This window comes from Triticum aestivum, chromosome 1A, assembly GCF_018294505.1.
Source record: "Triticum aestivum cultivar Chinese Spring chromosome 1A, IWGSC CS RefSeq v2.1, whole genome shotgun sequence".
NCBI lineage: Eukaryota > Viridiplantae > Streptophyta > Magnoliopsida > Poales > Poaceae > Triticum > Triticum aestivum.
In genome coordinates this window covers 464,385,872-464,439,740 of record NC_057794.1, presented here as the reverse complement: position 1 = coordinate 464,439,740, position 53,869 = coordinate 464,385,872, and the positions used below count along the sequence as shown (strand labels likewise).

General features: G+C 47.3%; 1 long non-coding RNA gene across 1 annotated transcript; it reads right to left on the bottom strand.

Moving 5' to 3' along the window:
• Positions 1-22,968: 22,968 nt before the first annotated feature.
• On the bottom strand, positions 22,969-25,961 carry LOC123056892 (uncharacterized). Its single transcript, XR_006426783.1, has 2 exons — positions 25,468-25,961; positions 22,969-24,939 (listed from the first exon to the last, which is right to left on the bottom strand). It is a non-coding gene; the product is annotated as an uncharacterized lncRNA (long non-coding RNA).
• Between the last annotated feature and the right edge of the window lie 27,908 nt (positions 25,962-53,869).

The following is a 53,869-nucleotide window of genomic DNA, read 5'->3' as shown; positions in this document are numbered from 1 at the left end:
GGTCACATTACCATCCGCGTCTGTCTTCTTCTTAAAGATCCATTTATTTTCTATGGCTCGCCGATCATCGGGCAAGTCAGTCAAAGTCCATACTTCGTTTTCATACATGGATCCTATCTCAAATTTCATGGCTTCCAGCCATTTGTCGGAATCCGGGCCCGCCATCGCTTCTTCATAGTTCGAAGGTTCACCGTTGTCTAACAACATGATTTCCAAGACAGGGTTGCCGTACCACTCTGGTGCGGAACGTGTCCTTGTGGACCTTCGAAGTTCAGTAGGAGCTTGATCAGTAATATCTTGATCATCATCATTAACTTCCTCTCTAATTGGTGCAGGCACCACAGGAACATTTTCCTGAGCTGCGCTACTCTCTGCTTCAAGAGGCAGTACTTCATCAAGCTCTACTTTCCTCCCACTTACTTCTTTCGAGAGAAACTCTTTCTCTAGAAAGGATCCACTCTTGGCAACAAAGATCTTGCCTTCAGATCTGAGGTAGAAGGTATACCCAATAGTTTCTTTAGGGTATCCTATGAAGACGCATTTTTCCGACTTGGGTTCGAGCTTTTCAGATTGAAGTTTCTTGACATAAGCATTGCATCCCCAAACTTTTAGAAACGACAACTTAGGCTTCTTCCCAAACCATAATTCATACGGTGTCGTCTCAACGGATTTCGACGGAGCCCTATTTAAAGTGAATGCGGCAGTCTCTAAAGCATAGCCCCAAAATGATAGCGGTAAATCGGTAAGAGACATCATAGATCGCACCATATCTAATAGAGTGCGATTACGATGTTCGGACACACCATTACGCTGAGGTGTTCCAGGCGGCGTGAGTTGTGAAACTATTCCACATTTTCTTAAGTGTGTGCCAAATTCGTGACTCAAGTATTCTCCTCCACGATCTGATCGCAGGAACTTGATTTTCCTGTCACGTTGATTCTCAACACCTCACTCTGAAATTCCTTGAACCTTTCAAAGGTCTCAGACTTGTGTTTCATTAAGTAGACATACCCATATCTACTCAAGTCATCAGTGAGGGTGAGAACATAATGATAGCCACCGCGAGCCTCAACACTCATTGGACCGCAACATCAGTATGTATGATTTCCAATAAGTTGGTTGCTCGCTCCATTGTTCCTGAGAACGGAGTCTTGGTCATTTTACCCATGAGGCATGGTTCGCACGTGTCAAATGATTCGTAATCAAGAGACTCTAAAAGTCCATCTGCATGGAGCTTCTTCATGCGTTTGACACCTATGTGACCAAGGCGGCAATGCCACAAGTATGTGGGACTATCGTTATCAACCTTACATCTTTTGGTATTCACACTATGAATATGTGTAGCATTACGCTCGAGATTCATTAAGAATAAACCATTCACCATCGGAGCATGACCATAAAACATATTTCTCATATAAATAGAATAACCATTATTATCGGATTTAAATGAGTAGCCATCTCGTATTAAACGAGATCCTGATAAAATGTTCATGCTCAAACTTGGCACTAAATAACAATTATTGAGGTTCAAAACTAATCCTGTAGGTAAATGTAGAGGTAGCGTGCCGACGGCGATCACATCGACCTTGGAACCATTCCCGACGCGCATCGTCACCTCGTCCTTCGCCAGTCTCCGTTTATTCCGCAGCTCCTGCTTTGAGTTACAAATGTGAGCAACTGCACCGGTATCAAATACCCAGGAGCTACTACGAGTACTGGTAAGGTACACATCAATTACATGTATATCACATATACCTTTCGTTTTGCCGGCCTTCTTGTCCGCTAAGTATTTGGGGCAGTTCCGCTTCCAGTGACCACTTCCCTTGCAATAAAAACACTCAGTCTCGGGCTTGGGTCCATTCTTTGGCTTCTTCCCGGCAGCTTGCTTACCAGGCGCGGCAACTCCCTTGCCGTCCTTCTTGAAGTTCTTCTTACCCTTGCCTTTCTTGAACTTAGTGGTTTTATTCACCATCAACACTTGATGTTCCTTTTTGACTTCTACCTCTGCTGATTTCAGCATTGCAAATACTTCAGGAATGGTCTTTTCCATCCCCTGCATATTGAAGTTCATCACAAAACTCTTGTAGCTCGGTGGAAGCGACTGAAGGATTCTGTCAATGACCGCGTCATCCGGGAGATTAACTCCCAGCTGAGTTAAGCGGTTATGTAATCCAGACATAGTGAGTATGTGCTCACTGACAGAACTATTTTCCTCCATCTTACAGCTGAAGAACTTGTCGGAGACTTCATATCTCTCGACCCGGGCATGAGCTTGGAAAACCATTTTCAGCTCTTCGAACATCTCATAGGCTCCGTGTTGCTCAAAACGCTTTTGGAGCCCCGGTTCTAAGCTGTAAAGCATGCCGCACTGAATGAGGGAGTAATCATCAACACGTGTCTGCCAAGCGTTCATAACGTCTTGGTTCTATGGGACGGTGCGTCACCTAGCGGTGCTTGTAGGACATAATCTTTCTTGGCAGCTATGAGGATGATCCTCAGGTTCCGGACCCAGTCCGTATAATTGCTGCCATCGTCTTTCAGCTTGGTTTTCTCTAGGAACGCGTTGAAGTTGAGGACAACGTGGGCCATTTGATCTACAAGACATATTGTAAAGATTTTAGACTAAGTTCATGATAATTAAGTTCATCTAATCAAATTATATAATGAACTCCCACTCAGATAGACATCCCTCCAGTCATCTAAGTATAACATGATCCGAGTTAACTAGGCCGTGTCCGATCATCACGTGAGATGGACTAGTCAACATCGGTGAACATCTTCATGTTGATCGTATCTTCTATACGACTCATGCTCGACCTTTCGGTCTTCTGTGTTCCGAGGCCATGTCTGTACATGCTAGACTCGTCAAGTCAACCTAAGTGTTTGCATGTGTAAATCTGTCTTACACCCGTTGTATGTGAACGTTGGAATCTATCACACCCGATCATCACGTGGTGCTTCGAAACAACGAACTGTCGCAATGGTGCACAGTTAGGGGGAACACTTTCTTGAAATTATTATGAGGGATCATCTTATTTACTACTGTCGTTCTAAGTAAACAAGATGCAAAAACATGATAAACATCACATGCAATCAAATAATAATAGTGACATGATATGGCCAATATCACATAGCTCCTTTGATCTCCATCTTGGGGCTCCATGATCATCTTGTCACCGGCATGACACCATGATCTCCATCATCATGATCTCCATCATCGTGTCTCCATGAAGTTGCTCCCCAACTATTACTTCTACTACTATGGCTAACACGTTTAGCAATAAAGTAAAGTAATTTACATGGCGTTTCTCAATGACACGCAGGTCATACAAAAAATAAAGACAACTCCTATGGCTCCTGCCGGTTGTCATACTCATCGACATGCAAGTCGTGATTCCTATTACAAGAACATGATCTCATACATCACATATATATCATTCATCATTCATCACAACTTTGGCCATATCACATCACAAAGCACTTGCTGCAAAAACAAGTTAGACGTCCTCTAATTGTTGTTGCAAGTTTTACGTGGCTGCAATAGGGTTCTAGCAAGAACGTTTTCTTACCTACGTAAAAGCCACAACGTGATTTGTCAACTTCTATTTACCCTTCATAAGGACCCTTTTCATCGAATCCGCTCCAATTAAAATGGGAGAGACAGACACCCGCTAGCCACCTTATGCAACTAGTGCAGTCGGTGGAACCAGTCTCACGTAAGCGTACGTGTAAGGTCGGTCTGGGCCGCTTCATCCCACAATACCACTGAAGCAAAATAAGACTAGTAGCGGCAAGAAAGTTGACAACATCTACGCCCACAACAAATTGTGTTCTACTCGTGCAAAGAGAACTATGCATAGACCTATCTCATGATGCCACTGTTGGGGAACGTTGCAGAAAACAAAAATTTTCCTACGGTTTCACCAAGATCCATCTAAGAGTTCATCTAGCAACGAGTGATCGGATTGCATCTACATATCTTTGTAGATCACGCGCGAAAGCGTTCAAAGAACGGGGATGAGGAAGTCGTACTCAACGTGATCCAAATCACCGGAGATCCTAGCGCCGAACGGACGGCACCTCCGCGTTCAACACACGTACGATCAGCATGACGTCCCCTCCTTCTTGATCCAGCAAGGGGGAAGGAGAGGTTGATGAAGATCCAGCAGCACGACGGCGTGGTGGTGGATGCAGGGGTCACCGCAGCAGGGCTTCGCCGTTCTACTACGAGAGGGAGAGGTGTTGCAGGGGAGAGGGAGGCGCCAAGACTCAAAGGTGTGGCTGCCCCCTCCCTCCCTCTTTATATAGGCCCCCTAGGGGGTGCGCCGGCCCTAGGAGATGGGATCTCCTAGGGGGGGGGGGCGGCGGCCAAGGGGTGGAGTGCCCCCCAAGCCAGGTGGGGCGCCCCCCCCACCCTAGGGTTCCCAACCCTAGGCGCATGGGGTGGGCCAAGGGGGGCGCACCAGCCCACTATGGGCTGGTTCCCCTCCCCACTTTGGCCCATGGGGCCCTCCGGGATGGGTGGCCCCACCCGGTGGACCCCCGGGACCCTTCCGGTGGTCCCGGTACAATACCGGTGACCCCCGAAACTCTCCCGATGGCTGAAACTTCACTTCCTATATATAATTCTTCACCTCCGGACCATTCCGGAACTCCTCGTGACGTCTAGGATCTCATCCGGGACTCCGAACAACTTTCGGGTTACTGCATATTCATATCTCTACAACCCTAGCGTCACCGAACCTTAAGTGTGTAGACCCTACGGGTTCGGGAGACATGTAGACATGACCGAGATGGCTCTCCGGTCAATAACCAACAGCGGGATCTGGATACCCATATTGGCTCCCACATGCTCCTCGATGATCTCATCGGATGAACCACGATGTCGAGGATTCAAGCAACCCCGTATACAATTCCCTTTGTCAATCGGTACGTTACTTGCCCGAGATTTGATCGTGGGTATCCCAATACCTCGTTCAATCTCGTTACCGGCAAGTCACTTTACTCGTACCATAATGCATGATCCCGTGACCAGACACTTGGTCACTTTGAGCTCATTGTGATGATGCATTACCGAGTGGGCCCAGAGATACCTCTCCGTCATACGGAGTGACAAATCCCAGTCTTGATCCGTGTCAACCCAACAGACACTTTCGGAGATACCCGTAGTATACCTTTATAGTCACCCAGTTACGTTGTGACGTTTGGTACACCCAAAGCACTCCTACGGTATCCGGGAGTTACACGATCTCATGGTCTAAGGAAAAGATACTTGACATTGGAAAAACTCTAGCAAACGAACTATACGATCTTGTGCTATGTTTAGGATTGGGTCTTGTCCATCACATCATTCTCCTAATGATGTGATCTCGTTATCAATGACATCCAATGTCCATAGTCAGGAAACCATGACTTTTTGTTGATCAACGAGCTAGTCAACTAGAGGCTTACTAGGGACATGTTGGTGTCTATGTATTCACACATGTATTATGATTTTCGGATAACACAATTATAGCATGAATAAAAGACAATTATCATGAACAAGGAAATATAATAATAATCCTTTTATTATTGCCTCTAGGGCATATTTCCAACAATGCGGTCGCTCCTGCGTGGGGTGAAATCCAGAGGAACCTCAGGGCGTCGGTGACGAGGAGCTGGCAGCGGAAGGATAGGGGTCGGCGCACACTGGACGGAGGAGGCGAACCGTTCCAGGGCCTCCTCAGCCGCACGATCGGGATCGCCACCGTTGGTGGAGCATGGCGCGGTGATAGGGCCGGGGCCCACAGCCGCGGAGCAGGGGGCACGAGGGAGCGAGCGGCGGGGGGAGGACAATGATTAGGGCACGACATGATTGGGGGGCAGGATCCGCATCGTGGATGCTGATTGGTTCCGTGGCCACCACATTGTTGGGAGCAGTCATCGGGCCCGCAGGGGCAGATCGGCCACAGGCGGGCGGGCTGGAGTTGGCGCAGCGCTGCTCAACTGGCTCATCCGTGACAGCTGCGCGGTCGGGTGTGTCGGGATTGGCCGCGACAGGGCCCGCAGGGGATCCGAGGCGCGGACCGGGGTGGGAGCTGAGCGGTGATTGGTTCCCGCAGTCAGGGTGCGGGGGAGACCGAAGGGAGCCGCTGTCTTGGCGCCGCGGAGATTTGTCCTGGTGCGGCGACCGCGTCAACAGGGCAGGTGAGGCGGGGCCCGGGGATGACGAGGGCCCAACTTGGCTGGTCCGGGCGTGCATCCCAGAGACCCGTTGGGCGATGGGTGGCCCAGCAGGCAGCGGTGGAACAGCGGGAGGGTGGGCCCCAAGGATCCCCTGCCAGCCACGGAACGGAGGGCGCGCTCGGTGGTGGCGACGGCGGCGGCCGGCGTGCCCGGCTGGACCCGGGCCTCCGCGGGTCGGTGGCGCCGGGCGCCGCAGGAAGGAGTGGCGCTGCGGCCAAGCAGGGGGGAGAGGGGGGAGGGTTGGCGAGAGGCCGCCCCGTCATCGTCGCCAGAGCTGTCTGGGGCACGCGCCGGGCCGTGCACAGGCGCGGGAGCCGGGAGGCGGAAGTCCTCGGAGAGCGTGACGAAGATCTGAACCGGTTTGCGCAGCGTGTGGAGGACGAACCGCTCCGCGCGGTCAGGATCTGCATCCACCTCAACAGCGTCGGGCTCTGGGAGGAGAAGGTCGGCGGAGCGGGGGATGGCGTCGGGGTTGGCGGTCCAAGCAGAGAACATGAACTTAGACATGTCCGAGCTATCACGGGTGGCGGGGGACAGGTGCTCAATGTCGAGGTACGGGGCGAGCAAGGTCTCCACGGCAGAGCGGTGCCACGCTTGGGCAGGCATCCCGGTGATTTCGACCTCGACGCGGAAGCGCAGCTGGACGGGCTCGCAGCCGGCGGCACGGCTCCAAGGGTGGATGATGAGGCGAAAGCACGGGGATCGTGGCGGGCGCAGCCCCACCCTGGCGCGCGCATCGGCGGTGGAGAACTTGAGGAGGAACTCATCGTGCCCATGGCAGATGACGGAGAACTCATCATCGGTCAGACCACACTTGGTGCGCAGCAGGGCTGCCACCTCCTCACGCGGGATACCCGAGCGGTTCGTGCTAGACGTGGCGGAGGCGCCGTCGCGGGAGGAGGCGGAGGGCGAGGGCGGCAGGGGCGGGGACGAGGACTGGTCCCCACACCCGGAGGACACGGGGTGGCTTGGGCCGGCTACACTCGAGCCCGAGCGAGCGGGAGATGCCGCACCGGGGTTCGGTGGCGATTCCCGGTGGCGCTTGACGGGTGGCTCGGCGGAGGAAGCCGGGGAGCGGGGAGCGGTGCATTCCCGCGCAACATGGCTGGGGAAGCGGCAGCGGCGGCAGCAAATGGCGCGCCGGCACTCCGAGCGCGGGTGGCTCGTGCTGTAGCAGCGAGGGCACTCGCCAGGGGAGATGGAAAATATACAGGATCCCTTGCATTTCGAGCGTCTCTCATGTTCGCTTTGTACCGTTCCATCGCTAAGGCAATCTAGGCAAAACCTTGATTGGAACAAAATGTAGAACGATAGACTTATGCTAGGGCGTCGCGGTAAGGAGAACTTACAGAAATCGTTCGGAAATTAGGAAACGTGCCCGGCTTCGCGATGTAGCCTGTTGCCCCGGCCACCTGCCACTATGGCCACGGCGGGTCGACGATGGCCGCTCCGATCTCCGTCGCAGCTCATCCTCCGGTGAAGGCCCTCCCTGCAGAGATCTCCAAACCCTAGAGCTACTCCGGCGAGTTCTTCGGTGAGGCCTCCTGTCCCCTAACGAAACAGAGGAAAGAGAGAGAATGCAACTCCTCGTCATGGGCTTGGGCCGCTTAAGCATGGACAAGCAGTCAAACCTGGCTAGATGGGCCGGACGGACTTGGGTTGTATGTGCCAGGCACAGCACGGCCCATCCAGGACACGGCCTGAACCGGGCCGGCATGCGTGCCGCGCTCCCTGGCCCAGGCACGGCCCCCATACTACTCTCGCTTTTCTCTCTCTCAAAAAAAACTAGGAAGTAAAAGAGTACATTTGCTCAAAAAAAGTAAAAGAGCACAAAGTTTCTAAAAAAAGGTAAAAGAGCACAAAGCCACGCTCTAGATTACAAAAGTTTTTTTTTTGCAAAGACTACAACTACACGACTTGTCTCCCTGCAATCTCACCGTCCTTGATGTGTACCAATTTGTGCCTATTCAGGTAGTCGGTTCCTCCGTGCCCTCTCGTGAAATACAAGTTCCCGCATCTTTTGCACCTAGCATTAAGCGTTGACACCATCCTCCACAATATTTCTTCATTGAAGTAGTCGCAGCACAATTTTTACGACGAACACGTGCGTCGAGTTGGAACTGGTTGAGATCGTCCATGTTTGAGTGTGGGAAATGAGAGAGGTAGGTAATCCTTTCTTTTAGCAAAAACTTGACAATTTTTAATCGGGCCGGCACGGCCCGCACAGTTGGCCCACGTGGCCACCAAGGCATGGCTGGCCCAAATAGTTCCAAAAAATCAAACAAAAAGAAAAAAGAATTTTTTTTACAAAAAAAGAAAATGAGTCCAGGTGTCATCACATGGGATAAATCTTGACCTTTATTAGTGTCTATCTCGTTAAAACTTAATTTCCATCCCTATCTTTCACGGCCATACCTAGGAAATACTCTTTCCGTCTCGTTAAAACTTAATTTCCATCCTTATCTTTCACGGCCATACCTAGGAAATACTCTTTCCGTCTCGTAATATAAGAATGTTTTTCAAGCTAACATAGTTTGATGTTAGCTTGAAAAACATTCTTATATTATGGGACGGAAGGAGTAAAAGAGTAAAAAACCACGCACTACATTACAAAAGGTAAAGTAAAATTACAAAGACTACAACTACAACTATTATTCTCTTTTCTTCGATGACAAGATTTTCAAATGCGGCTTTCAACTCTTTGTTGTCTGCCATGTGTTGGGTTCTCCTTTTGGCTAGTTCTCTATCTTTCACGACCATTAGTGTTCTCTTGATATCCAGGGTGAGATTGGTTCTTCTCTCCTCAAATATTCTTCCAGCTAGGCTAAAAGCAGACTCCGATGACGTCGATGAGACGGGTACTGACAACACATCCCATGCTAATATGAAAAGCCCCGGATATGTAACCTTGTTGTCATGCCACCACTGCAGTATGTCGAAGTCGTCCTTGTCATTTTCATTGAAGCTAACTTTGTCGTTGTTGAGATACTTTGCTAACTCCCTGCCACCTGAAAGCACATGTGTTGCTTTTATTGTGGAAGAGCTCGGTGTCGGTGTCAAAACCGGCGGATCTCGGGTAGGGGGTCCCGAAATGTGTGTCTAGGTTGGATGGTAACAGGAGGCAAGGGACGCGAAGTTTTACCCAGGTTCGGGCCCTCTCGATGGAGGTAAAATCCTACGTCCTGCTTGATTAATATTGATGATATGGGTAGTACAAGAGTAGATCTACCACGAGATCGAGGAGGCTAAACCCTAGAAGCTAGCCTATGGTATGATTGTTGATGTGTATGTTGTCCTACGGACTAAAACCCTCCGGTTTATATAGACACCGGATAGGGTTAGGGTTACATATAGAGTCGGTTACAATGGTAGGAGATCTGAATATCCGTATCGCCAAGCTTGCCTTCCACACCAAGGAAAGTCCCCTCCGGACACGGGACGAAGTCTTCAATCTTGTGTCTTCATAGTCCTGGTGTCCGGCTGAAGGTATAGTCCGGCTATCCGAACACCCCCTAATCCAGGACTCCCTCAGTAGCCCCTGAACCAGGCTTCAATGACGACAAGTCCGGCGTGCAAATTGTCTTCGGCATTCCAAGGCGGGTTCCTCCTCCAAGTACTTCATAGAAGATTTTGAACACAAAGGTAGTGTCCGGCTCTACAAAATAAGTTTCCACATATTGCCATAGAGAGAATAATATTTACACAAATCTAATCTGCTGACGCACTCCGTAGTGTGACATCACACCACGGCCAAGCTTTTATTCGAACCATTTTACTGTCTCATCTCAGCGCGTTATGCGAGGCGGCTTCCTTGGCACGTCTTGTTAAAGCAGAGATCGTGTCCCCTTATTCCAGGATTCTCATCAATACGGGCATGGGTAACCCAACCACGCCTTTGATTACGGTGCTTGGGAGATAAGCGAGTTTTACCAGGCTGGTGGGGACATGTAGTTGCGTCCACCCATATAAGGGGATAAGGATCCACCTTTTCACCTATGCCTTCTTCCTCCTTCGCCTATCCATTCTTGCGCACTCGAGCTCCAGTGCCCAAGTCCGCACTCCTCACCTCGACCTTCTCCAGCCATGTTCGAAGCGGGAGGCAAGTGGATGGTCTCCTCCGTCACGGAGGGACACATCAAAAAGCTGAGGAAGGCCGGATACCTGTCTAACGACATCGCGCACCGGCTCCCCAAAAAGGGGCAGCTCATCCCCACCCCAAGGCCCCATGAGAGGGCGGTGTTGCTCCCCCATTTCCTCCGCGGACTGGGTTTCCCTCTCCACCCATTTGTCCGGGGGCTCATGTTCTACTACGGCCTTGATTTCCATGATTTGGCCCCGAATTTTGTCCTCAACATCTCGGCGTTTATCGTCGTGTGCGAGGCTTTCCTCCGCATCCGCCCCCATTTCGGCCTATGGCTCAAGACTTTCAACGTCAAGACGAAGGTGGTGCGCGGCAACCAGGCGGAGTGCGGAGGAGCCATGGTGGGCAAGATGGCCAACGTCCTATGGCTCGAGGGCTCCTTTGTGGAGACCCTGAAGGGGTGACAATCGGGGTGGTTTTACATCACCGAGCCATGCGACCCTAAGTGGGTCGCAGCCCCCGAGTTCCGGTCCGGACCCCCAACGCGGCTCACGTCCTGGAAAGAGACGGGCCTGTCGTGGGGCAGCCAAAAGGAGGTGACCGAACTTCAAACATGCATCCAATCCCTGGTGAACAAGCAGCTCAGGCTTGTCAACGTAGTGCAGGTTATGCTCATCCGCTTGGTCCTCCCGTGTCAACAACGGGCTTTCAACTTGTGGGAGTTCAATCCGGCGCGGCACCAAACTCTGAGCAGGCTCTTCGACACGACGTACGAAGATGCCTGGAAGGTGCTTTTCAAAGGCGCCGAGGCTCCCGCATCCGCTACCAAGGATCGCGGATTCAGCGCGCAGCGTCACGCTAGTGCGGTAAGCTTTTTGTACTTTTTACAGGGTACTAGTTTTTCATAGTTTAACTCTGTGGATCTAAGCTCCCTTACCTTTGACAAGATTGGCAGGCGAAGTCCGGACGGATCGACTGTCCGGCACCTTTGCCCGAAGACCCAGCCGATGCCCACTTGGCAAAGCTGCTGGTTCTGGCACCCTATGTGGTGCCGGAGAAGAAGGCCGCAAAAAAGGCCGTGGGGACTTGAAAGAGTGCCCGGCGCTTGGAGGTGTCGGATTCACCATCCGACGAATCCAAGACGCACTCCTCCCACGAAGATGAGGAGGAGGAAGAAGAGACCCCCCCCTCCAGCGGGGGAAGGGAAGAAAATGAAGGCCGCCCCAACTGGTGAGGCCGAAGGGTCCAAGAAGGGGAGAACCCATCCTCCGGACTGTTCCACCAACGCCGACGACGGCGAAGAGGAGTGGCCGCCCAGGGCCAAGCCCCTGGCGAAATCGTAAGTATCCGGATACCAAAGTAACACATAGTATTCGTTTATTGTACAACTTTCCCTTATGTTGAATGTGTTTATGCAGCCCCCCCCAAAAACTGGCTTGACGCATCGTCGAGCGGCTCACTGGACTCGTCGGACGTGAACTCGCTTCCGACGGCTTCCTCCCCCCGCCCTACGGACGACACCGAAGTGTTGTCCCAGCAAGTTCCAATCCGGGAGGAGGTGGTCCTGGAGGCGCCGCAAGGCGACCTCCCGGACTCCAGGAGTAAAGGGGACGGAACCCCCCAGGGCTCCAAGTCCGGCCCTAGGCCGGACACCGCTCCGGAACCTTCAAAGGTTCCAGAGTCCGACGAGGGACCTCCTTCCAAGAGGAGCAAGCCCGCCGTGCCGGTGACCTCCGTCTAACCGGAGGCGCCGGACAATCTGTTGGAGGCGCTCCAAGGCGCCTCCATCGACGAGGGGCACCGCACTATTATGAGTGCGGTGGTCCAGAAGATTCAGTCCGCCAAGAGCGGACTGACTGAAGCTTGTACAAGCCTTTTAACAGGCTTTGAGGTAAGTAAAGAATGTGTAAATAACATTACCGCATAGACAGTAGCCCTTGATGCTCTGTTTGGCGTTCGGGAAGAAAAGCCGAATAGAGGATCAAATAAAATTCGCAGGAGTCTAACAAAAAGAAGTCAATATGCATGTGCAGGCTTCCCTGCTGGCGTCCGCCGCACTGACTGCGGAAGTGGACGTGCTAAAGCAGGACCTCGAGCGGTCCGAGCAAGAGCTCGGACGTGCCAAGAAGCAGCTCGAGGACAGTAAAGGTAAGAAATACCTTGTATAAATGTGTATAAAAAGGTGCAATTGCGAAAAATGACAGGAGTATCGTGGCTATTGTAGGGGCCATGTCTGAGGTGGCGACCCTGAAGCAAGCGCTGCTCGAGGCCAAGAAGAGGTCGGCCGCGGAGTGCACTGAGCGAGAAAAGTATGAGGCCAAGGTTGGCAAGGTGCGGCAAGAGCTCCAGGCTCTCATGGAAAAACATGAGAGTTTGGAGCGTGACTCAAGGACGCGAGCGTCCGAGCTCGCGGCGGCTACTGAAAGTGCCGAGTCTGCCAAGGCCGAATCCTCTAAGACCCTCCAGGAGTTGGATGAGGTGAAGAAGATAGTGGCGGGTAAGGCATTCTTTATGCAAAGTAAACACATAAGCGTGAGTTACTTGTTACTTACCCGAATCCGGAGTTCTCCTGGCGCGTTCGCAGATCTTCCCCGGAGTATATCTGATGCCGCCGCATTCTATCGAGCTGAGGAGGGCAGCTCGACGGAGAAGGTGTTCTGGTCTCAGTACGCTGAGGCCGGACACCCCGTGCCCCTGAGCGACCAGTTGAAGCAACTGGTCGAGCTCCACAAGGCGGCCGAACAGGCCATGAAGGGCCTCATAGTTCGGTTATGGCCTGGAGAGGCTCAGCCTGGGAGCTATTTTGGGCTGGTGCGACGGCTGGTGGAGGCCTGTCCAAGGCTCGAAGTCATCAAGCGCTCCTTCTACATTGAAGGTGCCCGTAGGGCCCTTGCCCGTGCGAAGGTGCACTGGGGCAAGCTGGATGCTGAGAAGCTTGTGAAGGACGGGCCACCGCCGGGGAAAGAGCATCGCAAGCCCGAAAAATTATTATAAGGATGTTCTGAAGGGTGCCCGCCTTGTGGCGGATGAATGTTCTATGGATGTAATTTTTGAATAAAACTCGCTTGTTTTGTCCTGTGCGCTGAAAACTTGTTCATATGCGCTTAAGCAATGCTGTTTGAATTTAAAATATTACCTTCTGTGCGGCTGTTTATCAATTCTGAGAGATGGCGAGTCGTCGGCGTCTGCCCCCGTGCCGCTAGTGCTGGGGTGTTCGGGGATAAACCTGAGGGCTCTTTTTCCCATGTTCGGGTCCTTCGAGGGAGGCGCTCAGCCCAACGAACAAGGCAATCGGACTATAATGCGTGAACACTCTCACTTAGCCATACAATTCTATAATTTTAAATTTCGGCGAAGCCCCTGGTATTCGGAAGACCGAGTTCGGGGCGCTATCCACGCCTTGGCCGGACAGAGCCGGCTCCTCGCCCTAAGCGGCATAAGTCTTTAAGGACTCAAAAAGACCTCTCGAACAGCGACCAACTCTCGCCTCATCATGACAGTCAGTTTTAGCTTTCTCCACTGAGGTGCTCAACCCAGCTCAACCGGGGCACAATCGCAGTGGTTCTCCTAGTGCTACCTTAGCCGATATAGTGGAACGTAAGGCACCAAAACATAGGAGCCGGGCAGACCCAACTATTGACCCAAGACATGATTCGGAGCCGATGCATATAATGCTATAAGTTCGGGGTGCCGCACTTGTTAAAGTGTTCGGACTTCTCACACCATGTTGAGGGGTACTGAAGCCCCTGGCGTATTTTGGCCGTACCAAAGTGTACGGGTGCAACATGTTGTTAAGGAACATATATAAATATAAAAAAAAGAGTAATGCAAAAATAGAAAAAAGCTATGCATTGTTTATTAAAAAGAGCCGCGATCAAAGCAGAACGATACAAATAATGCGATAAGCAAAAGGTTGGACTATGTAACATGTCCGCTCCAGGGGCAAGCTGCGGAATAATATGCGAAACAGGTATACTGCTCGTGATAGAGACCACCTAGGAGTTCCATAATGCGGCGTGGCTTGTATGCTTCCCTGGTTCTTGCATCATTTGTGCGGCAATTGAACTGCCGAATAGGCCTTCCAAAGAGTGGAGTCCTGAAAGTAAGAGGAAATTAAAAAATCGGCAGCCCCTGGTACGGTTGAAGCCGTGTTTTGGGCGTGCCGTGATGGTGCCCCTCCCCCTGTGCCCATGGTATCTCTAGAGCGTAGTTATGTACACGAAGTACTGACGTCGCCTTTTTGCGAGGGTTGGGGTTGGGGCTGCATTGCTACGCCTGCTCGGATCGTGCTAGGCGGTCTTGTTGTAGGTTACTCCGGGCGCGCTTGACGGTGTCCGGTCATTTAGTGGCCGGACTGGAGAAATGCCTGGAGAGGCTGCTTTGTACTTCCGCTGCAAGGGCCGCCGTGTGCTCCTCCGTTCGGAGGGAGCGTTCGGTGTTTCCGTTGACCGTAATTACTCCTCGAGGGCCTGACATCTTGAGCTTAAGGTATGCGTAATGCGGTACTGCATTGAACTTAGTGAATGCGGTTCGCCCGAGCAGTGCGTGATAACCACTGCGAAACGGGACTATGTCGAAGATTAACTCCTTGCTTCGGAAATTATCCGGAGATCCGAAGACCACTTCAAGTGTGACTGAGCCTGTACAGTTGGCCTCTACACCTGGTATTACGCCTTTAAAGGTCATTTTGGTGGGCTTAATCCTCAAGGGATCTATGCCCATTTTCCATACTGTATCCTGGTAAAGAAGGTTCAGGCTGCTGCCACCGTCCATAAGGACTCCAGTGAGATGAAATCCGTCAATAATTGGGTCTAGAACCAATGCGGCGAAGCCGCCGTGACGGGTGCTAGTGGGGTGGTCCCTTCGATCAAAGGTGATCGGGCAGGAGGACTATGGGTTGAACTTTGGGGCGACTGGCTCTATCGCGTATACGCCCCTTAACGCGCGCTTCCGCTCCCTCTTGGGGATGTGGGTTGCGTATATCATGTTCACCGTCCGCACTTGTGGGGCAAAACCCTTCTGTCCCCTGTTGTTCGGCGGCCGGGGCTCCTTGTCGTCATCGCTATGCAGCCCCTTGTCTTCGTTTTCGGCGTTTAACTTGCATGCCTGCTTGAACACCCAACAATCCCTGTTGGTGTGATTGGCCGGCTTTTCGGGGGTGCCATGTATCTGGCATAAGCGGTCGAGTATTCAGTCCAAACTGGACGGGCCCCTAGGATTCCTTTTGAATGGCATTTTCCGCTGACCGGATTTAGAGCCTCTGAATCCGGCATTAACTGACGTATCATCTGCATTATTGCCGTTAATGCGGCGCTTCTGTTTGTTGCGACGCGACCTACCACTACTGTCCCTGGTGTCTGAATTACCAGGGTTCTTGGTTATATTGTTGCTACGAGCAAGCCAACTGTCTTCTCCCGCGCAAAAGTGGGTCATGAGTGTCGTGAGTGCTGCCATAGATTTCGGCTTTTCCTGTCCAAGGTGCCGGGCCAGCCACTCGTCATAGATATTGTGCTTGAAGGCTGCTAGGGCCTCAGCGTCCGGACAGTCGACTATTTGATTTTTCCTTATTAGGAACCGTGTCCAGAATTGCCTGGCCGATTCATCTGGCTGCTGAATTACGTGACTTAGGTCATCGGCGTCTGGGGGTCGCACATAAGTGCCCTGGAAATTGTCAAGGAATGCGGCTTCCAGGTCCTCCCAACAACTGATTGATCCTGTTGGCAAGCTGTTAAGCCAATGCCGAGCTGGTCCTTTAAGCTTGAGTGGGAGGTATTTGATGGCGTGGAAATCATCGCCGCAGGCCATGTGGATATGAAGGAGATAATCCTCAATCCATACCGCAGGATCTATTGTGCCATCATATGATTCGATGTTTACGGGTTTGAAACCCTCGGGGATTTGACGATCCATTATTTCGTCTGTGAAGCAGAGTGGGTGTGCGGCGCCTCTGTACTGGCTATATCATGAGTAGCTCCAGTGAGCCTTGTCTACTGTGTTCGGCCCTGCCGAATTTGTGGCCGGCGTGACGGATGCCGTCTCGAGCCGTGGGGCACCCACGCGATCCGTAGATCGATCTTGTTTGTCTAGCCTTGTCCTCCAACATATCTCGTAAGTCCGGCGCATATTCCCGTGCCTTGGTACGGGGTGCGGCTTGAGTGGAGGGCCGAGAGGCCTCTCTGTCGCGGCCACGAGGTGGCCGGCCGGCCGCATCAAGTGCTTCCTCCTCTAATTGGGGTAGCAACCTTCGCTTTGGGTAGCTCTTGGAGGGGTGTTCGAGTCTATGCTTTTCGGCTGCAAGGACTCCAGTCCATCTGTCGACTAGCAAATCTTGATCAGTTCTAAGCTGTTGCTGTTTTTTCTTGAGGCTTCTTGCCGTGGACATAAGCTTGCGTTGAAAATGCTTTTGATCGACGGGATCCTCTGGCACGATGAATTCGTCGTCGTCGAGGCTTGCCTCGTCTTCGGAGGGAGGCATATAATTATCGTCCTCGACCTCTCTGTCTGCCGCTCTCTCATGAGGGCTGGTTTCTCCATCCTCCTGTGCTAAATCTTGCTGGAGGGGGTTTTATTCGGCGCTTTCCGGAGTATTATTATCTCCCGTGCTGGAATCACCGTGTTTGTTTTGGCGGGATTTTGAGCGGCGCCGCTACCGCCGGCGCTTAGGCTGTTTCTTGGAGGGGTCATCCTCCGCAGTTTCGTCGCCATCTCCCTCTTTTGGGGTGTCCACCATGTATATGTCATACGACGAGGTGGCTTTCCAGGGCCTAATAGGTGCTGGTTCTTCTTCATCTCCTTCATCGGCGTCCGTATCGTCGATGTCTTGGGAGTCGAAGTCGAGCATGTCGGTTAAGTCGTCGACAGTGGCTACAAGTGGGTGGTGGGTGGGCTTTAAATTTCTTCATCGTCTGAATCCCAACCCTGCTGGCCGCGGTCCGGCCAGGGCTCTCCTGATAAAGAGAGAGACTTCAGTGACTTCAGAATATCGCCAAAAGGCGAGTGCTGAAAGATGTCCGCGGCAGTAAACTCCATGATCGGCGCCCAATCGGATTCGATTGGCCGGGGCGCGGAGGGTTCGGAGTCCGGAAAGGAGTCCGGCTCCTTGGAGTCACGAGTCTCGCGGAGTGCGGGGCTGGTGTTCGGCTCAATCGCCGTTGGGATCGCAGCCCCCGAGGTGGCGTCCAACCGCACATCCTCGATCAGCGCCGTTGGCTCCGAATTAGGGATCAGAGCCGTCGCGAGTGCGACCTCCATGGCACTGTTCGGCGGCAGAGCTAAATCATGCTCGTCGGGGCAGTGCGGCGCGCTCGGCAGTGGTTCGAATCCGTCGAAGATCAAGTCTCCGCGGATGTCAGCCATGTAGTTTAAACTTCCAAATCTGACCTGACGGCCAGGGGCGTAGCTTTCGATCTGCTCCAGACGACCAAGTGAATTGGCCCGCAGTGCGAAGCCGCCGAAGATGAAGATATGTCCGGGAAGGAAGGTCTCACCCTGGACTGCATCACTGTTGAAGATCGTCGGAGCCATCGAGCCCGACGGCGCTAACACAGAGGAACTCTCGGTGAAAGCACCAATGTCGGTGTCAAAACCGGCGGATCTCGGGTAGGGGGTCCCGAACTGTGCGTCTAGGCTGGATGGTAACAGGAGGCAAGGGGCATGAAGTTTTACCCAGGTTTGGGCCCTCTCGATGGAGGTAAAACCCTACGTCCTGCTTGATTAATATTGATGATATGGGTAGTACAAGAGTAGATCTACCACGAGATCGAGGAGGCTAAACCCTAGAAGCTAGCCTATGGTATGATTGTTGATGTGTATGTTGTCCTACGGACTAAAACCCTCCGGTTTATATAGACACCGGATAAGGTTAGGGTTACATAGAGTCGGTTACAATGGTAGGAGATCTGAATATCCGTATCGCCAAGCTTGCCTTCCACGCCAAGGAAAGTCCCCTTCGGACACGGGACGCAGTCTTCAATCTTGTGTCTTCATAGTCCTAGAGTCTGGCTGAAGGTATAGTCTGGCTATCCGAACACCCCCTAATCCAGGACTCCCTCACTCGGGCAAAGGAGGAAGAACCAATTTTTTTCGAAAAGCAGGAAGACCCGTGGCTTGGCCTCTGCATCATATGATGCACACAACCATTTTATTGAATAAAGTACCGGGTTCAAAACAAGGTCTCAAACAATCCGATGAAACACCTTTTTTTTGGCCAAAACCGACAAAAATAGGGTAAGATGACTAGATACCTTTCCTATTGTTGGACCACCATCCAAACAAGTTGTAAGTATCCCGTGCAACCGTCTTTGAGCGGTTGCACCCAATATCCATAAGCTCCATGTGGCTCGCATGGCTGAGTAATGACCACATACGGATCCAAGTAGAAACCCTAATGATAGCATGCAACATTTTTGTGATGGTTTGTCTGTTAAAGCCGACATCATTCTGAAGTGGAAGACCAAATAACTTGCTTCACGCTCCTTTCTTTTTTTCCTGCAGTTGCTGCTGAGTGGAGGTTGTGACATGGCAGCGGTTAGAGGGGGGTTGGGGTGTGTTTAAGGGGTTTGAGTGGCTGATTAGGCTGGTTTAGTCGGAATTTTGAATATTTGACCTTTGTGGTCTCCATTGTCGTCTTTCTAATAGTATTCTTATGAATAAAATTGTTCTTTCTATCGTGGCGATGCCATGTGGCGAGAGAGTTTTGTGTCCTCGTAGATCTATTTTTTCAGATCCAATGACTTTTTGATATCGCATCGTGTTGCCTTTGTTGGTTCGATTTTTTGTGGAGTTGGAATCTTTCATCTACACTATGGTATGTGGTTCTAGGACATGCACTTCTAAGGAATAACACTGGCCCTAGTCCATTCATATTTCATAGCTTGCCATCTTTTGGGTAACTCAACGGACTTTTAGAAACCATTATTGGTAATGAACTTCATGTGGGTGAACGAGTGACAGTTTCGTTTCTCAAGTACAACTGCAGTATCTTTGTTGATGTCGTAAAATGATTTCACATTACAAAGATGTGTACCACGGAGAATATATCTCCAAGTTATTTAATTGTAATTCTTTATCGTAAGAGTTACTCTGTAGTTTATTCGATTTCAGATCAAAAACATTGTACCTGTAACGATTATGAGTATCAATAAAGTTACATATGTTCTAAAAAAAGCCGCGTAGAGCCATGGACAGATATAACATGAATGTTGGAATGATTTTCAATAATCATGGGGTAATCTGATTAGTTCTTACAGTTGGCGATACAATCAAGAAAAAATATCTTATCAACAAGAAAATATATAAAAAAGTGACCAAAAAGTAATTTTGGAGTTTTGCACTCATTTGACATAGGCATGTATATAAAAACATTCCACCAATGAACCCTAAGATTGTTAGAAAAAAATACTATAGTCATGCTCAAGACACTTATAGTTTCTCGCTCCATGGCATGAAAATAACACCGATTTCTCTCTCTCTCTCTCTCTCTCTGTGTGTGTGTCTCTCTCTCTCTCTCTTGACATCAACACAGTTGTGCAAAGGGACACCTACACTCTTTTGTTGATCATGGCGATCTTCCTGTTTCCTAAGCGCGTGAGGAATAAGATTGACAAGTTGCAACACACACTCATATGGAGTAGTGACTGTGGCGAGAATGCACCCGATGGTTGTCCCCTTGTAAATTGTTTGTCTCTTGTCTACATGTCGTCTAAGGGGGCTCGAAGGTCTCAACGTGCTAGATTCAGAATGCTTTGGAGAGTGTTTTGCTTTCTTTAACCTTGATTGCAATGGACTGGTCCGGGGTGATATTTGATGGCTCGTAGGTCCCATCTGATAGGGTCAACATGGAGTTTTTTCATACGGCTACCAAAGTGGAGGTTAGCTATGGTGTTTGGGCAGCTTCTGGTACAACTGTTGTCTAGATGGTTCCTCCCCAAAGGATATTGCCCCTTCATTGTTTTTTACTTATGATACACAAGTGTATTTCTTCCTTCATGTGCTTCAAATAACTGCTTGGTGAGATATTTTCGTAACTTCACTTCCATTGCTCGGATTCATGACTTTATCACCATTTGGAGTGCTCTCCTATCATGCATTTGGACCCAAATCACGACGGACTCCATCTTCTGGACGTCCTTTGGTGATGGACATTATTCGCCTGGCTCAATGTATAGGCTACAATTTGAGCGGTTGACGCTGCCCTTCTTTGCTAAGGAGGTTTGGGAGGCTAGGGTGGGTCTGAAGTGTAAGTTTTTGTTTTTGGCTTCCTGCTCTCCATAGGAAATCCCTCAAGGTTGATTGCCTCGCTGTCCAAGGGTGACCTCATGAGGAGATTTGCGCTCTTTGATCTTGTTAGCATGACTTGTATTTCTTGCTTTTGCTAACACTAAGTTACATGAAGTTTTTAGTATCTGTCACCATAAATTGCACCCTATTGAATATTAAATTGCATACCCGAACGATGTGTAACTTTGGTGAAGCGCAAGTGATTTATAGCTTATGAGGTGGGATGTTGATCCAAAGCCTTAAAAATGTTTGGGATTTAAGAAAAACTAGCAAAAGGGCCCGTGCGTTGCAATGGGAGAACACAACACGAAAGGCACCAGAATCAGGCTATGAAGATGTGATTGACATCTTGAGCAGGAACATTAGCTGCCTTGTCTTCATGTGCTCTCATAACATCAGAATCCCTCGTGCGTCCAGGCGATGCAATTCTTAATTGGTTCCAAGCTTATGTGCAAAATCGTCGATGAGTTGTGCTTGAGATCCATCATGCAAACATACGTGAGAATGAGATAAGGACTTTTAAAAAGCCATTTGGAAAACCTAAATTTAACGGCGTTATCGCCTCTTGATTTCCTAAGGGACACTCCGAAATATTCTTCGGCCAAAATGTAGTATGTTGCCATGAGTACTATTTCTTTTTTCAACACAAAATTGAACCAGAACAACAAAAAAAAATCTAGCACAATATAAATAATGAACTGCTGCCCGGATTTTTTTATGTGTAAGACTTAGGGCGTGTTCGGGAGCCCTCCACGGCCTCCAACTCCTCAATTCCATTGCCATGATCCTTTCGCCGGCTTCTTCCGAGCGATCCGGGAGCGAGCGAAGTGTTCGGCGACGCAACTTCTCGCTCGTACGAGGAGCCAGCCTCAAGCCCGTGAAATTGCCCAATGTAGCCCATTCAGCTAGAAAGTTGTAGCAGGCTCACAGCCCAATTCGATGGGAAAGTTGTGGATGGGCTATAGGCCTGGTGGTTCTCTCGTGGAATGGTCAGAGTTGTTCGATAGTGGGATTGTATGCCTATTCGAACCGGTACGCTCACTCACTTCGGGGTGGCAACAAGGTGTAAATTTAGGCCAACTCTCGCTTCTTCAGATCCTGGGAGCTGGGAATTGCTCGCTCCTCAACTCCACCTAAAATACACTACCGTGATAGCCAGCTTCTCAACTCCATAACCATGATTTGGAGCATTCGACTCAGCTCCAAACCTGGAGTCGTGGAGTTGAGGAGCCGGAGGGCTCCCGAACACGCCCTTAATGTGGAAGATTATTGTATGTTATGTACTGCACTGAATGGCCCTCATGGCCATTGGTAAAGACATAAGGGACATGCAACATGCAGGGGTCATGGCTTGAAGGAAGGCACTTTTACTGTTTTTTTCTTTTAACCACATACCTGCCGCATTGATGATGAGGTCGTGCTTGAGATTCATTTGTGAAAATAGTCCAGGACGAGATAAGAATTTTTAGAAGACCATTTGGAAATTCTAAGACGTGACGACATTATCACCGCTTGATGCTCTAAGGCACCACCCTGAAACTTCTTTGGCCAAGCATCTTCCATTTCTTTGATGGGCATTTCCTGACTTATACTAATGAATCCTCCACCTTGTCTGGACCTACCTCTATACATGGTTTGTTTCATGACCAGTAGAACAATATCTAATACATTGCCAAACTGGACCAGATAAAACTGTGAATGGAGGCAAATTAGACCTTTATTCATTTTTCTTAATTTGTGCTTAATGGCAAATGCATGAATTTCTTGTTTAATACTTTCCAAATTACTCGTCATGGTTTTAGTTCAAATTCCAAATTACTCCTCGTGGTTTTAGTTCAAATTTGAACTAAAACCACGACGAGTAATTTGGAACGGAGGGCGTAACATAAAAAAAGAGTGATTATCTGTGCATATAATGGTAAGTATATCTCATATTGCTATAAATAATTGTAACACTTGTATGCTTGGACTTTTGATGCCAGACCAAAATATGATGCTTGTGTTAGCGCTGCGACTGGCTGGTGATGCGCAAAAGGCCAAACACCCTCGAGTAGGCTATTTTTCCAATTGTCGAACAAAAAAATTCCAGTTGGTATACTCAAGTTTCAACCAGACTCACATCCCACACGAAATGATGAATAGCTTTGTTTTTCAGTCCTATTCTCGCACATTTTATTTTATTGATACACAAGGCTCATAGACTTATGTAGAACACAAGAAAATAGAAGAGACTAAACCGAAGACAATTTAAGGCTACCGCATTTTACCATGTAGCTGGTAGTGGCCATACTTCACCATTTAATTTGTGCAGAAGTTCAGAAGTAGGCAAGATGAACACTTTGGCTGTAATTCAGTTGAAAGACGATTGTACAACCATGAGCACATAATTCGAAACCATCATGTATAGATTGTATATTAGATGTAAGCAATACAGATCACTATATATAACTTGCAGTCTCCTTTCTTAACTGACGTGTGCACTCCAAAGTAATGTAGGAATTAGCTATTTTACATGGGAATAAAGTATTAGGGGAGCCAGGATTTATATACCAACAAAGTGTATGCAGATACTACAACTTTCATTGAGCCATTTTTTATCTGTATCGATTTCGATCCCTGAAATTTAACCAGATGCATCTTGATCTATTTTTGATCCAATGAATTCCATAAACTTGATGCGATGATGGATTACTTTTAGTCACCCTTCATGGTCACGACCACCTATGAAACACAGTTCAATGCATCTCCAACACATTTAGGCATGTATGTAAACTACTATCTGCGGCAGGGTCAGACTATATTAGAATCATCAAGTACCTTGTACCAAGTAAAGAGTAATCATCAAGTACCAAGTAAAGAGTATTACTGAGAATCATGCCTAGCTTTCTACCCAACTTGCAGATTTCTTCTCCCCTGCATAGGTATCTAGGCAGACCCAAAATCGTACACCTTGAAATGCAGCGAGATGCATTGCATCCTTCAACCAAGGAACAGTCGTTGCCATCCCCTCTGCATATAGGAAATGGTCACCAATCCACCTTCTTCCTGAAAAGCAGACCAAAGAAGAACAGAGTAGAGATATAATGGGTGATACACTTGAAGGCTGGATTCCTTCGGATTTCGTATAACTTTCCAACGAACAGCCGGCTGGTTTAGCACATGTGCCATGTGTGAGTGAACATTGTCCGCTAAAGTTCAGACGTCATAAAAACAAAAAACGCACACACTAATCCCAGCGGGTCTATGACTCTGAAAATTGTCGCGGCATTGTGCTCGTGCATAACATTCTGCCCGAAGAGAGGTGTCGCCGTCAGTTTTCAAGGGCCTATATGGCCGAGCTCACAGCCATGGGCCCAGACATCTACCATCCTATAGGCCCCGAAATCGCCATGTTCAGGGTGTTCAACACCGTGCAATAGCACAAAACTAAACACATAACAGTTACTCTTTCCACAATACTTATAGAACCATTGAACATTCAGCAAGTCTTTCATAGGTTTTAGGAACTGCATACCCCACGGCAGTTGTCAGTTACACTAACGGAATTGTCATCATGAAGGACTGCATTAATCTTAGTAGCATAGCCTGCTTGAGCTTCATCAACAACATTATTTAGTATTTCATAAACCTAGGATATGCCAAAAGAAAATGGTGGTCAGGTTTAGGGTTTAGGGTTCTTAACAGTTCATATATGAAACACATAGTACATGTTTATCTATTCTAGAATCGATTAGAAGAACAAAATGCCTTGATAACAACATTTGTCAAATTCTCAGGAGAGGAGGGAGACAGAGCCTACGTGTAGTTAATTGTGGTGAGAATATATGTATATGATTGCAAAGCTGCTTGGAGCTGATCAACTCTGCTACTGCCGTGTCTACCTCTTAATCACATTGGACCTGGGTACCCCGCCGTGGTTAGGAGAATCACTTGGACATTTGCTGTGGTGTACTTGTCAGGCATCAGCTTCTCCTGAATTGCATCAGACTCAGGTACCTCGCCGTTGACGGATCTTGCCTAAAATACATAGCTTCTAGAATTCATTGTCAGGGCTATGGGAATAGCACTCATAAAACAAGCGCCTTTTTAGCTCCTTGGCATAGTATATCTTCACGTTGCCATAGAGTGGTACGTGTAAACATAAGAGTAAGCATCAGGAGGATATTAGGATAGTTTCCAAGAACACTAGTTAAATGAGATAAGCAGGTTTACCTTGTCCTATAGCACAACTTGGCTTCTAAATTTTCTCTCACCAGAACACCGGAAAGCATGTCAGTAGTAGAGTATGGAATTTGCTTCTTGGAAGCTTCAGATTGTGTTCAGAAAGCTCATCCAAATAAGAGACCAATAAGAACCTGAAGAAAAGAAGAGCGGTCAAATGAATTATATAAGCGTCTCACTTGAATTGCTTCCTTCCCTTCCAGCCTTAGAAAACAACTCACTCTTGAATGTCCTACATGAAATGAAGCTAGTTACCTATTTCTAATATAACTTCAAGAAGAAAATCTACTAAGATGTCATGTAGGAGAATAAATGATATAACATGCGTTCCTCATAGCTCAAACACATAATTCAAATATTTTCTTGTTCCTCTAAGACAGAGCAGGAAAGAAAGAAATACACTATACACTCTTCATGGAATAAATAATGTTGAAACTGACTAAGCTCGTTTCAGTTAGTGGCAAGCACAGGCAATGTATATATACATATATGGACCTTATTCTGAAAAGCACATACTTCCTTTTAGGCACAAAAATAAACACCTATTGAGCAGGAACCGCAACACAACATAGAGCAAAGTAATTCTCCTATGTTTTTCAGATTGTAAGCTTCAGAACCAAATTCCTTTTCACTGAAACGCTCCAGCAAGAGAAATTCCATACCGCAGGGGGTTGAGAGTGGGTCTGCAGCAGACGGCGCTGGCGGCGTGCAGCCACGGTGCTGCATAGGCGAGATGGGGGGAGACGCGGGAGGAGGCGTAGGGGATGGCAACAAGGAGCTGCGCACGAGGACGATCATGGCGGCGGTCAACCATCGATATCGCAGATCCACAGAAGGCGTCCATGGGGGCTCGGGAGGCGCACGTGGGCAGTCCAGGAGGAGTGGAGCGGGATGAGGAGGTTGAGGAGGAGGCGCAACGCTCGTGCCACGGATGACCGATGACAGACCGGAGCTGGGCGGAAGGAGATGGCCATGGATCAGGGCGAGTTTGGGCGGTCGCTGTTGAACAGGGGGCGGAGAGAGGAGGAGAACAGAGAGGAAAGAGGAGGCAGGCGGGCTGAGGGGAGATCGCCGGCGTGGCCCTCGTCAGCGGCGGTCCCCGGCGAGAGGCGCGGAATCGGGTGGTCAGGCACGGTCATCTCTGGCGCGTGGCGGCGCAGAGGGGAAAATTAGCGAATCGTTTTTTGCTCGGTGTACTGCGGGTTAGATGCGCTAAAAGCTAGGGACTTTTATGCAAAAGGTGCGCGATGGGAGAAAACAAAACACCAAACACCCTTCCCCATTCCTTCCCCTAGCAAACCCTTATCTATGATTTTGTTCATAAATGCAAATAGAGAAAATATTACATAATCAGTTGGAATTTTGCTAGTAGGCCTTTGGCCCAAAGCCCAACTAAAATTCTGAAATTCTCTTGGCCCATTCATGCACACATGTGAGTGGAGTGAGTGAAAGTTTAGTCCCATCCTGGAAGTTGAGAGAGAATTGCACCTCTTTATAAGGTGAGCTCTTCTACCACTTGTATGAGCATGAGAAGAGGAGACCTACACGCACTCCTCCTCCTCGCTCGCCACGACGCGCAGCGGGGTTTGAGCCGAGCCGAGGACAGAGCTATGCACGTTGTCTATATTTTTGCTGCTCGGGAAAAAATAATGAGTCATTAATTAATAATTAATGGACGCGTTAATTACTGAACCATTTCCGATTCTTTTGGATCGTGGCGACTCGGATGTGGGGTTTACTCCCACGACCTACCCGGCCCGCACTATATAGTCAGGCAGACGTCTACCCTAGCCGCCGCCTCGTATGGTTTCTCACCACCGTTTCATATCATTGCGCCGCTAAGCAAGTCTTCTCCATCCCTCCTTTCGCCGTGCACCGGGAGAAGGGACAGCAGGCCTCCGGAACCCCGCCTCTCGTGATCCTGTACGGGAGAGGGGCGATCAGGTTTTTGGGGAGCGCACTCGCGTGACTTCTGGCAGCGACGACTTCGCGAACGACGACTTCTTCCCCGACCTCGCAACCTCATCCTCAACGACATGGGCGGCAACATCAACGTCGGCGGTGCTGCACCCGCTGCACCGTATGTTATTCTATCCTTCTTGTTTGAGATCGTGGTAGAATTCATGTTTCTAGTATGTGCCCTAGATGTGATCCGTTCATCTACTATGCTAGTTCGCATGATTAGTTTAATATCTGCTATTGCTGTCATGATCTATTTTCTATTTATTCGGATTAAATCTCATAGTAATTTTCTGATTTTTCCAACAATCCAAAAACCTGATTATAGGCAATTTACTCCGAGTGGTTTTGCTGCGTATCTGAAGCCGCCTGCCTTTAAGGGGGCGCAATATAAGAGGTGGCGCATGAGAGCAGTCTATTGGTTTCAGACCATGGGCTGCTATGACGCCACCAAGGGCAAGCAGGGCGATCTTAATCCAGCACAGCTGGAAGCTTTTGAGAAGATCAATACCCTCTTTAAAGGCGCTCTTTTGAGTGTTCTTGATGACTCCATTGTGGATTCGTATATGTCGTTTGACAACGGCAAGGACATGTGGGCTGCGCTCGAGGCCAAGTTTGGTGCCTCGGACGCCGGCAACGAGTTGTACGTCATGGAGCAATTCTATGACTACAAGATGACTGATGAGCGCCCTGTTGTACAGCAGGCTCATGAGACACAGTCGCTCGCAAAAGAAATTGAGTACTTCAAGTGTGTGTTGCCGGACAAATTTATTGCCGGAGGCATCATTGCCAAGCTTCCACCTTCGTGGAACAATTTTGCTACTTCCTTGAAACACAAGAGACAGAAGTTTTCCGTTGCGGATCTCATTGGTACTCTTGATGTTGAAGAGAAGGCGAGAGCAAAGGACACACATGCTCGAGTTGCTGAGGGAGGTTCTAGTGCCTACATGGTACAGAAGAAGAACTTCCAGCCTAACAAGTTCAAAAACAATAAGAACAAAACTCAGGGCAAAGGCAAGTTTGATACAAAGAACAAGCCATCACATTCTACCAACTTCAAGAAGAATTCTCATAAGAAGAGGAAGGGACTTTGCCATGTCTGCGGTGATCCTAGTCACTGGGCTCCGAAGTGTCCTAACCGCTTTGAGGAGCGCGAACATGAGAAGAGCCGCAAGTCCGCTAATGTTGTCATCGGTGATACTGATATGAAGGAATCAGGGTACGGTATTTTTCCTACCATCCTTTCAGTATTCCAAACCCCTGATTGGTTAATTGACACCGGTGCCAATGTACATGTTTGTGCTGACGCCTCCATGTTTTCTTCTTACCAGGCCACTAGGACTTCTCCCGTGCTGATGGGGAACGGGTCACATGCCATCGTTCGAGGTGTTGGTACGGTCGATCTGAAGTTTACTTTGGGGAAGACCGTGCGTCTGAAGAACGTTCACCATGTGTCGTCCATCAATAAAAATCTCGTTAGCGGTTCTCGTTTATGTCGAGATGGTTTTAAGTTGATTTTCGAATCCAATAAAGTTGTAATTTCTAAGTATGGACAATTTGTTGAAAAAGGCTATGAGAGCGGAGGCTTGTTCCGCCTGTCTTTGTCAAATATTTGCACTAAAGTTATTAATAATGTTTGCCACAACAATGAGTCTGATATTTGGCATTCACGACTTTGTCACATTAACTTTGGCTGCATGACACAGCTAGCCAATATGAATTTAATTCCAAAAATCTCTACTGTCAAAGGCTCTAAGTGCCAAGTATGTGTGCAAGCTAAGAAACCTTGCAAGTCCCATAAGACTGCAGAGGCAAGAGACTTGGTGCCACTAGAGCTTATACATTCTGATCTTTGTGAGATGAATGGCGTGTTGACAAAAGGTGGAAAGAGATACTTCATGACGTTGATTGATGACTCCACTAGATATTGTTATGTGTATCTTCTGAAATCAAAAGATGAGGCTTTGACTTTCTTCAAAAACTATAAAGCTGAGGCAGAGAGCCAACTTGATGAAAAATTAAACGGCTTAGGTCCGATCGTGGTGGAGAGTATTTTTCCAATGAATTTGATCTGTTTTGTGCGGAACATGGTATAATCCATGAGAGGACGCCTCCCTACTCACCCCAGTCAAATGGGGTAGCTGAAAGAAAGAACCGAACTCTAACTGATATGGTTAACACCATGTTAGACACTTCGGGTCTATCCAAGGAATGGTGGGGGGAGGCGCTAATGACTGCATGTCATGTCCTAAACCGAGTTCCCACAAAGCATAAGACCATGACTCCATTTGAGGAATGGGAAAGGAAAAGGTTGAAACTCTCTTACCTATGTACTTGGGGTTGTTTGGCGAAAGTCAATATACCAATTCCCAAGAAACGCAAGCTTGGACCAAAAACCGTGGATTGTGTTCTTCTGGGCTATGCTTTTCATAGCATCGGCTATAGATTTTTGATAATAAAATCTGAGGTATCCGACATGCATGTTGGTACGATTATGGAGTCGAATGATGCAACTTTCTTTGAGGACATATTTCCTATGAAGGATATGTCGAGTTCATCAAATCAGGAGATACCTACTCCATCTAGTGAGGAATTCACTGTAATTCCTGAACCCACCATTGCGATGGAACACGTTGAGAATCCTGTTGAGGGTGACAATGGAACTCCTGTGAGGAGTAAGAGATAGAGGACTGCAAAGTCCTTTGGTGATGATTTCATTGTGTACCTCGTGGATGACACACCCATGACTATTTCAGAAGCCTATGCATCTCCTGATGCTGACTACTAGAAGGAAGCTGTACGTAGGGAGATGGATTCCATCTTAGCTAACGGTACATGGGAGATCACTGATCGTCCTTATGGGTGCAAACCTGTAGGATGTAAGTGGGTGTGCAAACCTGATGGTACGATTGAAAAGTACAAGGCACGGCTTGTGGCCAAGGGTTATACCCAGAAAGAAGGTGAAGACTTCTTTGATACTTACTCACCCGTGGCTAGACTGACCACAATTCGGGTGCTACTATCACTGGCTGCCTCACATGGTCTTCTCGTTCATCAAATGGACGTTAAGACAGCTTTCCTCAATGGAGAGTTGAAGGAGGAAATTTACATGGATCAGCCAGATGGTTTTGTAGTACCTGGTCAGGAAGGAAAGGTGTGCAAGCTATTAAAGTCTTTATATGGCCTTAAACAAGCTCCTAAAGAGTGGCATGAGAAGTTCGAAAGAACATTAACTACTACCGGCTTTGTAGTAAACGATGGTGACAAGTGTGTGTACTATCGCTATGGTGGGGGCGAAGGAGTTATTCTTTGTCTGTATGTCGACAACATATTGATCTTTGGAACCAAACTTGATTTAATCAAGGAGGTTAAGGATTTCTTATCTCGCTGTTTTGAGATGAAGGATCTAGGAGTAGCTGATGTTATCTTAAACATCAAGCTGTTGAGAGATGAGAATGGTGGGATCACACTGCTTCAATCTCACTATGTGGAAAAGGTCTTGAGTCGCTTTGGGTATAGCGACTGCACACCTTCTCCAACTCCATATGATGCTAGTGTGTTGCTTCGAAAGAATCGACGGATTGCTAGAGATCAACTGAGGTATTCTCAGATTATTGGTTCGCTTATGTATTTGGTGAATGCCACGAGGCCTGACATCTCGCTTGCTGTTAGCAAGCCGAGTCGGTTTGTGTCAAAACATGGAGATGATCATTGGCATGCGCTTGAGAGAGTTATGCGCTATTTGAAAGGCACCGCGAGCTATGGGATTCACTACACCGGGTATCCAAGGGTACTGGAGGGTTATAGTGACTCAAACTGGATATCTGATGCTGATGAGATTAAGGCCACAAGTGGTTATGTTTTTACACTTGGTGGTGGCGCTGTTTCTTGGAAGTCTTGCAAGCAGACCATCTTAACGAGGTCAACTATGGAAGTAGAACTCACAGCATTGAGACACTGCCACTGTTGAAGCAGAGTGGCTTCATGAGCTCTTGATGGACTTACCTATGGTTGAAAAACCAATACCCCCTATCCTGATGAACTGTGATAATCAAACGGTGATCGTCAAGATAAACAGTTCTAAGGACAATATGAAGTCCTCAAGGCATGTGAAGAGGAGACTGAAATCTGTCAGAAAATTGAGGAACTCCGGAGTTATTATGTTGGATTATATCCAAACGTCGAAAAATTTGGCAGATCCCTTCACAAAGGGTCTATCACGTAATGTGATAGATAATGCATCGATGGAGATGGGTCTGAGACCCACCGCATGAGTTGCCCATAGTGGTAACCCACTCTATGTGATCGGAGATCCCGAAAGTAGAAGTGGGAGACAAGCTGTTGGTCAGCTGGGAGGAGAGTATCCCTATATTACCTATCCCACTCCATGAAGATGCAATACTCTCCTAATCTGCATGGCAGGTTGATACTTATCTTAATGTGTTCCAAGTGGCTTATTCGGGTAAGCAGAGATGTTGTCCTGCAGAACATTTTCTGAGGAACACACCTATATGAATTTGACTGTTAACGTCGCAGCCTATGAGAATTGGGTGTTCTCTAATAAATTCATGAAAAGGCCTTGGAGTATGACGTATACGCTCCACCCGGGGGGAAGCCTTGCGGCAACCCAGCATCGGTCAAGAATTTGTGTGAAACTAGTTTCGCAGAAAACTTGTAGTTCAAGGCATAGTCCACTATTCAAGTTATGATCTAGTGCAGCGTAAATCTCTAAGTGGAAGTTCAACTTCACAGTCTCCACTAAGCACCTGTATATAAACAATGTTTTGGAACTAAATGATGAGATGTGCCAATGAGACTTTGTGGGGGATTGTTAGAATTTTGCTAGTAGGCCTTTGGCCCAAAGCCCAACTAAAATTCTGAAATTCTCTTGGCCCATTCATGCACACATGTGAGTGGTGTGAGTGAGACTAAAGTTTAGTCCCACCCCGGAAGTTGAGAGAGAGTTGCACCTCTTTATAAGGTGAGCTCTTCTACCACTTGTATGAGCATGAGAAGAGGATACCTACACGCGCGCTTCTCCTCCTCGCTCGCTACGATGCGCCCTGGAGTTTGAGCCGAGCCGAGGACAGAGCTATGCACGTTGTCTATATTTTTGCTGCTCGGAAAATAATAATGAGTCATTAATTAATAATTAATGGACGCGTTAATTACTGAACCGTTTCCGATTCTTTTGGATTGTGACGACTCGAACGTGGGGTTTACTCCCACGACCTACCCGGCCCGCACTATATAGTCAGGCAGACGTCTACCCTAGCCGCCGCCTCGTATGGTTTCTCACCACCGTTCCAGATCATTGCGCCGCCAAGCAAGTCTTCTCCATCCCTCCTTTCGGCGTGCACCGGGAGAAGGGACAGCAGGCCTCCGGAACCCCGCCTCTCGTGATCCTGTACGGGAGAGGGGTGATCAGGTTTTTGGGGAGCGCACTCGCGCGACTGCTGGCAGCGACGACTTCGCGAACGACGACTTCTTCCCCGACCTCGACAACCTCATCCTCGACGACATGGGCGACAACGTCAACGCCGGTGGTGCTGCACCCGCTGCACCGTATGTTATTCTATCCTTCTTGTTCGAGATCGTGGTAGAATTCATGTTTCTAGTATGTGCCCTAGATGTGATCTTTTCATCTACTATGCTAGTTCGCATGATTAGTTCAATCTCTGTTATTGCTGTCATGATCTATTTCCTATTTATTCGGATTAAATCTTGTAGTAATTTGCTCATTTTTCCAACATAATCGGGTTTAGTGTTATGCTAATTTCCAACATTAGCTCAAAAAGTGTATATAATTCTACTACCCTTTTTATGTGTGTGCATTTTTCTAAGCTGCATACTAACTTTTTATGAAAAACGATACTATTTTCCTATGACTTATCATTCTAAATGTATTTATTAAATAAAGTTTTATTATCAAATTTAGATACGAGAAACTGATTTCTTCTGGATAGTAGTTTTCTTTTGATCTTATTTAGAATTTATGATAGAGTTGTCATATTTTGTGTGCAAGTTTGCCTATTAAAATTGTTTCTTAGTGCAACGAAATGTCTGATTCATCTTAACATCATCATAACCTCAGCATGCTATGACAACCGTGTAGATGTCTTAGCTTACAAATGAAATTTGGCGTATCTGATATTTAGTAAAGATAATGTATCCATCAAACAATGGGGCATTTGTTGTGACTTCGTTAGTTTACAAGCTTTACGACATACATAGACGATGTATGAGTACATATGTTTGGTTATGTACATATATATGCATACACGTGAAAAGATTTATTTCTTCGTCCATGCACAGTTACACACTTTGGCTTGTTCGGATAGGTCCATGTGAAAGGAATCATCATGCAAAAATTGAGTCCGCCATGTAGGCTTTCATTTGACATGTATGTGCAAAGTTTTATTTTTGAAGATGTGTGTGCAAAGTTAGGTTCAAGATTGAGCCTCTATAACCCTCGTGGGCCCTCCCCTCTGCATATCTCTCTACTCCCATCCCTATCATGTTCCACTCAGAGATCTGGATTGGGAGCGAGCCGCACACTACAGCTTCATTCTTTCCCACCACGCGTGCTCTCCAGTGAGCAGTGCAACACACCTCATCGGTCACCTCCTCTCATCATCACCCGGTAGTCCGGCCACATTCGAACACCACGACCATAGGATCTCATGGGCGTCCCTCCTCTTACTTGTAACATCCCGAGTCCATTCTATCCTGAATCACTATGCAATGTTTGTTTATATATTTTTTGCATTTGCATTTCATTATGCCATTAAATATTTCACACGATTTTTTTGAAGTAAATCCAAATGAGTTTGAGTTTAACTTATTCAATCTGTGTGAAACTTTTCCTCTGATCTCTCCATAATCACTATTATAATGTTTTTATTTTATTCCTGCATTTGCATTTCATCATGCCATTAAATATTTCACACCAAATTAAATCTACGAACATTCCATATAATGTATTTTATTTAATTGCTTTTCCAATTTCCATTCCAGCCTTCTCCGAAATCCCTTGCCTTTTCTACTTCAAGTCTGCCACCAAAACTTTGTCCAAAATATTTTATCACTTTCTTAAGCTACACCAAAAACACTCCTAAAGCCTAGATATAATTCAAACCCATTTGAAATAAATGCAAATGGGTTTGAATTTAACTTACCCAATTTGTGTGAAACTTCCTCTGCGGGACTAAGTATAAATCATGGACACCACAGGAAAAGTTTCATATTTGTACATGCGCCTCCATCATTGTCTCTTTTCCTAATTTTTGTATTCTGTAAATGGCAAAAGAGAGAAGAAAATGGGAAAGAGATCAGCCCACTAAGGCCCAGCCGACACTTATCTTACCCCCCCGATCCCCACTCCCTCGAACCCGTCCTCCCGATCCCCAGCGCCGCCCTTTGCTATTCGACCCACCTCCCTCCTCCGACCATCTCCGCCGCTAGGGCCCTCTCTGCACCTACCCCTGATCCCCACTCCTATGTTTCATCCCGCCAGCGACCAGCGCCATGGCCGTCCTTTGCTGTTCTCCTACCTCCTCCGGCCATCTCTGCCTCCGGCCACAGGCCATGTCCATCGCCATCTAAACCTACCCAACCTCCACTCCTCAGACATCCCGCCGACGACCAGTCACCGCCCCTTGTCGTTTGCACCAGACCCGCCTCCCTCCTTTGGCCATCTCGGGGCCGCCCTGCCTCGCTCTGCCTCTTCCCGACGCATGGAGCACATGCGTGCCCCCTGTCATCCCACCGGCGACCAGCCACCGCCCTTTGTCGTTCTCGTTCTATGTTTGTTGACTCGGGATGCTACTTGTTGATATTACAAACAATTTTCATACGTATATAAATTGATATGATTCCGTGCAACCAATCGAGGTGGTATTATTAAACCCGAGTGAGGTAGAATACGTGAGTGTCGTGCGTGTAGAAGCCCAATGAGACGATATGGCCCAGGCGGGAAGTTTAGTTGCAGCTCTTTAGCGAGATACGGATCATGTGGATGGACAAAATTTCAGTACCATCTCAGATCTTTCACTAATAATAAAGCACATGCATCTCCAAATTAGTACCACCTCGTTTATATTATGATTTTGTTTGTACAAATCATAAAAGCGTATTATGACATGAGAAGAAAGCGTATTGTGACGTTGAACCCGACAAAGTTAATCCGTGCTTTATTATTAGGGAAAGATTTACATGACCTATGTCGATTGTGGTACTATCCGAGGTATTTCTGTAAGTCCTCAAAATGGGATGACGGAAAAACTTTTTGTCCAAACACTAATTGGTCGTGTATTAGCAGACGATATATATATCGGTTCACGATGCATTGCCGCGCGAAATCAAGATATTGGAATTGGATTAGTCAATCGATTCATAACTGCCTTTCGAGCACAACTATTTCGAGCACAACCAATATATATTAGAACTGTCACCAAGTTTTATATCACTTGTCAATGAAAACAAATTTACGTAGATTTTTCAATCGAAATGTTCACCCTCTACTGAGCCTCCGGATGCACAAATAAATTATTGCCTTAATTCATTAGAATATTAAAAATGATGAATTGTGACTCTCCAATGCTCTTATCTAATGGTCATACATCCTAAGGTTATGTAAAGTTGTTTCACTGATGTTAACATATATTCCCTCCGTGCCACAATATAAGATCGTGACAAAGGGAGTAGCAAACTCAATCAAAACATAGAAACCGAAAAAAAAGATGACCAAGAGTTAATTCAGTCAGTTAATTTGGTTATAATTACTTGGAACTAGGCACTGACAGCCTGATAGTGGTATGACATTGACTACAAGAGCGGGCCAAACTGCCATCACATTCCCCTCACCTTTTTAGTTGTCAGAATGATGTAATGTGGCATCTAATCCAGCAGGTGTATGCTGGGTACTGCAGCAAACATCACTTAATCAACGTCCTAATCCTGCGTTGGCAAACTAATTAGTTTCGGTTACACAAGGAGACATACAACCAACATGAAAATAAGTGTCCAAGATGTCTCCGGCCGGACGTGACGATGCTGGTGCAAGGACATTTGACCCTTATTGAAGACGCTGTTGTGGAAGAAATCGACTTAGTCGTAAGTGTTAATTTCATGTCTTGTAATGTTTTGATCATGGTTTCTTTTATTTTCTACCTCCTTTTTTTATTGTGTGCATTACAACGAGACATACAAGTATCGATCGCACACACGTTTCTTTTGAAGAAGAAAAGAGGAGATATCCTACAAGAAACCAAGAAATCCCTGTCTCATTTTTGGGGATCTCCTGTTGGCGCCCTGTGGAGTAGGTTGTTTTTCGTGTGTGATCGCGACTAAACTTGCATAAGCGCGGTTTAATCGCCTCAAGCAGATAAGCCCGTGACGTGTGAGCAGTAAGCTGGCTGTGCCGTACCTCATGGATCTGCATCAAGGACTTAAAACTTTAAGTCCCCTTTCAAGCTCGTAATTTCTAGTTGTTGTCGGGGACAAACTGTGACCCCGTACCTACAACTACAAGCAGTGACCCCCTCCTTGGCCCTTCCTCCGCGATTGTCCTCATCTTGTTGTTCTCTATGATACTCCAACATCTCAATTTTTCAGCAATTTCTGGACACAAAGACAGGGCTTGGAATCTAGCAGCAACATCTGCCACTTCGTTTTCTTTTCTCAACGTTTTCCTTCTTGTTGCAGGGTCCGAGAGGAAGGGCTGAACTTGGTTTTTCATTCTTGTTTTTGGGCAAGGAGATCGAAAGGCTGGTATAGTAAAAGTTTTGGCCCTACGTACGCCTGTGCTCCGAGATCGATGGACCAGAGGGCAGTGAAATGAATGATGGCTTCATGAGAGGGTTCGTCTCCGGGTCCCCGATTTACTCCCCTGCCTTCGATCGACATGCACGCAGCCGCACGTGCTTGGATGGACCTCGTAAGGGCGTGCTGCAGGACGGCAGGAGCGAGAGTTACTACTGGCGTGTAATAATTCAGAGTGCTGCAGATGACAGATGTTACATACATTTACATACATACAGATATTACCACTGGATATTACTCACATCGCATGCACATATGATTTTCCTTTGACGGATACCACGTACATGAATGATACATGCATATGCGCAGCTTCTATCCGTAGTGGAGACCAGTGACCAATGCAACTGTGGCCGGGGCCTGGTGATCCAGATCTAGACCAAGCTGTCGACGGGCACAATAAATACAATCGTTGTACATGTCAGTTAGTACGTGTAAGACAATAAATTTTGGGAACCAGCACCACCCTCTAGGGGTGGCTTATCTCATTATATATAATGGTTGTATTACAATACGTACATAGGTACAGAAGTTATACATAGTCTAACACCCTCCCTCAATCTTAGCCACTTTCTAAAGAACTGAGAAGGGTAAGATTGCGCCTACAAGCCTCAAACTGTGGCAGTGGTAAAGGCTTAGTGAAGATATCTGCAAGTTGATCCTTAGACGAGATAAACTTGATCTGAAGTTGCTTCTGTGATACACGTTCCCGTACAAAGTGATAGTCAACTTCAATGTGTTTCGTTCGGGCATGAAATACTGGATTTGCAGAAAGGTATGTAGCACCGATGTTATCACACCAAAGAATAGGAGGCTGTGGTTGAGACAAACCCAACTCCTGAAGCAAAGACTGCACCCAAATAATCTCTGCAGTAGCATTAGCCACAGCCTTGTACTCAGCTTCAGTACTGGTACGTGACACAGTAGCCTGTTTCCGAGCACTCCAGGCGATCAAATTAGAGCCAAAGAATACTGCATAACCCCCCGTGGATCGCCTGTCATCTGGGCTACCAGCCCAATCTGCATCAGAGAAGGCTGAAAGAACCCGAGAGGAAGTCGGCCGAATATGCATACCAAAAGTCAGGGTGAACTGAACATAACGAAGAATGCATTTAACAGCAGCCCAATGAGTATCTCTGGGAGCCTGAAGATACTGACAAACCCTGTTAACAGCATAAGAGATATCTGGTCTCGTGATCGTCAAGTACTGAAGTCCACCAACAATGCTTCTGTACTCTGTGGCATCCGCAGGAGACAAAAGCTCACCATCAACAGCTGTTATCTTGTCGGTAGACGACATGGGTGTGGTGGTCGGTTTGCACTTCAGCATGCCGGCTTTTTGTAACAACTCCAAGGAGTACTTCTTCTGCGTAAGGACAAGACCAGTAGCACGAGAAGTGACCTCAACTCCAAGAAAGTAGTGAAGCTTCTCAAGATCTTTGACCGCAAAATCAGCACCAAGAGAGCAGACAAGAGCATCAGCAGCATACTGAGAAGAGCTGACAAGGATAATATCATCGACATATACCAAAAGATACATAGTGACTTCTGGCTTCTGTAGAAGAAATAATGAAGTGTCAGCAGTGGACGGCACAAACCCATGAGCATGAAGGGCAGAGGCAAGGCGGGCATGCCAGGCACGAGGAGCTTGCTTCAAACCATATAGTGCTTTGGAAAGACGACAGATATAGTCAGGACGATCAGGATCAGAGAAACCAGGCGGCTGTTTCATATAAACCTCTTCCTCCAAAAATCCATGTAGAAAAGCATTCTGCACATCAAGTTGACGAAGGGACCAACCACGAGAAATAGCAATGGAGAGAAGAAGCCGAATAGTGGTAGGCTTGACGACAGGACTGAAGGTGTCCTCATAGTCAAGACCATGACGCTGCCGAAAACCGCGAGCAACAAGTCGCGCTTTGTAACGCTCAATAGATCCATCCGAATGCTTCTTCACTTTGAATACCCATTTTGAGTCAATAACATTTACCCGTGGTGGTGGAGGAACGAGAGTCCATGTCTTGTTACGAAGAAGAGCATGAAACTCCTGCTCCATAGCCTCTCGCCAATGTGGAATGCGCAGGGCAGCATGATATGAGCGAGGCTCAGAAGATGGATCCGCAACAGCAGCAGCCAAACAAGCAGCCAACCAAGCAACCGTACCATCCGTACGTTCCTTAGGTTTGAAAATGCCACTGCGACTGCGTGTATGTGGTCGAGACACAGGAACCACCGAGGTCGACGGAGCAGCCTGCAACGGGCTGGAGGACGGCGACGTTGACGAGTCAGCCGGTGACGAGGAGCCAGGCACGGTAGCCTCGGACTCAGTCGGCGAAGAAGGCCGGCCCACCGGCGAAACCGGCAGAGCAGACGAAGCAGCTGGCGACTCCGGCATCCCAGACCGGGTCGATGGCGAGCTCGGCATAGTGGGCCGTGGCGCGGCCGGTGTCGCGGGCCGATCCGCTGATGAAGGCGACGCGAGGACCCGAGCCGCGGGCGAAGACGGCGTGACGGGCCGAGCCACGGGCGACTCGGCGGCCGTTGGCGAAAAAGGCCGAGCCGCTGGAGACTCGGCGATCACTGGCGTAGCAGACCGAGCAGTGGAGATGCTCGGCGCGACGGGCTCGTCGGGTGACCATGCATGGGCACGCGAATCGATGCCATGCAACAGAGGGCGATCGACATGCCCACCAGAAGACGACGATGATGATGGTGAATCCTCCAACAGCTCCAAACGAGCTCCACGTCCGGTTCCTGCACCATGGTTAGGTAACAGCAAAGGAGAGTATGCAACATCATCAAATTGGTCAGAAGCAACAGAGGATGAATGCAGGGATGGTGGTTCGACAGTGGACACAGGAAGGTTGGCAAAGGGAAAAACATGCTCATCAAACACGACATCCCGAGATATATAGACACGATTAGTGGGAACATGAAGACATTTGTAACCTTTATGAAGAGAGCTATAGCCAAGGAAAACACACTTCTTAGAACGAAACTCAAGCTTGCGCTTGTTATATGGACGAAGATGCGGCCAGCAAGCACACCCAAATACCTTGAGAAAGGTATAATCAGGTTGTTCATTAAGGAGAACCTCAATGGGAGTCTTCATGTTTAAAACACGAGTAGGAGTACGATTGATGAGAAAGCATGCAGTGGTGAAAGCATCACTCCAAAACCGAAACGGAACAGATGCATGGGCCAAAAGAGTAAGACCAGCTTCAACAATATGACGATGCTTACGTTCGACTGAACCATTCTGCTGATGTGTATGTGGACATGCTAAACGATGAGCTATCCCAAGCGACTGAAAGAAGGAGTTGAGGTTGCGATACTCGCCCCGCCAGTCTGACTGGACATGAACAATTTTGTGCTTGAGAAGACGTTCAACATGTTTTTGAAACTGAACAAAAATATCAAACACATCAGATTTGCGTTTAATAAGGTAAAGCCAGGTAAAGCGACTATAAGCATCAACGAAACTGATATAGTAATTATGACCACTGACAGAAGTCTGAGCAGGACCCCATACACCTGAAAACACAAGTTCTAACGGATGTTTCACCTCACGACTGGACTCCGAAAAAGGAAGTTGATGACTCTTCCCCTGCTGACAAGCATCACACACTGCTACATCTTTATTACTAGACAAACTAGGAAGCTCATGACGACGCAAAATATGACGGACAATAGGTGTGGCCGGGTGACCAAGACGAGCATGCCACTGTGAGGGAGAGACCCGAACTCCACTGAAAACGCGAGCGACGCCAGGATGCTCCAGACGGTAGAGACCCTGGCACAACCGCCCACTAAGAAGAATGTCCCTCGTGCCCCGATCCTTAATAAAAAGATCAAAAGGGTGAAATTCACAAAGCACATTATTATCACGTGTGAGTTTAGGAATCGAAAGAAGATTGCGGGTCACAGATGGAACGCGAAGAACATTGCGAAGCTGAAGACTCCTATTGGCATGTCTAGTGAGAAGAGATGCTTGACCAATATGAGAGATGTGCATACCTGCTCCATTGGCGGTGTGGATCTTGTCGGAGCCATGATAGGGTTCACGAGTGTGAAGCTTCCCCATCTCGCTGGTCAGATGCTCTGTCGCCCCAGAGTCCATGTACCAGTGTGGATCGATGGAGTAGGACTGAGTGTGTCCCTGGTGCTTCTGCGGCGCGGGACGATCAGCCATGGCGACCTGACGGGCATTGTTGCGTGTATCTTTGTCGTCATTGCCAAGACCAAGGAAGCTTCGCTGGAAGCGCTTATGACACTTGGAGGCCCAGTGCCCATCGCGGCCACAAAGCTGACACACACGTGGACCGCCAGCCCCCGGTAAGGTCGCAGTAGGTGGGGGGGCCGAGGCGGGCGACGGTGGCAGCCCCAAGGGAGACCAGGGTGATGAAGAAGAGCGGCCACCCTTGGTGGCGACGTTGGCCGAGAGAGAGCCAGTGCCCCTGGTGCGGCGAGTCTCGACCCGTTGCTCAGTGAGAAGAAGCCGAGAGAAAACCTCGTGTGCCAACATGGGTGTCGAGTTACCCCGCTCGTTGATGATCTCGACTAAGGCATCATACTCCTCATCAAGACCATTGCCAATAAACGAGTTGAACTCGGAGTCGGTGAGGGGCTGTCCAATGGAGGCCAATGTGTCGGCAAGGCCCTTGACCTTGTTGTAGAACTCAGTGGCCGTGGAGTCAAGCTTCTGACACTCTCCAAGCTGACGACGGAGTGCAGAGACACGAGCCTGGGACTGCGCTGCAAAGGTGCGCTCAAGGATGGTCCATGCCTCATGAGACGTCTTCGCGAAGACAACAAGGCCGGCAACTGCCGGCGAGAGCGACCCCTGGATGGAGGAGAGGTTCGCCTGGTCCTGCCCCGTCCAGACGCGATGGGCCGGATTGTAGACCGGACCGTGCACGCTGTCTACCAGCGCGGGTGGGCAGGGAAGTGATCCGTCGACGTAGCCTAGCAGGTAGTGACTCCCCAAGAGCGGGAGAACCTGCGCACGCCAGAAGATGTAGTTGTCTGCGGAGAGCTTGATGGTGATGAGATGACCGAAGTGAAACGGCGGCGGCGAAGACGATCCCATCGAGGAGGCTGCCTGGGGTGCAAACACCATGGAGGCAGCCGGAGGCACCGAAGCCGATGCGGGAGGAGGCGGGACCGCAGCCAGGGCGGGCGCCGCAAAGCTCGCGGCCGGTGCGGACGCCGCAAGGCCCGCGGCCGGGGCGGACGCCGCCAACCCCGCCAGCGGGGCGGTGTGATCCGCTCGCGGCAGGAGCGGCGGGACGACGCCTGCGGAATCCGCAGCGGACGGCGGCGCCGCGGTGTGGACCACGAGGTCACGCCCGAGCGAGGGCGCCGGCGGCGTGGAGAAGACGGAGCCGATGCTCCTTGTCCCGATCGGAGCCGGAACGGAGACGGCATCGAGCGGGAGGTTGAGCAGAGCCGCAAGAGAGGCCGGGAGGAAGCCCGCAGCAGTGAAACCGGTGGTGGCGGCGCTCGACATGGCGGCGGCGCGATCGGTGGCGCGGCGGCGGCGGTGAAGGCGGCGGCGGCTGCAGCGGCGGTGCGGGTATTAGGGTTTAGAAGCGGAAGCGATCGTAACCTAGCGTGATACCATGTAAGACAATAAATTTTGGGAACCAGCACCACCCTCTAGGGGTGGCTTATCTCATTATATATAATGGTTGTATTACAATACGTACATACAGAAGTTATACATAGTCTAACAGTACGGATGCATGGAACTGTATAATCAAAACTATGACTGTACCTACGTACGTACGGTTAATCTAGGAAGGAAAAGTCTTCTTTGACGTACGATAAACTATGCATGATTACGATCGAGAAGACGGCCTGCATCTGCATGCATGGCTCCTTGACGCGCGCATGATGGAGGTCAGGCTGGCGACCATGGCTCGCTCAGCTGGTTCATTTTACGTACGTACAAGATGATCAGTGCATGGAGCAATTAAGTAGTGGAGGACGTACGTAGTACGACGACGCGGTAGCAGCTTGTTCATTTTACGGTCGTAGCTTGACGACGCGGTAGCTTCACTCACTCGCTAACAGCTTCAGAGATGCTCTGAAAGTAGATCACGTTAGCTTGATGATTGATGATGGAGTATGTCTGTTATGATGTATACGAATGTGCTATACGCACGGAACGTCGGTTAATAGTATAGCCAAAAGCTGGTTATATGAAGTTGACATGTTAGTATGTTACTTGTAGCCAACCTGATAGTCCACCCGTACAATAGTTACGGCATTTTCAATGCCCATTCCTAAACCGGACACCGTATTCGTGCACGGACCGGTGGAGACCAATCCACAGAGACTGACGCGAAAACTGGCCTCCAACCGTGCTCGTATACATTTCAAACCGAAATTCAACAAACTGGACGATTTCCATCAAACACGACGGGATTTAGCAAAGTTCGGCATGCAAATATCTCTAGTGCAACAATACTTCAAATTAACGAGATAATCGGATGTTCAACAAGTTTTTCATGGATAGATCAAATTCATCATATTTACCCCTATAAAGGATGGTAAAGTACCCGCCTTCCAGGGCTGCTTGCTGATACGTCTCCAACGTATCTATAATTTTTTATCGTTCCATGCTATTATATTATCTGCTTTGCATGTTTTATATGTATTTATATGCTATTTTATATTATTTTTGGGACTAACTTATTAACCTAGAGCCCAGTGCCAGTTTCTATTTTTTTCCTTGTTTTTGAGCTTCGCAGAAAAAGAATACTAAATGGAGTCCAAACGGAATAAAACTTCATGATGATTATTCTTGGACCAAAAGACACCCAGGGGACTTGGAGTGCAAGTCAGAAGAGCCACGAGGTGGCGGCAAGGGTGGAGGGCGCGCCCTAGGGGCCCCCTACCTTGTGGGCCCCTCGGTGACTCCCTGACCTAGATTTTCGTCCTATATATTTACATATATTCCAAAACCCTCAGAAGCATCCACGAAAACACGTTTCCACTGCCGCAACCTTCTGTTCCCATGAGATCCCATCTTGGGGCCTTTTCCGGCGTCCTACCGGAGGGGGATTCCACCACGGAGGGCATCTACATCAACTCTATTGCCCTTCCGATGAAGCATTAGTAGTTTACCACAGACCTACAGGTACATAGCTAGTAGCTAGATGACTTCTTCTCTCTCTTTGATTCTCAATACCATGTTCTCCTCAATGTTCTTGGAGATCTATCCGATGTAATCTTCTTTTGCGGTGTGTTTATCGAGATCCGGTGAATTAGGGATTTATGATCAGCTTATTAATGAATATTATTTGAATCTTCTCTGAATTCTTATATGCATGATTTGATATCTTTGCATTTCTCTTCGAGTTATCGGTTTGGTTTGGCCAACTAGATTGGTTTTTCTTGTAATGGGAGAGGTGCTTAGCTTTGGGTTCAATCTTGCATGATTTCATCCAGTGACAAAGTAGGGGTAGCGAGACACGTATTGAATTGTTGCCACCGAGGATAAAAAGATGGGGGTTTCACCATATTGCTTGAGTTTATCCCTCTACATCATGTCATCTTACTTAAAGCGTTACTCTGCTCTCTTGAACTTAATACTCTAGATGTAGGCAGGAGTCGGTCGATGTGTGGAGTAATAGTAGTAGATGCAGGCATGAGTCGGTCTACTTGACACGAACATGATGCCTATATTGCATAATCATTGCCTTGGATATCGTCATAACTTTACGCTTTTCTATCATTTGCTCGATAGTAATTTATTCATCCACCATATTATTTGCCTTCATGAGAGAAGCCTCTAGTGAAACCTATGGCCCCCGGGTCTATTTTCCATCATATTAGTTTCCGATTTACTATTCTTGCAATCTTTTATTTTCAGATATATAAACCAAAAAACCCAAAAATATTTTATCTTTTGTTTAGTTTTATTTATCTTTATCAGATCTCACCTTTGCAAGTGACTGTGAAGGGATTGACAACCCCTTTATCGCGTTGGGTGCAAGTGTTTGATTGTTTGTGCAGGTGCATCTATTGGGGAATTGCGCGTTTCTCCTACTGGATTGACACCTTGGTTCTTAACTGAGGGAAATACTTATCTCTACTGTGCTGCATCACCCTTTCCTCTTCAAGGGAAAAACCAACGCAAGCTCAAGAAGTAGCAGGAAGAATTTCTGACGCCGTTGCTAGGGAGATTCACACCAAGTCAAGACTAGTCTCCCGTTAACTTGCCAATTTCTGGCGCCGTTACCGGGGAGATCTACGTCAAGCCTACCAAGTACCCATCATAAACTATCATCTCTTGCATTACATTATTCGCCATCCGCCTCTCGTTTTCCTATCCCCCACTTCTAAAACGATTTACAAAAAGATTTGCCTTTTTATTTTCCTTCTTTCCGTTTGCCCTTATGTCTTACTTGGTTTGTTTGCTCGTTTGCTTGGTACAATTGTGTGTTTATTGAAAATAAGAAGCAAGGATTTTATGGATCCTCATCCACTTGCTAATCTTTTTAAAAGATCCAATTATGATGAACCAATTGCTAGTGAGTTGAGTGCCCTAGATTATCTTTATGAGGTTTTGCTTGAAATTCATGAATCTAAAAATTGTGATGAAGTGTTAAAAGAAGAAATTTATGAAGTGATTCACGATAGCTCCTTGAATGAAAAGCATGATTGCAATGATATTATTATAAATTCTATTAATGTAAATTGTGCTAATGATATGCAAAACCCTAAGCATGGGGATGCTAGTTTTGCTATGTCCACTACTTGTTGCAATGATCATGATTGGGGTGATTCTTCTTATAATATTGAAAATTTATTTAAGTCCCATGATGAAAGTGAGATTGATAATAATGTTTGCAATAATACTGAAAGTGGGTTTGGAAGAGTGTCAACTCTAGATCCCACATATTTGGATAATGTTCAATCTTATGAAATTTTTGATAAAAGTGGGTTCGGAAAGGTCATGACTTTATTTGATGATAATCCCACTATTTTGGAAGAGTGTCAACTTTGCATGCATGTGGATCGTGAAGAGAAATTTTTTATATGATAGCTATATTCTTGAATTTGATTATGATCCTACATGTAATTATTATTAGAGAGAAAATATGGTTGTATAAATTTTCATGTCACTAAATTACCTCTCGTTATGTTGAGATTGCTATTGTTTCTTTTTCTTCCTTACATATACTAGTTTTTGCTTGTCTTGGTAATTTGTTTGCTTATAAAATGCCTATGCATAGGAAGTATGTTAGACTTAGATGTGTTTTCCACATGCTACATGATGCTCTCTTCGTGTTTAAATTGCTATCTTTCATGTGAGCATCATTAAAATTATCAATGCCTAGCTAAAAGGCTTTAAAAAAGCGCTTGTTGGGAACCCAATATATTTCCTTTCTGTTCATGAATAAATAATTCATCTAGCCTCTAGTTAGATGTGTTTTGTGTTTTAATTAGTGTTTGTGCCAAGTAAGTGGGGGTGCCTCAAGGGGGGCACAACCCACCAGGGCGCGCTAGGAGGTCGAGGCGCGCCCTGGTGGGTTGTGCCCACCTCGGGTGCCCCCAGGATGCCTCTTTGCTCTATAAATACCCCAATATTCCAGAAACCCTAGGGGAGTCGACGAAATATTGATCCAGCCGCCACAGAGTCCAGAACCACCAGATCCAATCTAGAAACCATCTCGGATGGGGTTCACCACCTCCATTGGTGCCTCCCCACTGATGCGTGAGTAGTTCTTTGTAGACCCCCGGGTCCGTAGTTAGTAGCTAGATGGCTTCCTCTCTCTCTCTCTTGATTCTCAATACAATGGTCTCTTGGAGATCCATATGATGTAACTCTTTTTGCGATGTGTTTGTTGGGATTGATGAACTTTAAGTTTATGGTCAGATCTATCTTTTTATATCCATGAAAGTATTTGAGTTTCTTTGATCTCTTTTATGCATGATCTCTTATAGCCTCGTATTTATTCTCCGATATTTGGGTTTTGTTTGGCCAACTTGATCTATTTATCTTACAATGGGAAGAGGTGCTTTATAGTGGGTTCGATCTTACGGTGCTTGATCCCAGTGACAAAAAGGGAACCGACACGTATGTATCGTTGCTACTAAGGATAAAACGATGGGGTCTATATCTACATAGATAGATCTTGTCTGCATCATGTCATCATTCTTATTGCATTACTCTGTTTCTCAATGAACTTAATACACTAGATGCATGCTGGATAGCGGTCGATGTGTGGAGGAATAGTAGTAGATGCAGGCAGTGAAGGAAGTATGCCCTAGAGGCAATAATAAAGTTGTTATTTATATTTCCTTATATTATGATAAATGTTTATTATTCATGCTAGAATTGTATTAACCAGAAACTTAGTACATGTGTGAATACATAGACAAACAGAGTGTCCCTAGTATGCCTCTACTTGACTAGCTCGTTAATCAAAGATGATTAAGTTTCCTAGCCATAGACATGTGTTGTCATTTGATGAACGTGATCACATCATTTGAGAATGATGCGATGGACAAGATCCATCCGTTAGCTTAGCATAATGATCGTTTAGTTTTTCTGCTATTGCTTTCTTCATGACTTATACATGTTCCTCGGACTATGAGATTATGCAACTCCCGAATACCGGAGGAACACCTTATGTGCTATCAAACATCACAACGTAACTGGGTGATTATAAAGATGCTCTATAGGTGTCTCCAATGGTGTTTTTTTGTGTTGGCATAGATCAAGATTAGGATTTGTCACTCCGTGTATCAGAGAGGTATCTCTGGGCCCTCTCGGTAATGCACATCACTATGACACTTGCAAGCAATGTGACTAATGAGTTAGTCACGGGATGATACATTATGGAACAAGTAAAGAGACTTGCCGCTGATGAGATTGAACTAGGTATGATGATACCGACGATCGAATCTCGGGCAAGTAACATACCGAGGACAAAGGGAACAACGTATGTTGTTGTGCGGTTTGACCGATAAAGATCTTCATAGAATATGTAGGAGGCAATATGAGCATCCAGGTTCCGCTATTGGTTATTTACCAGAGATGACGTTCTCGAACCCATAGGGTCCGCACGCTTAACGTTCGATGACGATTTGTATTATGAGTTTGTGTGTTTTGATGACCGAAGGTTGTTCGGAGTCTCGGATGAGATCACGGACATGACGAGGAGTCTCAAAATGGTCAAGACATAAAGATTGATATATTGGACCATGTTATTCGGACATCGAAAGTGTTCCGGATAGTTTCGGGTAAAAACGGAGTGCCGGAGGGGTTACCGGAAACCCCGGGGGAACTAATGGGCCACCATGGGCCTTGTTGGAGAGAGAGGAGGGCAGCTAGGGCAGGCCGCCCCCCTTGCACAAGGGAAGGGGGCAGCGCCCCCTTTCCTATTCCCTCTCCCTCTCCATCCTCCCCCCTCTCTTCCTTGTGGAGGAATCCTACTAGGATTGGTAATTCTAGTAGGACTCCCTCTCCTTAGGCACGCACCTAGGGCCGGCCGGCCTCCCCCTCCCTCCTTTATATACAAGGGCAGGGGGCACCCTAGAATACACAAGTTGATCTTTTAGCCATGTGCGGTGCCCCCTCCATAGTTACACACCTCGGTCATATCGTTGTAGTGCTTAGGCGAAGCCCTGCATCGGTAACTTCATCATCACCGTCACCACGCCGTCATGCTGACGGAACTCTCCCTTGGCCTCAACTGGATCAAGAGTTCGAGGGACGTCATCGAGCTAAACGTGTGCCGATCGCGGAGGTGCCGCACGTTCGGTACTTGGATCGTGAAGACGTTCGACTACATCAACCGCGTTACTAAACGCTTCCTATTTCGGTCTACGAGGGTACGTAGACACACTCTCCCCTCTCATTGCTATGCATCTCCTAGATAGATCTTGAGTGATCGTAGGTATTTTTTTTTGAAATACTATGTTCCCCAACAGGCAGGAGTCGGTCTACTAATCTTGGACGTGATTCCTATGTAATGATCATTGCCTGGATATTGTCATGAGTATTTGAAGTTCTATCAATTTCCCAACATTAATTTGTTCACCCACCGCATTGCTATTTTTCTCGAGAGAAGCCACTAGTGAAATCTACGGCCCCCGGGTATCTTTCTCATATTATTTGCCTTTGCGATCTAGTTTTATTTGCATTTATTTTTAGATCTATTAATCCAAAAATACTTTGCTGCACTTTATTTTATTTGCGATCTATTTATCCAAAATATTACAACCTTTTTACCGTCATGCACCAATTTCTGGCATCATTACCCGAAAGGGATTGACAACCCCTTTAACACGTCGGGTTGCGAGTATTTGTTATCTGTGTGCAGGGGCTGTTTACGTTGTGTTGCTTGGTTCTCCTACTGGTTCGATAACCTTGATTTCATATCTGAGGGAAATACCTACCGCCGCTGTGCTGCATCATCCCTTCCTCTTTGGGGAAATACCGATGTAGCTTCAAGCGACATCAGGCACCAAATAACAATTATTCAGGTCTAAAACTAATCCCGAAGGTAGATGTAGAGGTAGCGTGCCGATGGCGATCACATCGACCTTGGAACCATTTCCGACGCACATCATCACCTCGTCCTTAGCCAATCTTCGTTTAATCTGTAGCCCCTGTTTCGAGTTGCAAATATGAGCAACAAAACCAGTATCGAATACCTAGGCGCTACTATGAGCATTTAGTAAGGTACACATCACTATCATGTATATCAAATATACCTTTCACTTTGCCATCCTTCTTATCTGCCAAATACTTGGGGCAGTTCCGCTTCCAGTGACCAGTCCCTTTGTAGTAGAAGCACTCAGTTTCAGGCTTAGGTCCAGACTTGGGCTTCTTCCCTTGAGCAGCAACTTGCTTGCTATTCTTTTTTTGCAGTTCCCCTTTTTCATGCGCCTTTTTTTAAAATAGTGGTCTTATTAACCATCAAAACTTGATGCTCCTTCTTGATTTCTACCTCCGCAGCTTTAAGCATCGCGAAGAGTTTGGGAATTTTCTTTTCCATTCCCTTTATATTATAGTTCATCACGAAGCCTTTATAGCTTGGTGGCAGTGATTGAAGAACTCTGTCAATGACACTATCATCAGGAAGGTTAACTCCTGGGCCGGTCCCGGCTGAGACAAGTGGTTATGGTACCCAAACATTCTGAGTATGTGTTCACTGACAGAATTATTCTCCTCTATCTTGCATCTATAGAACTTGTTCGAGACTTCATGTCTCTCAACTCGGGCATTTGCTTGAAATATTAACTTCAACTCTTGGAACACCTCATATGCTCCATGATGTTCAAAACGTCTTTGAAGTCCCGATTCTAAGCCGTAAAGCATGGCACACTGAACTATCGAGTAGTCATCAGCTTTAGTCTGCCAGACGTTCATAACGTCTGGAGTTGCTCCTACAGCGGGCCTTGCACCTAGCGATGCTTCCATGACGTAATTCTTCTGTGCAGCAATCAGGATAATCCTCAAGTTACGGACCGAGTCTGTGTAGTTGCTACCATCATCTTTCAACTTAGCTTTCTCTAGGAACGCATTAAAATTCAAGGAAACAGTAGCACGGGCCATTGATCTACAACAACATAGATATGCAAAAACTATCAGGACTAAGTTCATGATAAATTTAAGTTCAATTAGTCATATTACTTAGACATCCCTCTAGTCATCTAAATGATCACATGATCCATATCAACTAAACCATGTCTGATCATCACGTGAGATGGAGTAGTTTTGAATGGTGAACATCTCTATGTTGATCATATCTATTATATGATTCATGTTCGACCTTTCGGTCTCAGTGTTCCGAGGCCATATCTACATATGCTAGGCTCGTCAAGTTTAACCTGAGCATTCTGCATGTGCAAAACTGGCTTGCACCTGTTGTATGTGAACGTAGAGCTTATCACACCCGATCATCACGTGGTGTCTCGGCACGACAAACTGTCGCAACGGTGCATACTCAGGGAGAACACTTATACCTCGAAATTTAGTGAGGGATCATCTTATAATGCTACCGCCGTACTAAGCAAAATAAGATGCATAAAAGATAAACATCACATGCAATCAAAATATGTGACATCATATGGCCATCATCATCTTGTGCCTTTGATCTCCACCTCTATAGCACCGTCGTGATCTCCACCATCACCGGCTTGACACCTTGATCTCCATCGTAGTGTCGTTGTCCTCTTGCCAACTATTGCTTCTACGACTATCGCTACCGCTTAGTGATAAAGTAAATCAATTACATGGCGATTGCATTTCATACAATAAAGTGACAACCATAAGGCTCCTGCTAGTTGCCGATAACTTTTACAAAACATGATCATCTCATACAACAATTTATATCCCATCACGTCTTGACCATATCACATCACAACATGCCCTGCAAAAACAAGTTAAACATCCTCTACTTTGTTGTTGCAAGTTTTACGTGGCTGCTATAGGCTTCTAGCAAGAACCGTTCTTACCTACGCATCAAAACCACAACGATTTTTCGTCAAGTGTGCTCTTTTAACCTTCAACAAGGACCGACCGTAGTCAAATTCCATTCAACTAAAGTTGGAGAAACAGACACCCGCCAGCCACCTTTATGCAAAACAAGTTGCATGTCTGTTGGTGGAACCGGTCTCATGAGCGTGGTCATGTAAGGTTGGTCCGGGCCGCTTCATCCAACAATACCGCCGAATCAAAATAAGACATTGGTGGTAAGCAGAATGACTATTATCGCCCACAACTCTTTGTGTTCTACTCGTGCATATCATCTACACATAGACCTGGCTCGGATGCCACTGTTGGGGAACGTAACATGCAATTTCAAAATTTTCCTACGCTCACGCAAGATCTATCTAGGAGATGCATAGCAACGAGAGGGGGAGAGTGTGTCTACGTACCCTCGTAGACCGAAAGCGGAAGCGTTAGGTTAACACGGTTGATGTAGTCGAACATCTTCGCGATCCAACCAATCAAGTACCAAACGCACGACACCTCCGAGTTCAGCACACGTTCAGCTCAATGACGTCCCTCGAACTCTTGATCCAGCAGTGGGTCGAGGGAGAGTTTCATCAGCACGACGACGTTGTCACGGTGATGGTGATGTGATCCGCACAGGGCTTTGCCTAAGCACTGCGACGCTATGACCGGAGGAGTAAACTATGGATGGGGGCACCACACACGACTAAAAGAATAATTGATGTGTTATGGGGTGCCCCTGCCCCCGTATATAAAGGAGGGAGGAGGAGGCCGGCCACCAAGAGGCGCGCCATGGGGGGAGTCCTACTAGGACTCCACTCCAAGTAGGATTCGCCCCCCCCCCTTTCTCATTTCTTTCTGATACGTCTCCAACGTATCTATAATTTTTGATTGTTCCATGCTATTATATTATCAACTTTGGATGTTTTATATGCATTTATATGCTATTTTATATGATTTTTGGGACTAACCTATTAACCTAGAGCCCAGTGCCAGTTTCTGTTTTTTCCTTGTTTTTGAGTTTCGCAGAAAAGGAAAACCAAACGGAGTCCAATTGACCTGAAACTTCACGGGACTTATTTTTGGACCAGAAGAAGGACATGTAGTAAAAGAGTTGGGCCAGAAGAGTCCCGGGCTGCCCACGAGGGTGGGGGCACGCCCACCCCCCTGGGCGTGCCTCCCTACCATGTGGACAGCCCGGAGACCCCCCTGACTTGTTCTCGACGCTAAAACCTCTTATATATACTGAAACTTCCAGAAAGAAACCTAGATCGGGAGTTCTGATGTCTACTACACAACCTTCTTCTTGTAGACGTTGTTGGGCCTCCAAGTGCAGAGGTTTGTAGGGCAGTAGCAAATTTCCCTCAAGTGGATGACCTAAGATTTATCAATCAATGGGAGGCATAGGATGAATATGGTCTCTCTCAAACAACCCTGCAACCAAATAACAAAGAGTCTCTTGTGTCCCCAACACACCCAATACAATGGTAAATTGTATAGGTGCACTACTTCGGCAAAGAGATGTGATACGTCTCCAACGTGTCTATAATTTTTGATTGCTCCATGCTATATTACCTACTGTTTTGGACTATATTGGGCTTTATTTTCCACATTTATATTATTTTTGGGACTAACCTATTAACCGGAGGCCCAGCCCAGAATTGCTGTTTTTCTCTTCCTATTTTAGTGTTTCGGAGAAACAGAATATCAAACGGAGTCCAAACGGAATGAAACCTTTGGGAACGCCATTTCCTCATCAGATAAGACCCAGGAGACTTGGACCCTCCGTCAAGAAAGCCACGAGGCGGTCACGAGGGTGGAGGGCGCGCCCCCTGCCTCGTGGGCCCCTCGAAGCTCCACCGACGTATTCCTTCCTCCTATATATACCTACGTACCCCCAAACGGTCAGATACGGAGCCAAAAACCTAATTCCACCGCCGCAACTTTCTGTATCCACGAGATCCCATCTTGGGGCCTGTTCCGGAGCTCCGCCGGAGGGGGCATCGATCACGGAGGGCTTCTACATCATCATCCAAGCCCCTTCGATGAAGTGTGAGTAGTTTACTTCAGACCTACAGGTCCATAGTTAGTAGCTAGATGGCTTCTTCTCTCTTTTTGGATCTCAATACAATGTTCTCCCCCTCTCTTGTGGAGATTTATTCGATGTAATGTTCTTTTTGCGGTTTGTTTGTTGAGATCGATGAATTGTGGGTTTATGATCCAGTCTATCTATGAATAATATTTGAATCTTCTCTGAATTCTTTTATGTATGATTGGTTATCTTTGCAAGTCTCTTTGAATTATAAGTTTGGTTTGGCCTACTAGATTGGTTTTTCTTGCCATGGGAGAAGTGCTTAGCTTTGGGTTCGATCTTGCGGTGTCCTTTCCCAGTGACAGAAGGGTCAGCAAGGCACGTATTGTATTGTTGCCATCGAGGATAACAATATGGTTTTTTATCATATTGCATGAAACTATCCCTCTACATCATGTCATCTTGCTTAAGGTGTTACTCTGTTTTTAACTTAATACTCTAGATGCATGCTGGATAGCGGTCGATGAGTGGAGTAATAGTAGTAGATGCAGGCAGGAGTCGGTCTACTTGTCTCGGACGTGATGCCTATATACATGATCATACCTAGATATTCTCATAACTATGCTCAATTCTATCAATTGCTCAACAGTAATTTGTTCACCCACCGTAGAATACTTATGCTCTTGAGAGAAGCCACTAGTGAAACCTATGGCCCCCGGGTCTCTTTCTCATCATATCAATCTCCATCACTTTATTATTGGTTTGATTTTTT